Genomic DNA, 72,089 nt, shown 5'->3' with positions numbered 1-72,089 from the left:
CATGCTCCATGGTCTCCTTAGACTTCACTTACAAAACACAAGTTCAGTGAAAAAATTATTGAGAATCCAAGATGCCAATAGCACAGAATTAAACCAGGATTTAACAATCCTTCTGCGTGTGGGGCCTGTGAAGCTACACAGCTGACCCTGCCCTTTCTTCTATCTGGCCATGTACCTGGTTAAGTTTTTTGAGTAAGTCTCTAAAAAGAAAAAGAGTAGATTTTGAGGGAAACTTGTAGCCTATGTTATACCTTCTGACACTCTTAGGAGGGCATCTGTCTTAGTCGATTGGGACTGCTACAACAAAATACTATATTAGACTGGGGGGCTTAAACAATCTACATTTATTTTTCATGGTTCTGGAGGCGAATCCAGATTCTGATCTTGAAAACCCAAGATCAAGGTGTTGGCAGATCTGGTGTCTGGGGAGGACTCTCCTCCTGGCTTGTAGACAGCTGCCTTCTTGCTGTGTCATCCCTTGGTGGGGAGAGAGGAAGGGGGAAGAGAGAGATAGAGAGAGAGGTTCTAGTCTTTCTTCTTCTTACAAAGACCCAAATTCTATCATGGGGACTCCATCCTCCTGACCTCATCTAAACTTATTACTTCCTAAGGGACCCACCTCCAAATATCATACCAGGGATTAGGGCTTCAGCACATGAATTTTGCAGAGCACACATTCAGTCCATTCAGCTATCAGTATCACCCCTCTTATCTACACGATGGAACTGGAGGTTAAGGAGGTGAAGTAATGAGTCCAGGCCACAGAGCTAGTCAATATCAAGGTCAGGATTGAACCCATGTCTTCCAATGCTAAGGCCAGTTCTCATACTGCTACAGCATATTTGGAATTTACAAAATGAAACTAAATTATATTTAATGAAATACAGTAGAATGAAAATGTCAAGAGTATGTGTCTTTCTCATAAGATATTAAAGACAAGCATACATTTTAGTTAAAATAGTAACTGAGTGCACCATACATATATCATTCATTCAATTCTTATAACAATTCCATGAACTGAGGGCTATCATATACCCATTTTATAGATGAGAGAGCAGAGACACAGCGAGGTTAACTAGATTGCCTAAGGTTCCACAGCCTTGCAAGCCTGATTCTAAAGCCCCAAGTACTGACCACTGCTCCAGTCTTCAACTGGAATTTGTCCCTTAAGGGAATGAATTACTATAGAAACCCATTTAATGAAAGGACAGATTCAAAATTAGCTTAAGATTCTTTTTTTCTTTTGGCCATGCTGCTCAGCTTGTAGTAGCTTAACTCCCTGACCAGGGATCAAACCCCGGGCCCCCTGTAATGAAAACACAGAGTCCTAACCGCTGGACCTCCAGGAAATTCCCTTAAGATTCATTAACATAAATATTCTCCCAATTGAGAATGTTAGTTTAAGAGTAAGATTAAAGTCTGGACCTGTTAGTCTTCAAAACAAATGTTCTTAGAAATGGTTCCTTTAATCTGTGGTAACTGAAAAATTGAGGGAATTCAAGCTTCTCTATAGGGAAGCCCCACACACTCAAGCTTCTCTATAGTATAAGGGCTGGTGAATATTTGTATAGGGAAGCCCCACACACTCAAGCTTCTCCATAGTATAAGGGCTGGTGAATATTTGTATAGGGAAGCCCCACACACTCAAGCGTCTCTATAGTATAAGGGCTGGTGAATATTTGTATCTTTGGAAAGAGGAAATGTGGACTCAAATTCTCCACAAACAGATTTTCAGGAAATAAGGGGAATTAACTACTACAGGGAGTATACTCTCTTGTAGCCTTTGAAGTTATAATGAATGACAGAGATCATAATCTGTGCCTAAAAAGCAAAGTCACAGGGGAGCACATTTTGCTAGGAACAGACCACTGTGGTCACTATGTGTTAACAATTCCAGTGTTAAGAGTGAAGGGTGAGGTAGGGGATGATAAACAGAGTTCAAACCATGGGTTTGGTTTGCAAACAAATGCCAAGATGAGTGAGTAAGCTTTTTTTTTTTTTTAAGCAAAGAAATCACTGGGCTGGAAAACCCTCAAAATATCAATCACTCAATAAGGCCTCCTTAGGAAAACAATGCTGTGATTTTTGTACAGAGACCTTTGAAGTCAACCAGTTTTGGCTTAGAATTTGAAAATAAAATTTAAAAAAAGAGCACTGTAGGTCAAGAGGTCTTTCTGAACTACTTTCAATTCCAAAAGGCCCCTCAAAGGGAAGTAGGGCCTTGATTTTGTTAAAAAGTATATTTAGCTTCAGAATGGGAAAGAAAGAGCCAGGATTCTGATTTCTTAGTCACGTACTTTCCTCCGTAGCCCAGGGTGGGATGGCGGGGCCAAGACTTGCTGTTCAGTCTCTTGGTTGTGTCCAACTCTTTGCGACCCCTGGACTGGAGCACGCCAGGCTTCCCTGTCCCTCACCAATTCCTGGAGCTTGCTCAAACTCATGTCCCTCAAGTCAGTGATGCCATCCACCCATCTCATCCCTTGTCATCCCCTTCTCCTCCTGCCTTCAGTCTTTCCCAGCATCAGGGTCTTTCCCAATGAGTCAGTTCTTCACATCAGTATTGGCCAAAGTATTGGGGTTTCAACTTCAGCATCAGTCCTCCCAATGAATATTCAGGACTGATTTCCTTTACAATTGACTGGTGTGATATTCTTGCAGTCTAAAGGACTCTCAAGAGTCTTTTCCAAAACCACAGTTCAAAAACATCAATTCTTCAGTGCTCAGCCTTCTTTATTGTCCAACTCTCACATCCATATATGACCACTGGAAAAGCCATAGCTTTGACTAGGCAGACCTTTGTCGACAAAGTAATGTCTCTACTTTTTAATATGCTGTCTAGGTTGGTCATAGCTTTTCTTCCAAGGAGCATGTGTCTCTTAATTTCATAGCTGCTTTCACCATCTGCAGTGATTTTGGAGCCCAAGAAAGAAAAGTCTGTCACTGTTTCCATTGTTGCCCCATCTATTTCCCATGAAGTGATGGGACTGGATGCCATGATCTTTGTTTTTTGAATGCTGAGTTTTAAGCCAGCTTTTTCACTCTCCTCTTTCACCTTCATTAAGAGGCTATTTAGTTCCTCTGCTTTCTGTCATAAGGGTGGTATCATCTGCATATCTGAGGTTATTGATATTTCTCACAGCAACCTTGATTCCAGCTTGCGCTTCATCCAGCCCAGCGATTCTCATGTTGTACTCTAAGTTAAATAAGAAGGGTGACAGTGTACAGCCTTGATGATATACAGCCAAGACCTGGGAGGCTATCAAGGATGCCCTCTGTGTAATAGGATCTGGAATTTATTTCTGATGTCATGGTAAGAACAAAATAACTTTGCTCTGTGTCAGGCTGGAGTGGCTGCAGTGCTTTTAATGGCTAGAAGAGTGGGATTCAGGCTCTCCTTGAGGGCCATCTCCAGGGCATGGAGTTTTCCTCCAACAAACCTAATTTCCATTTAATAACCCTTTAGAGAGTTTTTCTCTCTGAATATATCTGAACCTTCTGTGAACCCATTTATGCTTCAGTTAGCACTGTCACTTGAATTTAACAAATTCCGTATGTTTGCCACCCATGGTGAAAGTAGTTTTTCCTTTTATTTGTCCTCAGATTGTCTCTGGTGAGCCGGTTGCTTTTGTCTCAATAAGAGTTCATTTGGTTGTCACTCAGTTAGCTCACCTCCTTTCCTAGGTCAGTAAGCTGATCTCAGCAACTGAGCAGCTTTTTTTTTTTCCCCCTTTCTCAAGATACTTTATTTATTGGAAAATATTCATGTCGATGATTACCATGGATTTTTAAAAATTGGACTATAGTTGTTTTACAATGTTGTGTTAATTTCTGCTGTACAACAAAGTGAATCAGCTATATGTATACATATATCCCCTCCCTTTTGAGCCTTCTTCCTAGCTCCCTGCCTCAATTACCGCCCCCTACCCACCCCCAGGTTGTCCTAGGGAACCCAACCCACTCCCTGAGCAGCTTTTGAGATGCAAGTCTGGGGAGGAAGATTGGGTAAATATTCTGTAGCAGTTGAAGATCTGGGCACAGTAGCAAGTGAATCAGCTTCAAATGCATCCATCTTCTAATTTGTTAAATGGAAACAATAGCTCCACAGAATTTAAGAGAAGAAAACACAAAACATGTTTGAATCACATTTTCAAAGCACTATATTGCTCTATAATGATAAGTAAAAAAAATGCCTCATTTCCCTCTGAACATTTTCTGGAAACAGAATTTCATTATATTCATGAATTCAAATCAGGGTCCTCTTAGGAAAGATACTAGAATGTGCCTTTGTTTGGTCAAGTGAATTTATTTAATGATGAGATCTTGAGAGTTTGTCAGAAAATGCCAATAAATTTCAATATTTAATTCCTCTCTGAGAGCTGAATGTATGGTTTCACATTTTTATCTTGCATAGTGCTATAATTTACATTCTGATCTTCTATTCAGTGCTATAGTTTAAATTCTAGAACACCAAAACTTTTAAAGAGAGTTTCTCTCCTCTTAATTACTACAAAATAAGCAAACAATAGCCTATCTAAAAGTATTCCCCACCTCCAAGTTTTAAATTTTTTTCACATTCTTTGCAGAGGATCCATGGAGGAAATATTTTTATATTTCTGCTATTAAATTTTATAAGAGGATTTTCATTCTGCAACCTTTTTAAATTACCTCTTCTGTCTCTAAATAAACCTATGTATGTTTATTTTCTTGTCTCTATAGATGAACAACTGTATTAATGTATTATGCACAGTACAAAATGTACAAAAAGTTGGAAGAATGGGGAATATGGCATAATATTTTAATTTTATTTCATATTATTTATTAATTTATTAATGACAAGCTGTTTTTCTTTTTACTAGTAATATTTTAATGAGAGCAATGCTTTTGAACCTACTTCATTATTTAATACTGAGATAAAAACGTTCAGAAGTCTGATTCTTAGTTCAGTTAATTTTACTGCTTGGTTTTAATAGCTGCTTTAACTGAAAAAAGATGCTTCATATGTATACACAGAACCAGACAGAAGAAGTACATCATTGACCATATTCATCAGTCGTTATACTCTTGTGTCAACTTCCTCCACCAATTCTGCAAAGATTTGTATTAAAATTTGGCAGTTCTCCTTATTCCTTGATGCCTTTCAATTGTTTTTTCAAACTAATCAGGTAGGTTGCATGTTTTTATTTCTAAATAAATTATTTGAAAGCCTATAGATACTCTGTAAAATTTCTTAATCAGGCTATAAAATTTTCTACACGTACAGAACTGTTTTCATAGTTGATACATATTATTTTCAGTAAGAAAATCACACACATATCCAAATATCTTTTTACAAAATGATCTCTCCTTTGCACTGATTTCAAAATGCAACTGCTATCTCATGAATTGTATAAGATCATTGATTAACAAGGTTTATTTTGTTTTAAATTCTTGTCAGATAGCAAACTTTTGTAATTTTAGCTTCACTGTTTTTGCTGCAATGGGCTATTTTATGGTTTCTTTGCAGGGATCTTTTAAACTGACTAGCCCTTTTTGTGAGGTTAGTTTGGTAAAAACCTAATACAATCTATGTGCGTGTGTGCTAAGTCACTTCAGTCATGTCCGACTCTTTGAGACCCCCTGGACTGTAGCCTTCCAGGCTGCTCTGCCCATGGGATTCTCCAGGCAAGAATACTGAGGGGGTTACCATTTCCTTCTCCAGGGGATCTTCCTGGTACGGGGATCAAACCCAAGTCTCTTAAGTCTCCTGCACTGGCAGGTGGGTTCTTTGTCACTAGTGCCACCTGGGAATGCAATCTATAAATTTACTTAAATGGATATGGGTATTATACAAAACCTCATAACTTGAATGAAATAGTGAAGGTGGTGTGGGTGGTGCTGTATACCTCTCCTCACTGAAGACGAACCTCTAACATCAGGAGCTCTTCAAGACCCAGATGACCATTAGACACTCACAGGGATAGTCTGTTGAATATGTGCCTCAATAGGATCCATAATAATAGTAATACAATACCAATCAAATTATGCCTTATATTTAACACTGAATATATTATTATAACAATGTTAATATATGTTATAATCAACATATTATATTGTTACTTTAATATATATTGTAATCAATACACTGTAATGTATTGCTATTATATTATTATACTAATTTAAGGCTTAATTTTGTTCTTAATTTTTAGATGAAAAGTGTTTTAGAAAAACAGTTCCAATATTGTTTTCATATTTTTTGGAGGTTTATGATCTATAGCAGAAGAGAAACATAGAAACAAATAACTGTATTCAACATGTAAAATGCTATATACACGGAAAAAAATGCTATGGAATCATGTGATCAGGCAAGGACAAGGTAGGACAGAGGTTAAATTCCAGAAATTCAGAGAGAAGATACATTTGAGAGGAACTTGAAGGATGAATGGGAGATTGCTGAGTGGATAAGGGGGTGAAGGACATTCAAGGAGACGCAAGAAGACAGGAGAATATGCCCAGAAAACCTTGAGTAGTCTGCTGGGGTCAGAGTATAGGATGCCTGGGGGAAGAGTTAGACATGAGACTGGAGAGATGGATGGGATTCAGGCAGTGAAGGGCTTCATTCTACTGGCAAGTGGGAACTACTGGAGATTTTAAACAAAGGAATGACCTTAGCGAAGGATGTATTTCATTTATAAAATGAACAAAATGCAGGTTTTGAAAATAATTAAATTTTTGGTAGGTGTGAGTGAAATTCTGTTCAATCTAATTTAGCTAATATTATTGACCATATTCTGTGTGACAGGCAATATCCCCAAGGCAACACAAAGGTATATTGGAGCATATTTTACTTGGTAGAAGAATTAAGCTAAGCATTTACAACTGAACACGCACATATCTGCATTTATTCTTTACCACTGTGATGTCTTTTTGATATCCTCAACATCTAGAACAAATTAACACTGGTATTTAATACTTAACAATACACATGTGATCTAAGTATCCAAGCTTATGAACTCCACTTGAGTTTGGATTTCTTCTCCTGAAGGAATATGAGCCTCCTACAAGTGCCAATATACAGAGAGAAATCTGCCTATGATATGGCTTTGAAAGGATAGCTTCTGTTGTTTGTGTCATTGCTTGGGGGGAGGCGCGAAGGTGTCTTATTGGTTTGCCATTTAGGACGTGACAAATATTTGAAGAGGCCCTTGTGTTACAGGGAATAAACATTAATTACATTGTATCTTTGAAAATGAAAGTGAAATACGCTTTGAAGAAAGTTTGGGAAAAACAGAAAATCATAAAGAAGAAAATGCAAATCCATCCCAAATCAGACTTCTCAGAGGTAACAATGGTCTCCCTCATTGAAGGCAGATTCTTTACCAGCTGAGCCACAGGGGAAGCCCACAATGGTTAATACTTTATACAATCACCTAAATGTTTTTGAGAAGGCAATGGCACCCCACCCCAGTACTCTTGCCTGGAAAATCCCATGGACGGAGGAGTCTGGTGGGCTGCAGTCCATGGGGTGGTGAAGAGTCGGACACGACTGAGCGACTTCACTTTCACTTTTCACTTTCATGCATTGGAGAAGGAAATGGCAACCCCCTCCAGTGTTCTTGCCTGGAGAATCCCAGGGACGGGGGAGCCTGGTAGGCTGTCATCCATGGGGTCGCACAGAGTCAGGCACAACTGAAGTGACTTAGCAGCAAATGTTTTTTATGTGCATATGTAAAATACATGTATTTTCAAAACTAAAGACATTATATATAATCTTTTCATCTTATTACCTTAAAAATATAGTTAGTGAATATTTTTATGTCATGGGATGTTCATTGAAGATATTTTTATATGACTGTGCTGTATTGAGTTCTAAAATTACACTATAATTTAAACAACTTTCAGTTTGGGACATTAGATTGATTACAATTTTTTCCCTGTACTTATAGAGATATTCTTTGGCATAAATTTTTGATCATATCTCTGAATATTTATTTTTTTAAGATCAATTTCTAAAAGTGCTCAAAGGATCTGGAAATGGTAGGAGAGGTGATCTGTCGAATATTTAAAGAGAGTGATTGAAATTGTTCTCCACTTTGGCAAAAGCATATGGAGGGCTTTTGTATGATAAGAAAATACTTTGATTCATCCAGCCCTTCAACAAATATTCTCTGAATGCCTCCTTATCCCAGGCTCTGTTCATAGGTGATAAGGTGCAGCAGAAAGCGAGATGTGTTCACCTCCATCACAGCAGTAATCCAGAGAGTTAGAAATCGTGGGTCAACTTCCTGTTACAGAAAACAGGGCAAGCAGCTTGTCTGGTTTTACACAGCCATCCATGGAGAGCCAGGAATGGAATACAGGTTTCTCTCCTGCAGTTGAAGCCTCTTTGCCCACAACCAGCCATCTCTCCCCTAGTGAGATCTTGAGGGCATCAGTTCAGGGCTGGCTTTTGGTGTCTTCTGTACTTAGATCTAACTCTCAGCAATGTTGTGAAGTGAATGGGGCCAAGCCTGTTGTTGGGGCTCGGGCCTCTCCCTTTTGTGCCATTTCCCCTTCTGGAGTCCCCTAATCCTCTCTCTCAGGCACCCCACGAACTCCTAATCTTTTCTCGTGACTTGTGAAAACTCCCCTTTCTGGGAAGGAACCGATTTCAGTCCCTTGTATCGCAATGTGAATGAATTAAGACAGTGTTTCTTCTTCCAAGAGGAGTTAACTGTGAAGGCATTTCAAGATCTCGTTCTTATCCAAGAATGCCAGACTTTGTTTCCAATGGAGGCATTTTGGGCATCAGGGAGGAGGTAGGGCAGGGGTGCCCTTCCTTCACAGCACATCTTCCCACATCATTTCTACCACAGTTGGTTAGCCCAATTTCCCCCTTAAATATAAGGTTGACAAGGCTGGGTGGGGAGGTTGAGGACATTGTATCCATATCCTGAGTTTATTTCCAGTATATTAAAGGGGCTGCTTTAGTTTGGGGGAAGAGTGGATACCTGTATATATAAGGCTGAGTCCCTTCACGGTTAACGTGAAACTATCACAACATTGTTCATCGGTTATATTGCAATACCAATTAAAATGTTAAAAAAAAGAGCCTGCTTTGAACCTAGAGCTTCAGAGAACAGGGAACCCCATTGCTAGGAAACCTCCTTCCCCCTTCCCACCTGCCCTGTGAGGAGTGTCTCTGCTAGGAAGGAAATTCAATTACAGTCTTCCAGTCACCAGAATTGAATTTGGATGGACTATTTCCTCTTTGGATTCTATTCCAAATTGTATTCCTGTTGCTGTGTTTGAAGTTAATTAGAGTCACAAATCATTCATATTTCCCTTCTCTGAAGGCAAGTCTGCCACAGTACTTATCTCATCCAGTTAATTGACTTTCAGAGGGCTCATCCCTTCCTGAAAACACTCTAAATGGCTCTGTAAGCATCAGACTTACACATATACGCAATAAGCACTTGGAGAATTCAAATTTTAGGTCATAAAAATGGGTGGGGGCGCGGTGAGGCTTTTCTCTCTGAGCCTCACAGCTTAGAGTTTTTCTTAATTTGATTGAGGCCAATAGAAGAATGCAAAGACCTTCTCGTGGGGTAGAAGCGTGTGGGCTGTGGAGAGGAAGGGAACTTGCCACAGAAAGGACTCTCATTGCCAGTCAGTGAACTCCTAACAGTTGGAAATAACGTGTGGGAAAGCTGTCCATTGATTGTTTGAGATATGTGAACCCTTTACATTTCTAATGGGTATTCAATTTTTAAAAATGGTTTTGAGTTACAGACTAAGGAGAAGATGCCTCTAAAACACCTTCAATACTCTGAATAAGCCTTTTAATCTTTTTTTTCCCCCAATTTTTAGAATTATGATAAAATATATATAACATAAAACATACCATAGTAGCCATTTTTTAGAGTACAGTTCAGTGGTATTAAGCACATTCATATTGTCGTGCAAATGTCAACAGCACCCTCTCCCAGTGAGAAGCTCCATATCTACAGTAACTCTGCACGCTTCCCTCCCCCAGCCCCTGGCAACCTCTGGTCTTACTGTCTCTATGATTTTTACTACACTTGGTACCTCATATTAGTGAAGTCAAAGAATTAATATTTGTCTCTGCAACTGGCTTATTTAATGTCCTACAAACTGTAGCATATGTCAGAACTGTATTCATTTTTAAGGCTGAGTAATTTTCGATCCTATGTATAGACCACATTTTCTTTATTCATTTATTCATTGATGGGCATTTGGTTCCCTTCATGTGTTAGCCATGGTGAATAATGCTGCTATGAACAAATACCTTCGAGACTCTACTTTCATTATTTTTGGATATATGCCTAGAAGTGGAATTGTTGGATCATCTGGTAGTTCTATCTTTAATGCTTTGGGGAATTGCCAAGCTGTTTTCACAGCAGCTGCATCATTTTACATTTTCACTAACAGTGCACAAGGGTTCCATTTTCTCCAAATAGTCATCAGTATTTGTTATTAAATAACCTTTCAACTTTAAGACCCATGGAATCAGGTTGTATTTTGGAATATCAATCCAATTATTTTTGATCCTGATAATCCCTAGTTCCAGGTTGCCCCATGACTCTTCTTGGATGCTGTTTGTAAACAGGCAAATGGGCATCCTCCCACCAGTAAGACTAAATTACCAGGCTTATTGCCCCCCGCCCCACCCTGCCCCGGAAGAAGGATAATATGTAGGGAAGTCCTTTTCAGACTGAAAGAAGAGGGCTAGTCCGGCTCCTACTGGTCCTGCTGGATGATAGGGAGAGGAAGAGAAATAGAGGTAAGATAGAGAGGGAAAAATGCATGTCCAGGCTTTCCCCACTCTGTGGGCAGGGTGTGATAGGAGTGAGAATGCCTGAAAACATCCAAAGGGTTATGATACAGTTAGCTGGAAAAGATATAAGCTGTGGTGTGCTTGTTGTTCAGTCATTAAGTTGTGTCTGACCCTCCGTGACCCTGTGAATGCGGCACACCATCCTTCACAATCTCCTGTGTTTGCTCAGATTCATTCCATTGAGTCAGCGATGCTATCTAACCATCTCATCCTCTGCTGTCCTCTTCTTTTGCCTTCAGTCTTTCCCATCACCAGAGTCTTTCCCGATGAGTCAGTTCTTCCCATCAGGTGGCCAAAGTATTGGAGCTTTAGCTTCAGCATCAGCCCTTCCAATGAATATTCAGGATTGCTTTCCTTTAGGATTGACTGGTTTGATCTCCTTGCAGCCCAAGGGACTCTCAGGAGTCTTCTCCAGCACCACAATTTGAAGGCATCAATTCTTTGGCACTCAGCCTTCTTTATGGTCTAACTCTCACATCCATACATGACTACTGGAGAAACCATAGCTTTGACGATACTGACCTTTGTCAGCAAAGTCTTTGTTTTTTAATACACTGTTTTGGTTTGTGGTGTGCTTATAAAGGTTTAATAGACAGCTCTCTGGGAAAGGAAAAAAAACCCAACCCTGATCTTGCAGCTTGTGCCAATTTGCATGGCATAAATAACGCTCACCGTGGCTGATTTCAAGCTATCAGTGTGAATTCACTGAACACAGAGCTGGGAAGAAATGTGTAATAGCACATCATTACATAGTATTTCCTCCATACAGACATAACAGTTGTAAATAACCTCAAGAGCATAGATCACAGTTACATGTAATAAAACAGTTTTGAGTATTTATCACCTTTACTTTCAATATAACTAATTGTAAGTTTGTAGAAGTTAAGTGTTAATAATGATTGATTTTGTAACTGAGTCACCAAAGTCATGGAAAGTCAATCGTTCTCGTGAGCAGGCTGTCGCACACCACAGGCTATATGCCTCTGTGAGCAGAGCCCAGAAACGATGGTGTATCGTTAGTGACAGGCGTGGCTGCTACTTGAGCCCCAGGTGGTGCTCCTGGTTTTCAGGCCCATCCTGTGGTGGAATGTAGTGAATTCTAATCCAGAAGTGCTGAGGCCTCAGCAGACCAGCAAAGGTCTGGAGTCCAGCTGAAGAGGAGTCAATGTTCAGGAACTTTTCGAGAGTTAACTGCCAGGCCTATGAACTTTGGAAGGGAGTGTCATCATGAGACCCACACAGCCTGTTGTTCTTCGGTGGTCATCTGTCCAGGGAGCTGCCCAGGGAGTCATTCGGCAGGAGCATCCATTAGTGATCCAGAGCACCCTAGTTCTCATCTACACCTGAACTCCCCTCTTTTATGAGATCTCATTGGCTCTGTTCCTAGATGCCATTTTGGACAGAAGCAAGAGAGAAGGGAGGAAATCCAGAAGATGGAGAATTTATTACAAAGAGACTAGATCATCTAAAAAGAGACTAGACCAAACTGGAAGGCAAATGTGATTTCATAAATTAATATATTTAAAGTTTGTTTTTCTCTCCCTTACTACCCAGTGGGGTAGACCTTTGCAAGGGAGATTAAGGAGTTGTAGGTAATAAAGACAAGGCAGGTTCTTCACATCTCATGTGGTGTGGACAATATGTGACCTTGATGCTCCTCTCTATCTTTTCTGCAGATGTCACTATGTATGCCATCAAAAAGTAAAATAATGAATGCTATCATCATTAACTGGGTTTGAGACTATAGGCAGGTAATGTTCCTGCAATTAGGCCATAAAATGGATGTCAGCAATGACTCTAATAATGTTCTGTGGTGCCAAGGGTGGAGGGATGTGTGGCTGTGACTGGAAATTGGAACTGGGAAAGGGGTAACTCACAAGGCAGCGTAGTGAGCAGGGTGCTGGGTAAAGCCCTGCATCTTGTTCTCCCAAGTCTGCTAAAGTGGAACTTTTAGTTTCTTTATCGAAGTAAAGTGAATTTTATAAAGGTAGGATGACACTGACTTTCTTCAAATTTAAATTTTAATAGTCGATTACCTATAATTTTTAAAATATTTTTTTTATTCTGAAAATGAATTTTCCACAATAATGCAATTAGTTCCAAAAAATGAGCTCATTTATCTTGCTTTTCTACAAAGGACAATTGAAACATTTAAGGCAAGATTCACTTATTCATCTCCATTTTAATATGGAAAGAAAGTAGCAGACTTCAGATATTGGTTAAGATTAACAAAATATGGGAAAGCTCCTTTTTCTTTTCTTTTTTTTTTTTTTGGTCACTTCCTGTATAAGAGCTTTACATTACTCTGGATATTTTATAGTAAGACACTTTTGTTTCTGACTTTCTTTATAAGCCCATTTTAAAATTTAAAGGCACACAATAAAGCTTTATGCATTTATTAAAATATACACATTTCGGTAAATTTAGAATTTTTCCCTTAGTATCTTGATAAATCAATATATTGTCAACATCACAGTCATTTAAAAATAAAACACACTTCATAACATATCTGCACATTATTTCTTTCTTCATAACACTACACACCCCATTGTACAGTGCACCAATGGGAATTAGAAACCACAAAACGAACAAACTTTAACAAATACAGAAGTTCATACCAGGAAAAAAAAAAAAGCAGAGAACACCACCAGAAGTTACCATCTGCAGAAAGCAAGTTGTACTTCTTAAGGACCAAACAAAAATGAAACATGTTAGTAAAATTTACAAGCTGTATTTATAACTTTGGATATGAATTAAACAGTAACATTTCTTTTCCACAGTGAGAAAAGCTAGAATGTGAGTCCTGGTTAGATGGTGTGCCAACATGGAATGAGGACTGTAGCTGCTCTTTAAAAGACCTGCAGCCCCTTCTGTCAGCCCAGACAGATGAGGTATTTATACACCATCATAGCATTAACCGTGCTTTTGCTTTGGAAAGTCGGGGTTTATGATTTCCAGGGTAGATTCTAGCTTTTGTGAGCATGAGTGAGTGAGGCAAAGTATCTGGAACTGCAAAGACCAATCAGTAGGAGATGTACAAGGAACGGCTTCCTCATCCCAGTACCAGAATGAACACAGTCCTTCATAGTCTGCACTTCCCGGGGGACTCACATGACCCACAGTTCCCATTAGCCAATGTCACCAATGCCAATGTCAGAAAAATGAGGGGAAAATCACAGAGTCTATATGAAAGAATCCACAGGCTAATACCAAGTTCTAATACCAAGCCATTTTCTTTCCTCATGGTATCAAAATGCACACATGTTCTTATAGAAAGAATATGGAATTACAGTTGCCTGCTTTCAGAAGACTTTAAGCCCAAAGCTGTTGTGCATTTTGTTAACTCCATACAGGTGGTATACTGTTTAATGACTTCTAACACTATTTTAGTTGATACTACAGAAAATATGTGTACTTTCGATGGCCTTCAAAACGTCCACTAATCCTTTTTGGGCTTTAAGTTCTAAAAAAAGAAGAGAACGTTTTCTTAGAGAAGGAGTTTTGGCAAAGGCAAGTGCCTAGGTATTTCAAAAGGATGCGTGAGTTACTCAAGCCAAGCAAAAAGAGGAAAGCTTTTTAGAAACGAACTTGCTCCTGAGCGGGAAGTTAACAACAGCCTCTCCTCTAAAATCTTTGAGACAATGAAAGTAGATACAGGACTATTGGACACGATAGGGGTTTCTTGCTACCCATCATCATTCCAGCCGACAAATACAATAGCCTTGGGAAAACAGCATCCGGATTTCCGGTCGTGGCGGAGGCCTGCTGGCTGGGACGCTGTCCTGCGTGCGCGTTACTGGCTCTTTCACTGCGGCACCAGTGCTGCGTACAGGTTGGCACCCATCTTTCTGAGGGACTCTAGAGGCCCCTGTAGACAAAGGGGTCCTTCGAGTCTGGGAGGTGCATGCATATGGGAGAAACCGAGGCTCCCCGAAAATTTGGGATAGAAAAACGCTCCTGAACAAGTTATGTTCTAAAACAGCAAGAAAATGGAGTGCGAATTCCACGTGGCACATTTGGAGGGTGTGTTTCCTTTGTTCTGTTCTCTCCACTGGCATAAGATACTAAGGCCAGCTTCGGAGTGCTGACTAACCCGAGGGCTTTAGTCCAAGAGTGGACTGCTGATTGCCTCCTGGACTCGGTGAGTTGACCCCAGCTGTGGCTTCAGACACGTTTTCCGATTTCTGACATCTCCACCCAAGAAGGCAGTCTAATCGGAGACGCAAAATCAGTATACCTGTGGCTGACCCTCAGTGGGCTTTCACTGACATCTCAGCCCTGCTAAAACCTGGTGAGAAAGTGGATAGCAATTTCTTCTAGTCTTTTAGGCTGATTCTCAGACTCTTGTAGCTTCTCTTTAGGTTGCTGTGAAGAGTTATAGCCCCTTGTAAAGTTGATTTCCAACAAGTGGGGTGTAAAGGAGTTCAGGTTCATCAACTCTTTTTGGAATGGGAGAAAATATTTCTTTGAAGGAGTTTGTGTTTTATTTTCCCAATATTACTAGGTTTATATTCTGACCAACCGATAGGTTTTAGAGAAAGAAAGATCATTAAATTCAATAGTTTTATCCCTCTGTTTATTAAAAAGGCTCATTATAACCACTGTGTTGATATTTGATTAGCTGTTAGTTTGTTACTAAGAAGTAGAACTGGATTCTTGACCTAATTCTGTCATTCTTTATCTTTCACTAGTTCAAAGTGGCTTTGTACTCAGGTTTCAGTAAAATCTTGAGCTGCAGTTTTAACGTTTAGGTTAGACAGATATAAAATGTTGTTAGCTTTGTTGTTTAAACGTATTACTGAAAATTTTAATGTGGCTGGGAATAACTGTGTTGTCTGTCTACATGTTAAATGAACAAACTTCTCCTCGACTAATGATGAAATCAGACAGGATTTCAAAGGAAGTATCATATGTTGTTTTAAGTATGGATATTTTTCCCCTTTAATATGTGAAATCAACTTGGAGTGTGTATGTGTTTATGAACTCCTTGCCTGGGCAGAGGAAGCCACTGCTCCAGCTTCTTAAAGTCCAGCCTTCACTGATTCACACTTTCATCATTTTCTCAGTGCCTCCCCACCCAAGGAGAGCTGGCGAGCTCAGTTCAACATTCATGTCTATCTGTGCATGAGCCCTGACCTGCCTTCTCAGCATGATTTCCTACAGTTCGAAATTTGAATCATGTATTCTTGTCAGACTAGCTTCTTGCTTTCCCTTGAAGGAGACACAGCACAAATTATTAGTCAAGAGACAGTTATCAGCCACAATCTATACCTTACTCATGCTGATCCTGCACTTGGCAGGCATCTCCTTCGTTTCTACCTGGCAAAATTTTGCCCATCCCACAAGGCTCAACACAAGGGCTGCGTTCTCTTTGATCTTTCCATTGGAGGAAGGTCTTTTCCATATTTGAATCTCTACAGCACATTATATGCTCTCCACAAATATTGTTGAATAAGTTATTTCATTTTCCTTTCATTCATCCATCTACCCATCCATCAGATTATCAGATATTTATTGAATACCCACTATAAGCCAGGCACATGTAGTGGGTAAAATCTAGCCCTGAAGCTTTTCTGTGGGTGTCAGTGGTCTACACTATTGCAATTCTTCGCCCTCCTGAGGAAAGATTTAGTCTTATCATGCTGAAATACTTCTTGCTGTCATTATCAACAATTTCATTATTTCTTAAGTTGCTCCCTCACTGGCAAATTTAGCAATGCGTATCAAGGCTCTCCATTTGTGCACTAAATGCACTTCTAGCTCTGTCTTATCCTTTCTTTTCTATTTTTATTTGCCTCACATTCCTCACTTCTTTTTTTTTGGTATTATATGTATTTTAATAACCACTTGAAATCCTCTGGAAATGAAGGAGAGTACTAATAAGTAGCATACATTTAAAAAACCAAATAATTAGCTCCAAGCCATAAATCCATATTATGAAATCTCACTGAAAGAGCTCTTGCTACAGAGGATTCAGTAACATATAGGTCTTCCTAGGATGTTGTTCAAGGGGCTAAGTGTCTGAGGTAATTATAGGGTCATCTTACTTTTAATGTGGTCCCACAAATATAGTCTTAAGAAAATGAATTAGGAGATGCTAGTATCATTCTAGTGATTAATGATATTTGAAAACTGCACTGTGAAATCTGAGTCTATTTCACAGAGGCTGGGAACCATGAGAGAAAAACATGTCTATTTATCTTGAAAAACTTTCTATCATACTGACTAATTTTTTTTAAAAAAAACAAGGTCACTAGTGAAATGACTAACCAATTTGGAGCAATAAAGAGAGCAAAGCTTAAAAAAAATATAGAGATACTATTTGAGAGAAATGACTCCTGGAATGAGGGTGATTTTGAGAGAGTCTTTATGAAATCAGTACCAACAGGGTTTACCAAGTATGAGTCCTCTCTTCTGATGCTACAGAAACTCCACATATCTGCCAGCAGACAGTTGTTACAGTAATACTTACACCTAACTAATAAAAGGAAGCTCTTTCACGCATGTTAAGATTTTGTTATTTTGCATTCGTATTTCTCTTTGAATACTTTTAATAAATACAGCTCCACCCCATCTGTCTGGATATGTCTCAAGTCTCATAGATTATATTTAAACTAGGCAGATTTGTTCAGTCCTAAGACCAGTTCCAAAGTTTGTTTTCACAAGAAGTACTAATTTAATCTCCAAAGATATATTTCACACACCAGCCACTGTATCTTTATGGTTAATCTTAGGGGAGAGAGAAATGGAATTGCCAAGCATTACATTAAGATGAAAAAATGACCTCAAGAAAATCAGAGTTATAGAGGAATGAAAAAAAAAAAAAAGATCTGGAGAACAGTAATTATTTGAATTTAAATGGCATACATTGGCTTCAGGTGGGAAATCCAATTTATTAAAGACAAACTAGTTTCAGTTAGCCTTTTTATAAATATTATTATTTTTAAAGCCCAGTTCATCAACCAAGAGGACTTGCCATGTTTGGTTGTTTTATCTACATTTATCAGGTTCCGGTGCTGCCCTTTCCCTGGGCTGTGAACGTCCAAGGGCAGACGTTACATTTCTTTTTATTCCTGTTGTTTAGGATTTGGTGCATTTTTGATCATTGTTAGTTTCACATAAAAATGTGCTTTTGTGTCCTGTCTATAATCCTGAACCATGCCAAGATGGCACAAATCTCAACCTTTAAGAAAGAACAGACCTAAACATTAGTTGATGTTCTGGAAAACTTTTGGCATAACTCAAGATCCAGGAGACAGAGAGAGCAAAGAAGTTACTATTTTGCCCTGCTTTCAGGAAATCCTCACAAAGATTTTAGCTTGATCCAAATTGTGCCTTCACATACACGTGTACACATCTCAAGGTACTGTATGAATCCCTATAACCCAAGACTCGAATGCATAGACCATGTGTTTTTTTCTTGTTGCAAATGTCCTCTTCTAGTTTGTTTCTGAGAAAATAATCTTTAAGAGCCTCTCTTACGGTCCAGGTTTAGACCTTGTGTGATAAGTCGCTTCAGTCGTGTCTGACTCTTTGTGATCCCATGGACTGTAGCCCACCAGGCTTCCCTATTCATGAGGATTCTCCGGGCAAGAATACTGGAGCGGGTTGCCTTGCACTTCTCCACGGTTTAGACCTTATCAGGTAGATTTTTTTCTCTGGGCTTTAGTGAAACTACTTTGGGAAATAACAGGAAAAATCCATGTCTGAAAGTGAGCTACTCCAGAGGAGTAGGGTTCAGAATGAAATGTGATCTCGTGGAATGTGATTACCTAAGTAGCTATGCTTCAGTATTTTTTGTTTTCAGATTAGCACCCACCAATCAAGTGGTTGCATATCTCAAAAAACTTCAGAATTTATAATTTAAGAAATCTGAAATAGAGTTTGCAATGTGATCTCAGTGGCTGGGTCACTTCTCCTTGTAAAGCTTTTTTATCTGATCATAAAACAAATAGCCTACTTCTTCAAGGCATATTAGTGCCATGAAATCATGCTCCTACTTTGCCCTCTTTCATCATATCAGCAGGAGCTTAGAGTCTGGTGTAAGAGAAGGCATGACATGACAGAGAGTTAATTTTTGCCAGTGCCCTTCTGGCCTTCACTGCAAGAGATGGTTATTCAGGTTTTTTTTTTTTTTTCCCTCCTGGGAAAAGTAGAGTTTTGATGGTGCTTCTTACCTTATTATTGGGTCTGACTGTCTTACAGTGAGTCTGAGACCTTTGGGATCATGGTCTCAGAGTTCCTGACCTTTGCTGCATCCTAAAGTTCTAGTTTGGAGACTGTGAGAATCTTGGTGAAGGAAAAAGAAGTATGCATCACCATGAATTTGTTTTTGTGAGATTTCACAACAAAATGTTGCTTTCTGAGAAAGTGCCAAGTGCCACATGGCCTCGAGGAGTGGCTCTCAGCCTAGCGTTCTGAGAACAGGGCTCTGCCCTTGAGATCTCAGGTGGTTGAAATGCTGCCTTGTGCCCAACCCCACCTGCTTTGGCACATCTCCAAGGGTTTCACTCCCTGCTTCTTGGGGCCTTAGTAAGAAGCAAAAAGATTCAACCAGCAAAGCAAAGGCCTGGGAGACACTGCCATCTGCTCTGATGGTTGCACCTGATAGCATTTCTCATAGCTTTTAGTTTAATTTTTTGTTTGTTTTTGCAAGGGGACTAGTTATGGGACCCAGGTGAAGCCCTTCCGCAGAACTGTCGTGAAGAGCAGAGGTGGCAAATGACAGGCTATGACTGGGGACTGACTTTGGGAAAGGCTGGAGTTTTGAAATGAGAGCCAAAGAAGTTTCCACCTTCTAGCCCACAGGTGAAGTTACTGAAAAGAAATCGCCACCATGTCTGCACATTTCTGGTGTGTGTGCTCCTACTCTGGAGAGTAATCTAACTCATCGTTTGCAATCAGGGCCTCTGAGTTCTGTTTGTGTTTGCTTTTGCTCTTCGCCTTGCTACTCGTCCGGGTGTTGGGCTGCGTATCTGACATCTGCTGGTAATAGAAGCCTTTGTCCTCCGCCGGCCCGCCCCAGTTCTCCTGGCTCTCGCCCTCAGTGGCATAGGAGAAGCCCTCCTCCACTGAGAAGGGGTCATCCACGTCATAACGCTGGTACGTGCTCTGGTGCAGGGCTTCTTCTCGGGCGCTGATTTCCAGGGTGCTATTCCAGATGCCGTATCCAAAATAAATGAGCATACCTGCAGCGGGGGTGGGGTGAGTGGGGGGAAGCACAGGTGAATAAGCTGTTGTTTGGGGATCCACGTGCTGAGCAGGGGGCTTACTCTCAACGATGAGAGCAGGCCTGGTGGTGGATGTGTTTTCTTTGGTCTGCACAGCGTTTTGAAAAGACTCGACTTAGATGCCATTTAAAAATGGTAGATCTTTAAGCAACCCATGCTTAGAGCAGAAGGACTGACAATGCTGTACCCACATTCCTACATGGAAACTTCTGGCTGGAGGTGAGACCTGGGCATCTCTTCAGTTAGGATATGGCGCACTTGAGGTCACCTCAGTCCCCACTCCCCTGTTGACGTCTAGCTCACTATACTCGTGTAGGTGCCAGCCAGGAGTTTGCCTTTTCTTTTCTGGTTTAAATAGTTATGGATCACCCACAGTGTACTCCCAGCCTTCTCCTAGCATTTTACGATCCCAGATTTCCACTTACGGGCTCATTGTTTTATTTCACCACATGTGTGAGTGCTAAGTTGCTTCGGTCATGTCTGACTTTGCAACTCTATGGACTATATAACCCACCAGGTCCCTCTGTCCATGGGATTGTCCAGGCAGGAATACTGGGGTAGATTGCCATTCCCTTCTCCAGATGATCTCCTCAGCCCAGGATCGAACCCACGTCTCTTCTCTCTCCTACACTGGCGAGTGGGTTCTTTACCACTAGTGCCACCTGGGAAGCCCCATTTTACCATGTAGCAACAAGCATATATGTGATGTACTTTGCCCCTTTTCACTCACCAGAGTCATCATACTTTACTGTCACTCAGCTGTCCACTTTCGTTTGTGGACTCTCAGTGCCTGTGGACTCTCATGCCACTGTTACGACCTTAGAGTACCTGTTGTGTGATTATCTGTACAGGGTGGTTCTAGTTTATAGACTGTGGAAAACTGGCACTTAATGTTTGTTGAAGGGGTGAATGAGAACTCCCAATGAGCATGAAATGTTCAGTGCAACCTCCTTTTGATGTCATTCCAAGCAAAGGAAAGAAGCCTCCCTTCCTAGTTAACCTGTAGCATTATATGGGCTAATGTCTCATTTCTATAAGAATTTTTAGGAAAAAAATATATGAAAATAGTTTGAGAAAAGCCCATGGAGGCCCAGGGCCTGGAATGCTGAGAACCATAGCGTTGGAGGCCAAGGGGCATGATGGTTAAGAAGGTGAGGTCTGAGTACAAACCCTGCCTCCATCACTGTGTAACCCTGGACCAGCTACTGGGCCTCATTGTGCCTCAGCTTTCTCTTGTATGAAATCTCGAGAGTACTGTACCAATACAGGGGGCTGCTATGAGGAGGAAACGACATAAGCAGTGATTCTCAACCCTGGCTGCACCTGGCGGGTCACCTGGGGAGTTCCTGCACAATCCTGATACCTCATCCCTTGGAGATTCTGATTTAATTGGTCCTCATTGTGACTCAGGTGTAGGTGGTTTTAGAGCTTCACAGGTGATTCCAGTGGTCAGCCAAAGCTGAGAACCCCTGAGATAAGGAACCTTAAAGCTCCTGAGGCAGGATTTCCCTTGCAGTCCAATAGTCAGGATTTACCATTTCATCGCCCTGGGCCCAGTTCAATCCCTGGTTGGGGAACTAAGATCCCGCCAGCCACACAGCTTGGCGAAAAAACAACATTGCGGGTTGGGGCTTCAATATGAATTTGGGAGGGACACAATTCAGTCCATCATATTAATATAGACTAACAAAGGAGATAAGATGGATTCATAAAATACCACTGCAAGCCTTGTGACGTGGCCAAAAAAACCCCAAAACTCCTGATGCGTGTGCTCCACTGCCCACCTTGGCAGTTTGGTGGCCTGGCCACTGCCGTCCCCTCGGTTTTGCAGCTCCTTCCAGGTACCAACACATTCTTCTGGGTGGCACTAGTCTCTCTGACTTTGCTAACCCTGCGGGCATCTGCTGGGCTGTTTGCTTAGAACCACAAGGTAAAGCCTGCTTTCCGCTCTGGTCCCCGAGGTATTCTGCTTCCTTTTGAATTTGAAGTGTGTCTTTTTAAGCTTGGATTTCTCCCTCCTTGTCTCAAATGACTCTCCCTGCCACCACCATTCCCTCCCCCCCTCATTTTCCTGTGAAATCAACTTTCCAGGAGCCAAAGTAAGCAGACATTTATAGTCCTAATTGGTAATAAATCCTGGAGTTAATCATTGGCAGATGTGGCTGTTCTCAAATAGCAATTTCATTTTTTCTGAGCATGGATCTTACTCTTTCTTTCTGGTGCTGGGGGTGGGGTGGGCATGGGGGATAGTTCTTATTGTGGAGAACAAGGCACCAAATCGAGGCCTCTTTTAAAAGGGCTACCAGTTTGCTGCTTGGAGAATACCTGTTGGAAGCACATTTGAAATGAGAGAGTAAATTTCAGGAGACTGAGTTTATTGTCAGGCACACACCTCCTTTTGCCCAGTTTTTCTTTCTTGCTATCTTTTTTCCTAGACATCCAAGTAGGTGGCAGAGCTTGCCTCCCCTGTCTGCTTGGTATCTGTTATGTCAGTTCTTTCCTTTTTGATCCCGTTCTCAGATCCTGTTTGTAAGTGTGTTGTTTCCCTACTAAACTTAATAAAATTTTTTCTTTTCCCCTTGCCCCTGGCTTCTCTTCTCTGTACTACAGAGGTCATCAAGCACTGGTTTGACATCTATTCTGACAGACCTTCCCCTAACCCTACCAAGTATTGGGGTGTTTTGTCTGATAGACTGTGAAGTGAAAGTGTGAAAGTGTCAGTCGTTCAGTTGCGTCCGACTCTTTGTGACTCCATAGACTGTAGCCCGCCAGGCTCCTCTGTCCACGGAATTCTCCAGGCAAGAATACTGGAGTGGGTAGCCAGTCCTTTCTCCAGGGGATCTTCCTGACCCAGGGATTGAACTTGCATCTCCTGCATTGCAGGTGGACTTTTACTGTCTGAACCCCCAGGGAAGCCCATCAGATAGATTGGTTTATGATAATTCTCCAAGAACTTTGGTGTGATTCTTCATAGAATCATAGATATTTAGAGCTGGGAAAGAGTCTGTGTCCTTGATCTGTTCGAATACCTTCGTTTTATAGATGGAGAAATGGAGACTGGGAAAGACTGAGTCACTTGCCTGGGCATGTGAGGGGCAGCACCAGCAGTCCATGAGAGAGGAGGCTCTAGCTTATCCAGCCCTTCACATCTCCTCCCTCACTGGGTTAGAGACTGCCTGGCACAGAAATAGTCAGTGCGAGCTTAGGTTTTGTTTGGGAGTGGTTGGGCTTGGAAGGAACATGAGTGTGTGTGTGTGTGTGTGTGTGTGTGTGTGTGTGTGTGTGTGTGAGTACTCAAATGTGTCAACTATGATTACTTTGGGAAAGCAACCCATGGAAACATCCCTAAATATTTATGGGCCTTTTAATGTTTGCTCTGAGCCCCCTACAGTTTCTAAGGTGTGTCACTCTGTCTTCAAAAGTACATTTCAAATATGAGGACTGTGCACCCAGAAGCGACTGTGTGGATTGGCCTGACAGCTTGCATAGACAGCTTGGGCACATGTGCTCTCCTAGGGGTTGGTATTCTGTCTGCCTTTATCCTTCTTGCTGGCCCCTGAGTCAGTTCAGGAAAAGTGGTGTGAGGCAGAGAAAGACTGGAGAAAAGGAAGAACGGAGAAGGACAAAGAAACAGAGGGGAACAAATGAAAGGGGAGCAGAGAGAGAGAAAGAGAGAGAGGGCGGGAGGAGAGAAACATGTATTACCATCTGTCACACATAAACAAGGGCTTTGTGTTGGAGGAGTAAACAGAGCTGCTAAAAGCCTCCTGTGTAGAAGCAGGGTGTTTTGTTTCTGCTCCTTTTTTCAGTTGGCTTAGAGAATGAAGCATGAGGTAGTTTCTGAAAAATCTGTGGGGATTCTGGGAATCCTGAACCATCTGGACAACACTTCACCCAGCGCCCCTGGGTGCTGAGGTCCTACAGTGGTGCGGCCTTTCTCCCAAGGAACTAAAAATACTCTACAAGTGTTATCTTGTTTAGATTCCTCCTGAGAATGGTGTGTGTGTGTGTGTGTGTGTGTGTGTAGGTTATGATTATGGCATTTCACAGAAGACTGTGGCACAAGACCAAATACAGGGTTTTCTATAGCTGCATAGTCAGTGTTTAGACTGTGCAGACGGCAGTTCCTTCCAGGTCCTTCCATGTCCTGATCCTGGCTGCTTCCAATTGTTATTTCTCCCACCTACCAGGGGGTGGTTGGGAGGTATACACGAATTGGAAACGATTTTGCTGAACTTTACTGCTTATAACATTTATTATCTTCTTATTTGGCTGTGCCGGGTCTTAGTTGTGGCATGCGGGATCTTACAGTTGCAGCAGGCGGACTCTAGTTCCCTGACCAGGGACTGAACTGGTTCCTTTGCCTGGAGAGCGCAGAGTCTTAGCCACTGGACTGCGAGGGGAGTCCCTGAACTTTACTTTTGAAGAATTTGAAACATACAGAAGTGGAGAGAAAAGTATAAAAAGGCCCATGTATTCATCACTAGCTTTTTCCCTCCTGACACCCACTCACCTACCCCTTTCTCTTTAGATTACTTTGAAACAAATTCCTTCCATCCTGTTTCCTCTGTAAATGCTTTAGCAGGTATCTATAAAATAGACTCCTCTAAAAAACTTAACTTTGTCCCATTATCACGTCTAAAAACGAATAATTCCTTAATATCATCTGATATCCAGAAACATCAAAATATTCCTGAATTATTTGTTTGGATAGACTCTTCGCTTTTTAAAGCTATACACTTATTCCAATGATGCTGTCTTTGCTTGAAATAGGTTTTGGCTCCTATTATTCAGGTTGTCAGTGGGATTGGGTTTATTCTTTTGTAAATCCTTGTGGATGGCAAAGTTTTATCTTTGACAGTGGATTAGCTTTTAGGACAAGCCAGAAGTCATTTGGAATAAAGTCTCAAGACTAAGGTGGCTAATTGATAAGTAATATTATTTATTCTATTTGTGGATTTAATTCTCCAGTTCCATAAAAACGTAGATCCACTGCTTTGTAGGTATCTATCTGATATCTGAATAAATGAAAGGCAGATAAAAAATCAGAAGGCAGCCAGCTTTTGTGCTGCAGAGGGTCTTGGAGGCCCCCTGCTAGGCTGGAGTTATTTTTTATGTGATGGATTGTAGATGGGACATTCAAGGCAGCAACTAGTTGGCAGAAGGCACAGAAGTGTTCCAATATTTTCACAGCAAACATGGCTGTACTGGGCACCCAGTAATGGCAATGAGTCCCATGGGAAGCTGTTTATATGGAAGGTAAATGTTCAGAGGGAGGCTCTGGCTTCTTTTCCAGACAGTTCTGTGCCTGTGAGAGGTTCGGGCTGGACGAGGTGAAGGATCATGCCTTCAGCCATTGAATGGGCTTTCTTTATGTAACAGGACACCTTGTGATTGGAAAGCCCTTTATACAAACCTACTTTCTTGCACATCATCCCAGAGGAGTTAAGACCTGGACAATATGCAGGGATTGAAATGGCATCAGAACTCACATCTCTTGAGTCTGCATGGAGGGCTGCCTATTGGGGGCCTACAGGAAGGTTTGGGATGCTAAGTTGCTTTCACAAGCCTGGGGCATCTCAGTATCAGCTGGCAAAACATCTATTTATTCCACTTGTCTTGGCCCTGTGCAAAGCCCTGTGTCATCCTGTGCAAACTAAACAAATGACCTCAAACCTACAAATGAGACGGGTAAGGGATCCTCTGGATCATGTGGGAGAAATCCTAGGACAAAAACTCAGCCCTGAAAAGAGACTAGGTGACCCAGAGCTAGACAGATTTCCAACCTGGCAGGTTCTAGCTCAGGTCACGAAGCAGGTTCCTGCTCTCTAGAGTCCCCCAGGAGCTTCCTGTGCCCTGCACGTGGCTCCACACTCGGTGCCAGAGGGGGTGGGCCACCTGACCGCAGGCTGGGTGGAGCTGTCTCTTTCTGGGGCGCCCCGTCAGGCAGGAAGCCCTGCCTGCTGCAGATAACTGAGGCACTTTGTTATGCCCAGAGGCTTTTTAATTTTTTCTAGTCTGGGATCAACTTTCCAAAACAGACACTTGCTGGTGCAGGAATGAAGATAGTACTGAGAAGGTGCCCTCCCATCCAGCACAGTCCCCACCAACTCTCACTTTGCTGGTTATTTTTTAAATACCCACAAGCCCTGTTGATTCTAACAACAGTTGGGTTTGTTTAATATGGTGTGGCCAGGAAGAGCAAGGCTCAGGACGAAGTGGGGACCAGAGGAGCTTCACTTCTGGGCCCGCAGTTGATCTAACATAATGTCACATTCTTTATGCTTCAGTTTCCCAGCTGCAAAATAGAGCTGGGGGCCCTTATTTTATTCGAGGAGTATAATGGCTATGAGACCAAAGGCAGCCTTCTTAAAGAACATTAAAAACTCCAGCAGTTCCACTTCTTAACTTAGCAGAAACCCAACCAAAGCACAAACCCTGTGTGTCCATCAAAATCATGTGTGAGAATGTCCGCAGCAGCTGCCATGCTGAATGCCCATGGATCCAAGAATGGGTAAATACATTGTGGTATATCAACACTGTGGGGTGCTAGACAGCAAGGAGAACGAACAAGCTAAAACTGCAAGCACAGGGTTAGGATGACCTCACACCTGTACTGCTGAGGGAGAGGAGCCCATCGCTCACTCACAGCACTGCCTATTCTGGGGGAACTGCACACACCTGTTCCAGGGCCTTCCACTGCGTGGTCTCCTGGCCCTCCAGTCTCAGCTGCCCCCTCCTCCCCAGGTGTCTCCCTGGCCAGCCCAGCACCTCCACCAGCAGGCAGCCTCAGCAGCTACAGGCTTTACCTGCTCCCTCCCTCCCTCTTGGAATCAGCTTGGCTTTGTTGCCATCCTCATCCTGGCCTCTGTGATTTTTCTTTCTCTTCTGAGTATAATTTTGATGTTGAAGCTGACAGTTTTCCCACTTCCTACAAGGAGAATTTCGAACTGATTTATGGGACATATCATTTGGAGTTTTTTCAGTCCCTCTGAGGAAAACCAGGTGGCGCTGGTAGTAAAGAAGCCGCTGGCCAATACAGGAGACTAAGAAATGCAGGTTCCATCTCCGGGTTGGGAAGCTCCCCTGGAGGAGGGCCCAGCACCCAGGAATTTGTGTACCTTGGTGCCCTCTCAAGGTTGAAGTCATGGCCCCCTTCTCTCCCTTCTCGTCCCGTCATCACAATGGCTGCTTTGAGTCAGTTTCCAGTAGGATTTCAGATGAGAGCTCAGGCGAAAACCGTGAAGTGTGTCTTCTCTTTGGGATGTTGATGGTTTAGTCCAGGATTTATGAGGTCCGTTGCCCAAAGCACACGTCCCGTCTGTTCTCTAAAGTTGTGTGTGTGCTAAGCTGCTTCAGTTGTGGCCAGCTCTCTGCACCCCTATGGGCTGTGGCCTGCCAGGATCCTTGGTCTGTGGGATTCTCTAGGCAAGAACGCTGGAGGGGTGCTGGGCCCTCCTCCAGGGGAGCTTCCCAACCCGGAGATGGAACCTGCATTTCTTAGTCTCCTGTATTGGCCAGCGGCTTCTTTACTACCAGCGCCACCTGGTTTTCCTCAGAGGGACTGAAAAAACTCCAGATGAAATCTTGACGACATCTAGAGTAAGGGTTATGGTCATGGGGTCACAAAGAGTCAGACATGACTGGAGCAACTTGGCATGCAGGGTAAGGGTACCTGTGAGCTGGTCTAACGGATGGTTAATCTACAATAAAGGCCCACAGGGACCAGTAGACCTGACACGTGCCTGGAGAATACCATCATACAGTGTTCTTACTGGTCCCTGCTGGTTTCTGGGACTCTGCCCAACTCCTTGAGGTATTCTTTTACAAAACTGCATCATTTAAGAGAAAAGGTAAATGAAGGCTGGCTTTGTGTTCATTTTGTTGGGGATTATTAAACTTTTGCTATGTGTGTTATTTCTCTTGTCGGAAGGAAAAGAAACAAGTGCTGGGTATCTATTAAGAACTGCTTCATTTCTCGCTATGAGTTGGGCTCTTCCGAAGGACAAAAACTTAGCTAAACATTGTTACAAAAATGCTGTAATGAAGATTCATTTAGAGAAATTTGGGTAAAAATGTGTTTGAGAAGATTATCAAGTTATGACTCAGCCCAACCATGTAAATCTTTTTAAAAAGTAGTGGATGTTTCATAATAAGCTCCATTTAGAAATCTCTCTACTGTTCTCCTTGGGAAACATATATTATGAATAGAGAGATGAAGAAGAAAAATCTGACATTTTGGAGACTCAGATGTTTAGAGATGGGAAATTTATTCTATAAGATAGTTAAAGATTTTATAAGCCAATTTGGGGTTGTGGGATGGATATATTTTATATAGCAAAAACCAGGGAATTTTGTAATTAAATTATCTGCCTACCTGCTAATTATTGTCTTATTCTTCTCTCTAGATCAGTGTATCTCATATTTGAGCACACAGCAGAATTACCTGGTGGACTTGTTAAAATCTACATTGCCCTCAGAGATTCTGATTCTATCTGTAGGTCTGGGCTGGAGTCTAAAATTGCATTTTTCACTAGTTTCCACGTAATACTGATGTGGCAGGTCTGGGATCTTACTTTGAGAACCACTGTTCTAGATCATTGTAAACCTGGCTACATGACAGAATTACCCAGGGAAGCTTTAAAAATACCGTGGTTGGCCGTACCAGATCAATTGAATCAGAACATCTCTGTGGGGAGATCCTGGGTGTAGAATGTTTCAGAAGCAACTCACATGATTCTGTTGTGTAGTCTGAGTTGAGAATCTTTGTTCTGGGCGAAAGTTATCTATGAGCCTTCAGAGATAATGATACCAAAGCAGTTAGTATCCAGCAGCTGGGTGCTTCTTAAACTACAGGCTCCAGTGCCCTCTGTCTGGCCCGCTCAGGCTGCAGGGTGGCACCCTCCCATGCCAGGGAGTATCAGTTTCTGGAGCCAGCTTGAAGTTTGTGTTATCAGCAAGATTACAAAAGGTTCTCTGGGAACTTTCTTCTGTCTGATAATTGGGAAGGCAGCCTGAGTCAGAACAGGTTCACGTTGTACTTTCGCATGTGACAGCTAGTCTGGGAGACAATGAATCATTTCAGCTTTTTAAAAGAAAGGCAGGAAAGAAAAAGCTCTTACTGCTTTCCCTGCTGTTTTCTTGTTTAAGCCCCAAACTGCAACCAGATCAAGTCTAGCAGAATTATCTGCATTTTTACACATGAGTAAACTGAGGCCCAAAGGAATTAAATGAATTTCCCAAGGTCACAATGAAGTGGCAGAGTTTTGATTTGAACTTGGGGCTGTCTGACTCCAAAGGCAATAGGCCATTGCATCACTTTTGCAAAATTCCTCTGGTGTTCCAGAAACACAGATATTATGCAGGACTGACTACATAATTTATAGGTCCCAGTGCAAAATGAAACCATGGAGCCTCTTGTTAAAACATTGTTAAGAATGCAAGAAGACAGCACCAGAGCATTAAGCCAAGCACGAGGCCCTGTGTGACTGCACAGATCATCCACCCGTGAAGCCAGCCCTCCGTTAATCTGCACAGACTACATCTCAAACATTCTGGGCAGATACGAAGGTCTGCTCAGAAGCACTGTGGTGGGGAGGTAGGAGGCCCCCACTGAGCATGGAGATTCTGGATTGTGGTAGCTCTGTGAATAGTTTCCTGTTATTCTTGCTGACCTTGAGCATGTTATTGAACCTTTTGGAAGTTCAGTTTACTTATCTGTATAGTTAAGAGAGGGAGAAGTGGGGAGTGTTTCAATGTTTCTCAAACTTTATTTACATTTTATTTATATACTACATTTTTAATGTAGTGACTATGATTGTGGACTCTGGAATTATACCACCTGAGTTCTAATTTGGCTTTGCTATATTCTAACTATGTGACCTAAGTCAAGTGCCTTAGTTTCCTCATTTGTAAAATGGATCTGGTTGTGTGGATTAAATAAGTTAATATAAGTGAAGCCTTTGGAATGATGGCTGATATGTGGTAAGTGCCATATAAGTGTTATTTTTCGCTTTGAATCATATGGCTTAAGAACTCATGTTTTTTCTTCTGTTTAACTCACTTTTGAAATTTAAAAATAATTGGGCTTTCCTGGTGGTACCACGGATGAGAGTCTGCCTGCCAGTGCAGGGGACACAGGTTTGATCCCTGGTCTGGGAAGATCCTACATGCCTTGGAGCAACTAGGCCTGTGTGCCACATCTGCTGAGTCCTTGTGCTGCAAATACTGAACCCTCAGCTACTGAAGCCTGTGCGCCTGGGGCCTGTGCTCCAACAAAAGAAGCCAAAAGAAGCCACCGCAATGAGAAGCCCAAGCACTGAAATTAGAGCATAGCTTCTGCTCGCAGCAACTAGAGAAAGCTTGAGCGCAACAATGAAGACCCAGCACAGTCAAAATTAAAATAAATGAATTATTAAAAAGCAATGATTTGAGTATGTCTGTTTGTGTAGTGTTTGTGAAAGTGAGTAATAACCATACAATATTTTGAAAAGTTCATATGCTCTCTAAAATCAGTCCAAATATTAACAGTGGAATGGTTACCACACTGTGGGTAACACTGTACTAGATATTGAAGGCTATATCTAGCTTGGATAGTCCAGGAAAAGGTGAATAAATTCTGGGGTATTTGTGTCTGTGCCTTTATTCATTTGACGAACATATGACTCTAATATTTCTACACACTTTAGTCATTTCTACCCATAGTATCATCTTTGCATTGGTTTGCTTCTTGTTCCAGTGGCAAAATGTTTAAACAGAAGTGAGAGATTGTGAATAAATCATTTAAATGCTTAGAACTTTGACAAGTCAGTGGGGTCCTTTCAAGAGATCCCTTAAAGTCTAACAAGGGATGAGGCTTAGGTAGTGGAAAATTGGTACAAAATGCCGACAGGAAGGTGCAGGATGGCCTTCAGAGGTGAGGAATCTTCTGGGAGACATATGCTCTTGTCTTTGATTACTGTGTTCCGCCCCCCACTTCCCTCTGTCTAAAACCTATCTTGTCGTCCAGTTCAAATTCTGCCTCCTTAAAGTCCTTCCCAACTATTCTGAGTGAAAGATTCCTTTTTCTTATCTGAAGAGTGCTTTATAATCACAGATAGGTATTTATTGAGCATGAACAACAATATGGTTTGGGAACAGAAGTCACCACGTTGAACACCCATATTCCTCATCTCAAGGAGTGGTTGGGCTACGACTCCACGAGTCTTTTTGTTGCCTTGCCCAGGCTGGTTGATTCACACGTATTTATTTTGCCTCCCTTATTCTTTACTTTCCTATTCCTCAAAGCACCTAAGGACCTTCCTTAGCTAAGTATTTGTTGCCAGAGATGCCAGGGTTACCGAATTATATAGGAAATACAAAAATAATAAATAAGGAATCTTAAAATGAGCATTCACTTAAACATATCTCTTAAGTTATCATGAGCCCCTATCCCCAGCCATTTCATCAGTAATGGTCGAATATGTTAAACAGGTAATGTGAATATAATATAAACTGATTCCAAAGGAAAATTAGGAATCTTGGGGACGATACAGGGCTGTCTGAAGGCAGTGAAAGTGAGTTTAGAGAGAGCAATGGTAATTCACTTAAAGCTGTGGATGTTGAGAACCTGACAGAGCCTTATCAGTTATCAAGAGAAGAAGAGAAAATCAACAAGGATGATGATGTGATAGGTATTTTCCAAGAAAATGACTGGAATATCAATGGATGAGGAAAGATCTTGGGAAAAAATGAAATGCTCAAATATTTTGTGAAAGTTGATAAAAAATGAGGACTATTCAATGGTGCCAGGATGTAATTTTTGTCAAAAAATTATGCCAAGAATGCATACTTAATTCATACTTTGCTTGTTTAAAAATATGGCATGATTGCTATTTTAATTCTGTCCAACATAAGATAAATAAAATTCTTCATGATTTTTAGTTTTTAAGAATTCCAATCAACCTTTCCCACCCTCAATTTATATGTTATTTTTGTCCTTTTTTAAAAACGTGGATTCATTTAAAAATGTGGATCCACTTAAAATGAAATAAGTATCACTTTCTATGATACTAATTATCCACAAAAGAATATCCAGTAAGCTATTCAGTGAAGTGATGGATTGATCAGTATCATTCTTCAGAACGAACAACCAAGATCATAACAGGCAGAGAGGTCACACGTGGCTTTTTTGACTCTAAAGCAGAAAGCAAGGATCCATAGAACCAGCCAGAATTCTCTTGGCAAGGGGATGCCCAGTCGGGCTAGGAGGCAACTTTGGGATAAGCCTGGCCGAGGCCTTAGAAGGGAACTTTCAAAGCTCCAAAGGAAGTTGCTTACCCACAAAGCACCAGACCGCAAACCGGATCCACGTGATGGTGGAGAGCTTTAGCATGAGATAGATGTTCACCAGCATGGCAAAGGCAGGCACAAAGGGGAGGCAGGGAGCCATGTAGGGCAGCTTCTTGGGGTTCTCTGGTTGCTGCAGGATCACAAACACCAGGGCGCTGATCAGCAGCACCATCAGAACGACCAGAAGGATGGCCCACCAGCTCTGCTCTGAGATGTAGTCGGAACCAAAGATGATGAAGGAGCAGAAGACGAACATAAGGATGAAGAGCAGGAGCACGCAGATGGTCACCGTGTGCCCTGTGGCGGCTGTGGGCCGGTCCATTTTGCCCGGAAGGCCCAGCTGGATCCTCATGGTGTAGTAACGGGGCCCAATCAGCTTCTTCAACTTGATGAGATAGATGTTTTCAGATTCATCAGCTTCTATGCCTGTGGTCATGTCCACAGTGCCGTAGTTTGGGTGGTTGACGTTGTAGGTTGACTTGTCTGATTTCCCTATGAGCATCTCATTGTCTCCCAAGGATGGCAGGTTTTTGGCCCCACATGTGTTGGTGGCTGGGCCAGAAAACTCTTCCCCTTCACTCACAGGAGAGCAGACTTCCTTCTCACAGTCAGCTAGAATGCCCTCCTTCTTCTTCGTGTGCTCCTCAGACAGGAATTTGACAAAGCCGTCAATGTCACTCTCTGGCTGGTATCGAAGCAGCAAGACACAGACAGAGACCAAGGTGTAGGCGAGGAGGGTGCCGATGGACATCATCTCAATCAGGTCTCTCAAGCTGACTAATAGGGAGAGGAGAGCTGCCAGGAATCCTGAAACGATGCAGGCCACCACGGGGGTCTCTGTGTAGGAGCTCACGTGAGCCAGGAATCTGGAGGAGGGGCAAGCAGAGGGTTAACGGTGATTGATTCAACATGGTTTAACACCTCCTGGTCCTGCTCCTCCAGTTTACTTCTGGATTCACTACTTTAAATACTGTTGCTGTTCCTACTCCAGGATCTAGTTTCTGAAATATAATTTAAACAGAATCTATTTTAATTCCTTGGGTATGAGGCAAACTGCTCTATTAAAGTGCCTACTTCAATTATGTGATGTGGTGGGTTGATTGAATCTAGGAGGTTCTCAGGAATCTAAATTGAAGCCCAGACTTTGCTATGAAGAGGGGATAGTTGAAGTCACATGCCTGCCTGGTGGTCCTCTCCACCTGTGTTACCCAAAGTATGGTCCATAGATCAGCAGTGTTAGCAACACCTTGGAACTTGTTCGAGATGTGTATTTTCAGGTTTCACCTACTACGGCCCAACAAACGATACACTTTAAAAAACCTCTAGAGGATTCTGATTTTTGCTAAAGCCTGAGAAGCTTGCTCTACAATGAAAGCATAGGGATTTGGTTGCAAAATAGCACAGTCATTAAGAACATGTGCTTGTGGATGAAAGCTAAATCTGGCCAGTTACTCACTGGAGAAGGTAGAGAAGACCATCAAGGGTGATTGAATGACAGGCGCTTGTTTAGCAGTTCCTTAGACTTAGGTAGGCTCCCACCTTCCAACTTCCTCTTCTCCTGGCCCTCATTCTTGCTGCTCTTGCAGTCCTCCCTTATTTCCGTGATTCACACAAGACTAGAAACTGCTCAGAGGCCTAGCATCTCTCGGTTTTCTTTGACAGCAGAAAGACCTTTTGGATGTGTGAAGTTGTCACATCTCCACCACCATCAGCCTCCAGCTCCCCCAAGGTCTCAGCTCTGACCCAGTGGTGACCTCAGAGGGTATGCACAGGAACTGTTGCAGAAGGTGACAGCTGATGGCCGAGGTAAAGTTTCTGAGCTGGGTCCCTCTGAACTCCTGAGACCTCCTTGGCAGTTTGCTCCTTGTTTGGTGCACTTGAAGAATGCTTTACCTGCAAGTTCCTCACACAGGAGGCAAGAGGCACCAAGAGATGGGGCCACATCCCCTGTGTACCATGGGCAGAGGTTACTTCCTGGCCAGATTAGGGGACTGGAAGTGTCAGTGTCTTGATGTAGTTAAAAATCTGGTCGTTCTGGTCAAACAGTTCTGGGTTCAAATCCTGACCCCCTCCACCTAGCATCTGGGGGATTTGGGGCAAGTTTTTTTTTTTTTTTTTACCTGAGTTTTCATCTAGTACACTGTTCTGTTAAATAGAGTTATTGTGATGACTAAATGGGATCCCATATACCTGGGATACACACATGGTCAATAAATGGTGGTAGTCATTGCTGCTATTACTAGGTTCTGCTCAAAGGGTCTTATCCTCTCTTTGATTGTAACTTTGAACTTTTTTCAACTTCAGAGGGGCAGTTGTCAGGGCTCAATGTGAGGGCAAGCCTAAGACGCCCCTGGGATGGGTCCCTCCTTCTGGAGGCCACCCGTGTAGCATCTTGGCACCCACCATCTTTACGAAGGAGCAGCAGTGTCACATAAAAAGGGAGGGGCAGTGGGGGGAACGTACCAGTTTGTTGCTAGATTGAGGGACCCAGAGTCAAACTGAGGGGCTGTTTTAGGACCTAAATTATTTTCACTCAAACTATTTGCCAAGATATATGACAAGTTCCATGGTCCATGTGACAGGGAAGATGGGTGACAGTCTCCCTGGATAGGCATGGAAGAGCAAAATGAATGCCACGAGCATAGCCCTTACCTGAAGAGGAGCCCATCGCCGGCCATGGCATAGATGACCCTCGGCATTGGGAAGAGGGAGCCCAGCAAGCTGACCGTCAGTCCTGCAACGGACCCGATGGCCACGACGAACTTTGCCGCATAGAACCCACGAGCCACAAACATCTCCATGAGTGGGGACTCCGTGTCAATGGCGTCATATGGCACCATCAGAGTTAGGATCATGCTCACCTGTTAAAACGAGATGAAACGTGGTTGGAGGTAGAGGGATCAGTCTGATGCATGGATGGGTGTCCCATAGCAGAGGAGAGAGACCTGGTCCTGCATGGGAGCCTGCATCTGCCACTTCCTGGTGTGTGCCTTTACTTTAGACCAGTCATCTGGCCTCTGGAGCCCTTGGTCTCAGGGTTTCCTCCCTACATGTGAATTCAGTGGACTGGACCAAGTCATTCCTACTGTCTCTCTGTGGTTCTTTCATATCTGAGGAATAAGTCTGCTGGTATTTCAGCTCCTGAAAGCGGAAGCTACATGGATAGTTCAGTGAAGAGCAGTTATTATCCGATGGCAGGAGCTGTAGCCAGAGGTCCTGGAGCCAGGGCCTGGCACTGACCATGAGCACTGTGCCCTCATGGACAAGACTCATTTCTTCTGTACTTTCCGGGTCCTACAGGGTCTTTCCTACTTCTTACCCCAAAGACCAGAGATCAAAACTTGAAAGATAAATGTGTAGGGGATCCATAGCTGATTAACTGATGGGACTCGTATTTCTGTTTCCTCCAGGCAGGCCAAGAAATAAATGATGGCATCAGAATGGAGTCCAGTTCCGCTGTGGGCTAGAAGACCACTATAGCTTTGCTTAACCGGGACCTATTTCTCCTCACATGTCATAGATCTACCATGACGTCCCTCCCTTCATAATTGGCCCCAGGCAATGGAGACGCCAGTCATAAGGCCAGGAGACCCCTGGGCTGTGAAGGCCAATCCTGGCATCATTGAGGGAGTTCAGAGCCTGAAAAGGAGAGAGTGGTTCATTTCTAGATCACTTTTTCGCCTATGTCTCAGGAGCCAAGATCCCCCAGTGAAACAAAGTGGCCAATGGGGAGGCTGGCAAGAGGTGTGACCACAGCCCAGCAGTGTGGCTCTTCTCCTGGCGGTAGAGTGCGCCTGGTGACCAACACAAGACCAAACAACTCTTGAGGCGTGGTTAGGGCCCACACATTCTAGAAGGGAATCTGTCCCAGTAACATCATCACTTGCAACATCCTCTTTGGGGTTGTGGTGGGGTAGACTGCAGGAGAGTGGGGTGGATTCTGACAGCAATTCTCGGTGGGTCTCCTGCCCATGTTCGATTAGGGCAGTATGTGGTAGACTTACTCTGTAGTCTATAAAGCACTATCCTAAGGGAGGAACTGTGATTGACTTTACTGTGTGTGCTACAAGGGTTGGCTCCTGGAGGAGGGGAAGGTATGAGGTGGTGGTACAGGAGGGGGAATACACAGCAGAGTGTCTCTGTTGCTCCCCCTGCTGCCCCTCCCCCCATGCTGTTCCTGAACGTTCTGTCTGCAGGGATAATCAGGGCTGGATAAGATAAGTTGCATGCGTGTTGGTTGCATAAGCTCTGTGCTCAGTTGTGTCTGACTCTTTGTGACCCCATGGACTGTAGCCCTCCAGGCTCCTCCGTCTGTGGGATTTTCCCTGCAAGAATCCTGGAGTGGGTTGACATGCCCTTCTCCAGGGACTCTTCCCCATCCAGGGATCCAACCTGAGTCTCCTGCATTGGCAGGTGGGTTCTTTACCACTAGCACCGCCTGGGAAGCCGTGTGCGCAGGGGAAGCGATAACTGACCTATCCGGGAAGAGAAACGTTTTGGTGGGCACACCATATCCAGGGCTGCTCTTGTGCTTTCTTTTGGCTTCCAGGACAGTCCTGCTTTCTCCTTCCCCACTCTAGGGGAGCCTTGCCTCTTTGCTGCTGGGAAGCTCCCAGAAGACAGAAGAGCATTGAGGAGGGTGCACAGAGGCCCACAATGCCTCTGCTTGCTCGCACACCCACCCGTTACTGCCAGCCTATGATCTGAACTCCTTGGACGGCAGCCCACTCCCTGCATGCTCCCCCCGCCACCCCCACTCCCGGCACCGGATGCCGGGATGCCGAGAGCCTGTGCGTAGGGCGGAGCAGGGATGTGAGCCATGGCTCAAGTGAGGGCCTGGGGCTTCTGTGTCCAGCTTGGAACCCTGATTTTCTCCCTGTCATCAGCGGGTGGGGTGAGCTTGAGCCCGTGTTAAAAGAGGGAGCAACATGAACATATGTGTACAAACACCACGAATGCACAAGTGAAGGATTACTTCCTGACAGAAGGAAACCCAGTCCCAGAGCCACGTTTTAAGGTCAAATATGAAAAGTCCATGTGGAAGGTGCCATGATAAGCCTTTGTTACTTACGGATACATATGCTGTCAGGCAGATGACCAGGGAGGCGGTGATAGCATAAGGGATGGATGTGTTGGGATTCTTGGCTTCCTCTCCAGTGGTGGCGATGATGTCAAAGCCAATGAAAGCATAGAAACATGTGGCTGCTCCTTGCAGCACCTATAGAGATGAAGACATTTGAAATACTTAGAAAGTCAGTGGATCACCAGCGCCTGACACATGGTCCCCTTAATTGCCCGATGGTCAGCGGACATTACTGAGTGGTAGAAGGGGAAACATGGTGGAACTTGTGCTAAAGGCTTGAGTTCTGACTTCTACTAACTGTGTGACACTGGGAAATTTCTTCATGTGTAAAATGAAGATAAGGAGAATTATGCCCAAATAAAAATTAGGTTCATTCAACACATTGAAATAATTTTTGGAAGTAAGTGGGCTTATAAGTAAATCAGGAAGCTGGCTAACCCTATGTCTTGGGGGAACTCATTAATTTATTTGTGCTTTATTTTCATTTAGTGGTTCTCAACCATAACCAGGGGCTGTGTGATAACCCCTAGGAAATGTTTGGAAATGTGGGGAGGTACTTGTGACTGACACAGAGACATGGAGTGTGTGCTTCTGGCATTTAGCAGGGGTCTCAGATGCGGTTGCACAAATTCTCCTGCTCAAATTACTACTAGTGACCCTGGTAGATCATTTTCAGGGTATCTTCCAGATGTTAAATGATTTAAAGGATTTTTAGATTTTTCAGGTAGACTCTTGTCTTCCATGGAAAGAAAGGGAGAGCTGATTTTGGGGGGTTTGAGCAGCCTAGTTGGGCTACATAGCCATGGAACGGATGAAGAGGGAGGCAGAGTGAAGCTGGGGAGGTGGTATCCAGTGACATCCGCTGGATGTCTGTCTGACAGGAGCCTATGGGATTCCAAAGATGGTTGTAATTTGATGGGTCAAGATGTCACTGAAAATCCTCCATTGAGGAGCATGTAACTTTCTTCCAAAGAATTTTTCAAAGTTTAAATTCTGTTTTCCCATCTTAGCATTCTCATTACCAGCTGAAAGTAAGAAATGCTTGGGGCAGATGAGAAAGATTTTCTGGATTTTCTGTGTATGGGGTGAAGGCATTTGACACCATGCAAACTCTAGCTAGGAGTCCAGGAGTGTGGCTCACTGTAGACTGTGCCAGTTTTTCCTTTTTGTCCATATTTGGTTTATAAAGGATGAAATTCTAAAAATGTGCCAAGCAGATACCTGTTCCTCAATTTTCACTCTTACCTTTCTGACTGACTTCTCAATAAGTAAAAGGCATAATACGAAGAACTAGAACCTACAAAGTACATCACAAAATGGAAGCTCGTCTCCAACTTTCAAAAGCAACATTTGCTCACCTGTAAAATGAGTTAGTCTCTAATCTAGTCTCTCCCATTAGGGCTCTAATGCTTCAGTTCTCTAACTGGGGGCTCTTATTCTGGGGTCCATGCAATTCAGGAGAGTCAGAGATTTGATGAGAAAAATAAATCTTTATTTTCCTTACCCTTGTATTGAATGTTATAATTTCTTTTGATTATGAGTATAGATAACAAACTAACAGTATTGTGATATTTGTCACCAATAATATATTTTCCCAATCATATTAGTTGTTGCAGAGATCTTGAAATACCCTTTGTGCTCATTGCTACTTCCAATTTATGTTAGTTATTAGACATAGATATTAATATTTAAAACACTAGTAAAGAAGCCCATGGTTATATCACAATCTAAAAATATTTTTGTAACTGTATTTCAATTTACAGTTGACCCTTGAACAACTTGAGGGTTAGGGATGCTGACCCAGCACAGTTGAAAACTCGAGTATAACTTATACTGGCCCTCTGTGTCCATGGTTCCTTGTGTACTTGATTCCTCCGTGTCTGTGGTTCCATGTCCACGGATTCAGCTAACCACTCACTGATGTAGTACCATAGTATTTACTTTTGAAAAAAAAATAAAAAAGTGTAACAGCCTGATTCAAACTGCTGTTGTTCATAGGTTAACTGTAATTGGTTTCTTTCAAACTTCTATGTAATTAGGTTATTCATTTATAAACACAGTTTATATACAATATAAATACAATCCCAAAGGAGTTCATCTGCTTCACCAGACTGCCAAGGAGTCTACTGCACACACAAAAATCTAAGAACTCCTGATTTATTCTATTAGAAAGAACTTCCATACAAGCAGTTGTCACCAGGGGCTATTATCTGGGAGAGGAGATAACTCCCACTTTCACTCCAACAGAGTCCTGCATTTCAGGGTGTAGAAAGTGTCTTGCCTCCAGACAAGGAGATCTCACCTCATGGTACACGGAGGTTCACAGGTTTGGAAAGGTACTTGTTTTCACTTGTCTAAAAAATGTTTCTGGTGGTCAAGGATGGATGGATGCTGGAATTTCAGGCTCACCAAGCTGCCCCAATCCAGGAAGGCCTTGATTTAAGACAGCTTCCAGAAAAACAGGTCCTGCTTTCTCTTCCTTTAACATCTTTCTTTCCATACACACACACACACACACACACACACACCCCTCTTATAAATCATACAGTGACATTTTATGACAATCAGTCTGATGATGCAATCAATCCCACTTAGGACATCCCAGGGCTACAGTGCCATATCCGTTTGGAGTGATCACTGCTGGATGGTCTTAGATACTGGAAGAGCTCCCTGCTGAGGATAGGAGGGTGGGAAGGTCCTAAGTAAGAATTCAGGGCCAAGCTACCCTGGAAAAAGGTAAGAGACACGTGTACTCCAATGTTCATCGCGGCACTGTTTACAATAGCTAGGACATGGAAGCAACCTAGATGTCCAACCTAGATGAATGGATAAGAAAGCTATTGTGTACATTTACACAATAGAATATTACTCAGCTATTAAAAAGAATGCATTTGAATCAGTTCTAATGAGGTGGATGAAACTGGAGCCTATTATACAGAGTGAAGTAAGTCAGAAAGAAAAACACCAATACAGTATAATAACACATACATATGGAATTTAGAAAGATGGTAATGATGACCCTATATGTGAGACAGCAAAAGAGACACAGAGGTAAAGAACAGACTTTTGGACTCTGTGGGAGAAGGCAAGGGTGGGATGATTTGAGAGACTAGCAATGAAACATGTATATTACCATATGTGAAATAGATCGCCAGTCCAGGTTTGATGCATGAGACAGGGCACTTAGGGCCGGTGCACTGGGACAACCCTGAGGGATGGGATGGGGAGGGAGGTGGGAAGGGGTTTCAGGATGGGGGACACACATACACCCATGGCCGATTCATGTCAATGTACGGCAAAAACCAGTACAATATTGTAAAGTAATTAGCCTCCAATTAAATAAATTAATTTATAAAAAAAAAAAAGGTGGGAGGTCTAAACCATGCCATAAGAAGATTAACTGAGGACACAGGGAGGGCTAGCTGAAAGAGAAGGCTCAGTGGGAGATGCCTCCAAGATACAGGTATCTTGGAGCAACACCTTCCAATTTTGAAGTATGAATCATATAGTTGTTGGAGAGGTGCACTGTAGGCTCCAGGAGGAATCTCAGAGCCGTGCATATGGGTGGGATAGGACTTGGTTAGGTGTATAGATTCTATAGCCTGTCAGTCTTTGATTGGTTCTGCCAAGAACTAGCTTGGTGACATAGAACAAGTTCCTAACCCCATCAGTTCAGTTCAGTTCAGTCGCTCAGTCATGTCCGATTCTTTGCGACCCCATGAATCGCAGCACGCCAGGCCTCCCTGTCCATCACCAACTCCCGGAGTTCACTCAGATTCATGTCTATCAAGTCAGTGATGCCATCCAGCCATCTCATCCTCTGTCATCCCCTTCTCCTCCTGCCCCTAATCCCTCCCAGCATCAGAGTCTTTTCCAATGAGTCAACTCTTCGCATGAGGTGGCCAAAGTACTGGAGTTTCAGCTTTAGCATCATTCCTTCCAAAGAAATCCCAGGGCTGATCTTCAGAATGGACTGGTTGGATCTCCTTGCAGTCCAAGGGACTCTCAAGAGTCTTCTCCAACACCACAGTTCCAAAGCATCAATTCTTCGGCGCTCAGCCTTCTTCACAGTCCAACTCTCACATCCATACATGACTACTGGAAAAACCATAGCCTTGACTAGATGGACCTTTTTTGGCAAAGTAATGTCTCTGCTTTTCAATATGCTGTCTAGGTTGGTCATAACTTTTCTTTCAAGGAGTAAGCCTCTTTTAATTTCATGGCTGCAGTCACCATCTGCAGTGATTTTGGAGCCCGAAAAAACAAAGTCTGACACTGTTTCCACTGTTTCCCCATCTATTTCCCATGAAGTGATGGGACCAGATCCCATGATCTTCTTTTTCTGAATGTTGAGCTTTAAGCCAACTTTTTCACTCTCCTCTTTCACTTTCATCAAGAGGCTTTTTAGTTCCTCTTCACTTTCTGCCATAGGGGCTTCATTTTCTTTATCACTTAAATGGAAATAAAAATAGTATTTAGCTCATTGGATTGTTACAAGGATTAAATGAGATAGTCCATCATGATTGTAGAATATATGCTCAGTTACTCAGTCATGTCTGACTCTCTGTGTGGCCTCATGGAGTGTAGCCTGCCAGACTCCTCTGTCCATGAGATTCTCCAGGCAAGAATACTGGAGTGGGTTGCCATTTCCTTCTCCAGGGGATCTTCCCAACCCAGGGATTAAACCCGAGTCTTTCGTATTTCCTGCTTTGGCAGGATGATTCTTTACCACTAGCACCACCTGGGTAGCTGCTTAATAAATATTGCTCTTATCAGTAGTATTTTTATTACTATTGTAAGTTTTTCTAGAACAGATGAAACCAAAAACACAAACAAATTCCTCCTCTTCTTCCTCCTTATTTTTCTTTTAGAACTTGATGCATATTTTATTAACTGCTCCCATGAACCAGGAACTGTGCTTGGCGATATGGATACAGTCTTGTGCAAAAAGTATGACCTCCTGGGGTTAGGACCCTAGAGGGCACTGCAAGACCAGAAATGCTACCTTGACTGTGATGACAAATTGATCAAGATTAGCAAATACCTACATTTTTACAAAGCAGAGACATCACTTTACCAGCAAAGGTCCATACAGTCAAAGCTATGGTTTTTCCAGTAGTCATGTGCGTATGTGAGAGTTGGACTATAAAGAAAGCTGAGTGCTGAAGAATTGGTGCTTTTGAACTGTGGTGTTGGAGATGACTCTTGAGAGTCCCTTGGGCTGCAAGGATATCAAATCAGTCAATCCTAAAGGAAAGCAGTCCTGAATATTCACTGGAAGGACTGATGCTAAAGATGAAGCTCCAATACTTTGGCCACCTGATGTGAAGAACTGACTCATTGGAAAAGACCCTGATGCTGGGAAAGATTGACGGCAGGAGAAGAAGGGGATGAACCGAGGATGAAATGGTTGGATGGCATCACCAACTTGATGGACATGAGTTTGAGCAAGCTCCGGGAGTTGGTATGGACAGGGAAGCCTGGTGTGCTGCAGTCTGTGGGGTCACTGAGTCGGACACAGCTGAGCAACTGAACTGAACATTATTTGTAAAACACAGATGCTATTTCCCAAATGAGTGAAAGCATGAATGGCAATTACTGATAATGATTAGATACCAGAAAATTAACTATGGGAACTAGGTTAGTTGGGAAGAGAGAGAATAAGTTTGCAAAGAGAATGTCTGTTAGCCCCAATTTGCATATGTAGAATTAGAAAGCAGTTATGATTGAAGAAAGACTAAACAGATCAAAAGTAGGCCACCTGGAGGTTCTACTGTGATGGAAAGGCCATGAAATTTAACTCAGATGGTTCAAATGGAATGATTTCGATGAAGGGACTCTAGGGGTCAAAGCTGAGAGGAAGTGAGGAAGAAATGCCCTGGCCTGTTCTCTTCTCCCCTTCTGATCTCCTGATTGATATCTCCCATTGGCTAAACCTAACAGGAAGCCACCAGCAGGGGGTCTTCTGGAGCACAGAACAGAGCAGGAGTCGAGGGGTGACCTGGGGGAGTGTGGGCAAATGGAAGAAAACCAGCACACCTGCCAGGATCAAACAGACTCTGGCCTAGAAGATACAGATAAAATAAACAGATTATTTAAGAAAAGATGATACAGTTAACAAATAGGGTCACCTTTTTATAGGAGTTAGTTTGAATGAGTTGTGCGTGTGTGTGTGTGTGTGTGTGTGTGCGTGTGTGTGTGTGTCCTTCAAGCAAATAATCCCTGGTTGGTAAATACAACAAAGCCATGAAATGAAACTGTATGGGTGTGTCTCTACCCCAAAACCACTAAAACTGCTCTCTACTTCACTCTACCCAGATTTCATATTGAGCCTCTGGTCTTTACAATTAGGATACACTTCCATGCTTGAAAGAATGTGTTTAGTACCCAGGGGTGAGCATCTGTGAATTAAATTAGTGGGTGAAGCGTGTGTGTGTGTGTGTGTGTGTGTGTGTATACATGTTTTTGCCTTCATCAGTACTTTATCCTAACTTTCCTTTAATGTCTTACATAAATAAAAACCAGTATTGACTTTTCAATTTGATGACGTCACTGGAAATTATTTTCCAAGGTCAGCCTGGTAAAGCTGCTCAGCCAGATGGTCAGTCTTTCCCTCTACAGAGCTTTGTGGGGCAGCAGTACCTGCTTCAGTTGCTGGAGGACTGTTGCTTAATTAGTTGACAAAAAATGTCATTGCTGGCCTGCTACTCAACTTCAGAGATCCCTAAAAGCTGGGATCCCTGTGCCTTGCTGATATTTGAGAGGTGTTAGGATGAGGCGGCTCTCCAAATTCTACCTTAGATATGCCCACGAGATAATTAGGCACATTTGTGTAATTCACTCTCAAGGTAACAAGACAAAACTCCACCTTTAGCAGCATTTCCTACCACCCTCTTGCCCCGGATCTGTTAGTAGCCTGTCCACAGCGACAGTGGAATGTGCTAATAGGTTCCAGTAAGTGGATTCAAATGTGGAGACATGGAAAACAACTTTTCCTCTTTTTGGAGACTGTCAGCATTCCCCACAAATACTTGCTCTGAACCATTTTCCTGGGAGCTATTTGTACTGGTAGAATGTTTTATTTGGTTAAAGAGAAACCATAAGATAGCATCGAGAACAAATAACATACAGTGAATACGCATCCAACAATGTTCAGGGGCTGAGGAATTGCAGATGGAAGTGGGGGTTCAGCTGAGGGCCAGCAGTTACTTGATATAGGGAGAAAATGTTTGTTGTTCTTAAGCTCTTCAAGACCAAAGAAGCATTTGACCCAGAACCCGTAAGTGAGTAAACCATTCCTTATGCTATTTTCTTTGGAAGGAAGTGTTTGGAACAGGGAAAGACTAGGCTTCTGAGGGGTCCGTGGTCAGAGCATGGATCGCTCATTAACCCTTTAGAATTCCTTGAGAGTTGTGTTTGAAGTCACGTAACAGTATCTGTATAAACCATTCCCTCCACAATGGTGTCCTCCATCCCATTTTACCTATCGGGATTGAAGAAGAAAGTGGGTTGGTACTCTGAACTTGTCAGTCCCCTTGTCAGAGGTGGGCTTCCCTTGTGGCTCAGATGGTAAAGAATCTGCCTGCTGTGCAGGAGACTCAGGTTCAATTCCTGGGTTGGGAAGATCCCCTGGAGAAGGAAATGGCAACCCATTCCAGTAAACTTGCCTGGAAAATTCCATGGACAGAGGAGCATAGCAGGCTACCGTCCATGGGGTTGCAAAGAGTTGGATATGCCTGAGTGACTAACAAATTTCATCAGATTTTTTTTTTTTTTTGGTCGGGGTGGGGGTCAGATTTTCCCTAAGGAGTGAGGAAGTTCATGCAGTTGGCAAGTAGGCAACTTGATTTTGCTGACAGTTGTTAGAGAACAGGGTAGGGAGTGTGTTTATTCACTTGGTGGATGACATGCTCATGAGAAGGTGTCAGATCTCAAAAAATACCATGTATATTCAGAGTGGCCTTGCTGGACTGGAAAAGTGACCTAAAACCAAAGTCAAGAAAGAACAGGTCCAGGCAGTGGGCTGGGGAGGAGATGTACGATGCAGAAATCCGAGGCCAGGCAGAGAGGATGAGCCAGCACCATCTTCACGCTGGGCTGGCCTTTGTGCTCAGATGATGTTTTTAGGCACAGCCACTAGGACACAGATTTGAATTTCCTGCAGGGAAAGAGGACTCACAGCGAAAAATCCAAAATCCCAGCCAGGTTTTTTTGGTGACCAACGACCAGCCTACTCCAGGTAGTAGGTTTGGGTTGGAGTGAGGTCAGTGGGCAAAGGTGCAAAAAAAAAAGAGAGTTGGTCCCACGCGTGAGGTCCTGGGAGCAGTGGAGTGAATAAGGACTTTGACTCCTCCAGGACTGGAGTTGAATGTCACTCTACTTTCATCTAGACCTGTGATCGTAACTTTTCTTGTGCACAGTTGCTCAGTCAGGTCTGACTCTTTGTGACCCCACAGACTGTAGCCTGCCAGGTTCCTCTGTCCATGGGATTGTCCAGACAAGAATACTGGAGTGGGTTACATGCCCCTCTCCAGGAGTTCTTCCTGACTCAGGGATCGAACCCGTGTCTCTTATGTCTCCTGCATTGGCAGGAGGGTTCTTTACCATCAGCACCACCTGGGAAGCCCCAGGCTTAACTCTGCTCCCATTTTAATGCTCCTCCCAGCTCCAAGACTTCCAGTCTTTGTGAAGCTTAAAGGAAGTGTTAAGAAGACTCAGAAGGCAGGGGTCATCATACACAAGGTACTTGATGTAGTGGAAGGGGCTTTGGAGCCATACAGCTGGGTGGGGATTTCAGTCCTGGCATTGACTAGCTAAGTGACTTCCGGCAAGTTACCCAGCTTCTCTGAGCCTTGAGTTCTCCATCTGTAAGTTGGGGATAGCGGGGATATAACTGCTAACTGCTTCCAAGTTTTGTTATAAGAGTGAGATAATATTCATAGAGCATGTGCTGGGCACCCAGAAAGTAGTGGATAAATTCTAGCTCCTTCCTCCATCATGATCATCGTTACTAATTATACAATGTGGACTTAAAAATGTCTAAGGTTTTATCATCTTTTTGCAAACATTTGGTGCAATTACTTTTACCACCTGATACATGAGAAAATTGGAAAGCAGAGAAGTTAATTGTTGGCCAAAGCGTTACAGTAAGTCCCTGACCCAGTAATTTCTTACATTGTTAAGAAAACAGTGAGAACATTTTCATGTGCTATGATGAAAATGCAGTTGAGTTCTGGGAAAACATTCTTTCTTTGTCACTATTATCATTTGTTGTTTTCTTATATGATAGGGAGGGAACAATTTGTATCATGAGAAAATATAGACTTGGGGATCCAGAATGGGGTCAACAGTGTTTCTTTGTCTCTTCTGGTTTTAACCAGTTTGAGGATTTATTCACCTCAAGAAGGAGGGATGAACTCTGTGGTTCTGCAGAATTCTTACTGATAAGCAGAAGACTAGAAACGTTGGCTTAAATTGTTTCCTTGCTTATTTCTCTTCACTGAACAGCGTGGCATGGTTTAGAATACACAGAAGAAATTTTGAGTGTTCTCCAAGAGCAATTTCTGGTCCCTGGAAAGCCAGTGTAAGCAAAGACTAGACAAGGAAACCTGGTGGAATCCTGGCCTTCTGTCCCTGATGCTGGGCGGGCTTGTCTTCGGGCCTCAGCTTCTTTATCTGTTAAGTGAGGGGGTGGGACCAGGGGGCCTCTAAGATCCCTTCTAGCTTGAACTTCTCTGATTTCTGTTCTACAGTTTGAAGAAAAGAAGAATGGGCGAGCGAATTTTACCAGTAAATCCATAAAGGTGGCATTTTCAGTCATACAGAGGAAGAATTCAGGTGTGACTTAGAACTAGCACTTGTCAGTATAAAGAACTTGCCACTTGGACCTTTCCACCTTTCTTTAGCATAAACCACACCATCAGATCACTGGGATGAGATCTGAAGATGTTTTGGTCCAGCCCACTCTTTTGTCAATCCCCCAGACCACACCAGTGGGCTTCTCTGCTCTCAGACCCCAGCAGGACTCTCCGCCTTGGATCAAACATTGAGCTTAGATTTGAGAACTGTTCCTTTGTTAAGTTCCATACTGAAGCAATGCTCACCCCTTCCTTGCCTGCCCACTGTTCGGGCCTCTTTTTACTGCTTGTCTATGTACCAACTGTCTGAACTGAACAGTCCTATAGAGAGATTCTATAGGACTGAGCTGATCATGTGCAGGCTTTGGAATCAGACAGTCCTGTCTTTGGCTCTCAACTTGGGCACTTATGCTATGTGCTTAGTAGCAAGTCATTTGACCTCTCTGAGTGTTGAGTTTTTTCATCTGTAAGACTAGAATGTAAATATCCTCCTTGCAAGGTTATTGAGTGAATGTTAGTCTCCCTTAGTCATGTCTGACACTTTGTGACCCCATGGAGTGTTGCCAGGCTCCTCTGTCCATGGAATTCTCCAGGAAAGAATACTGGAGTGGGTAACCATTTCCTTCTCCAGGGAATCTTCCTGACCCAGGGATAGAATCCCAGTCTCCTGCACTGCAGGAAGATTAAATGAGATATTATATGCAGAATTAGGCATAATTGCAAGTGACCAAAACTTCAAATCTATTATCATTTTCCATATAACATAGGAGCTCAAGAAATGTTTGTGAAACAGCTAAAGAAAAAAGAACCATTTCTTCAGAACATTCTGATGAAATTCAGATAAAAGGTGATGAAGAGAGTGCCATGAAGATTATGGGATAAGCAGCATTTCTTTTAACTCATGTCTCAAACTGGTCATAGGGTAGTAGGCAGAGCGTGCAGCAGGTACACCCACAGGGATTTAGGAATGAACTTACCCCTGACCAGCCATAGGGCAAGAATTGGCCCTCAGCCCAGTATTTCCCATTGATGAAGAAGAAGCCTGCAATCATGATGAACACCCACACGGCCAGGTTCAGCACATTGAGTACATTGTTGAAGCCCACAGAATTCTTCACCCCCAGCGCAACGATGATGGTGACGATGATTGCGATCACCAAAGCCAGAAGGTCCGGGTATGATTGTTCTCCTTTCCCTAGAGGATAAGATGTGAATTAATAATATTGTCCAGGCCCACCCAGTGCATCTACACTCAGAGAAGGCTGGACAGTGTGTCATGGAAGGAGAAGGAACCATGTGTGTGTGTGTGTGTGTGTGTGTGTGGTCCACAGGTGTCTAGTTGCAAATGGGAAGGTTTTGGTATGTAGGTGAGATGACCTGATATCCTGGACCAAAAATTGGGATTCATAATGTGACAACCACAGCAGTTCTCTGGAGCCATGGCATGAGACATCTGAAGTCAGGACTATTCAAGGACATTCAAATGTATGCATGGATCTAACATGTTATTTGAACTATTTTATCTTCATTGTTGTTTACTTTATGGCCCAAAAGTATTCCATTTCATTCCAGCAATCTCTTTATTAGCAAATTTAAAAATGTGTGTCTTTGACAATTATTGGAAGAAGGGTGTTCTTTCCATTTGTGTGATTGCAAAGAAGATGGCTGGGGAACTCTCTCTGCCTGTTTGGTCTTGTCTGTTGGCCAGTGGACTCCTGCCCTCTATAGAGGGAAAGTGGTACTGCTTCAGCAGTCAGGCTCCTGGATTTCAGCTCAACTCTGACCTGTAACCAGCTGTGTGGTCGTGGGCAAATGTTTCCTTTCTCTGAACCTCATCTGTAAAGTGAAAACTTTGGGCTACCTGATTTTGGAGGACGCTTTCGGACCTAAAGTTCTATGAAATCAGTATCCTGAGAAGATGTTGTCTTCATATTTAAAAATTTTCTCATCATATCTAGGTGCTCAGCATTTTGGTCAGCTCTTCTGAGATACGGGCACCAATGACTTGTATGCAGCCACTGAATTAGGCCCTTGATGTTTTGGAGCAAGACTTCCAAAGTCTCCTCCACTACAGTTTAGCTTCCCTTGATTGTGAAGGGATAGTCAGATAACTGAATGGAAGGTGGGGCTCAGGACCTGAAGTCTCAAGGTATTTTTTACATGAGCTTCTGGTTATTTAGTATTCACTCATTTTGTTATACCCATTCATTTTGTTTCTTTAAAATATATTCTCTTATTTAAAAATTAATGCATGCTGGTTTAGGATAAATTTTTAAAAATCTTCTAAAGAACCCATCAGAGAAGTTCCTCATAGTTCTTTTTCCAAATTACTCATATTTTTATATAGTTATTAACGTGATGCATATACAGTTTGTGTCCTTTGTCATACAGCATTACATTAAAAACATTCCACGCTCTTACAACAGACTTCCTGGTCATCCTTTTAATTGCTAGCTATGTTATACATTGCCATAGTTTACTTAATCAGTTGCTCCAATGTAGAATACTTAAACAGTTTCTAATTTTTCTGTTACTATAAACAAGGCTGTGATGAACATTTTTTCATATAAAACTTTTATGGAAATTAGAATAGTTTCCTTAGGACAGATTCATTCATCCATTACTTGGCCAAAAAAAAGACATATTAAGGCCCTTGGTACTTTTTGTCAAATTGCATCCTGAAAGAAGAGCCCCTTTATTTGGCTTAGTGAATTTGCATGTTGGAGTTAGAGGCTGTGGCAGTCTCACCCAGGCCGTTGAGGGTCCCCACGCTGTCCACCATCCAGCGGCTGATGGTGTGGTTGGCCAGTGAGTCAAACATGCTGCTCAGAGCACTGGCGCCGGCCGCGGTGCCAATCAAGTACTCCAGGATCAGGTTCCAACCGATGAAAAATGCCACAAACTCCCCGACAGTGACGTAGCTGTAGGTGTAGGCTGACCCTGTGGTCTTCGGGACGCGGACTCCAAACTCTGCATAGCAGACACCTGCATGGGACACACACATGACAGATGGATTTCAGGAGACGAGCTAACCTTTTGGTGGCTAACCATCTGGGATAGATAATCCTGGACATCTCTGGGGTCTTAGAACAAGTACGCAAAGTTTTATGTCAATGAATCAATTCAAAGCCAGTTCTGATGTCTTCCAACCTTACTTCTGTAAAAAGTCTAAACCCAAATGCCGGATCTAATTCTAAGGAATGATTAGAAACTGATCTTCTTTATTAGAAAAACTCCCATTTATTGTATGTATCTCTGCTGTTGTTCCTTAAGTGTCAGATATCCTGAGTGAACTTGGGTCTAATTCATTAGGACCATACAACTGATGTCACCAAGGTTAGATTATGTCAGCATTCTTCTCTTTTCATTTTTATTTGCTACAAAATGTGTTCCTCATTTAAGGGTGATACCTGGAGCAGTCTTTGAAAATCCTGTGCTATATGGGATGGGAGGTTAATTAAAAATGCAAATATAAATAAATAACTAGGCACATGCAGAAGGTAATCTAATGAACAGCTTTAGAGTATCTCCTATGTGTTGGCAAGATGCCAAATGCTGGGAATAGAAAAAAGACAAATGAGGCAGGGCCTTGCCTTCAAGTGGCGCTATGCCAGTGAATCCCCACACTTTGTAGGGAGTATGAGCTCAGTCGTGCAGAGACGCACAGGAACACAGACAGCAGAGATGAGACGTGTGCATCAGCTGGTTTTGAGGTATATGGAGGAATTAATTGGACTCAGAAGGAGGACTGGGAGGCAAAGGCATGGTGGGGAGAGACTGCATGAAGTTTTGGGTGGACGGGGATGTGCGCTGGGGGACTGCGAGGAGACGAGGCTGGAGAGGCAGGCGGAAGTCACATGTTTTCCAAAGCGGGTCTAAAGGGACACTTCTACCAGAGTCATCTATTACACTTGATCTTAGCCAGAAGGCCAAAAAGCGATCAGAGTCATCTATCGAGTTGTGATTTCAGGAGATGGGGACCAGGAATATGCCTTTTAATAAGCTTGCCACTTATATTTGAGAAACACTGGTATATTGCCTCTGAGAAACACTGGTATATTTTTTGTTTTATAGAATTAGAAATTAAATTAGAAAGAGGCTGGGAGTATATCAAACTTCTGGAAGTTGGGAGAATATTCTACATTGTTAGAAAGTCTAGATTTGGGGCCAGTGGGTGGGGTACTGAGTGGGAGTTCAGACATGCAACAGCTTGGAGGAGACACCCCAGGCACGTGAGATACAGGTAGAGGGGAACACAAAGTAAGCATTACTTTCAGTCCCAATTTTGTTCAGGGCCAGCCTGGCGGTTCTCATCACAAATCAGGGAAAAATCGTTCATTCTTTTGTGACTGAAGAGAGCAAGTTTCTTCTCCTTTGGAAGAGAGTAAAATCAATGCACGGTCGCAAAAGCAGAGACGTCAGATGCAGCGACACGATGTGACTACATGTGACGCGCCCTTTCTTCCTTCCCCTCGGTGGCCTCCGTGTCGGCGCCTCCATGTGGAAGGAGCCCTGGACAGCTGGGTTGCCCTCTCGTCTCAACTCTGCCTCGAACCTGTGCACCACTTTACGTGTTTCCTTCCTTGTAAGGTACAGGAATTAGGCCGGGATGCTCTCTTTAGAATCTTCCTACTCTTTCAACAGTAGGATTCTATTGTTATATGGAATTCTGTTACAAAATATATTAAGCATCGTTTCCTTTCACATTAGTTACTATATTGTTCCGTATTATGGAGATGCTCTCAAGGCCAGCAAAGCTGTTCCTCCCTACCTTGAATGGCCTAAGCTGTTATTATTTTGAGTGTCTGTGTCAGCCCCCTTCCCTCCACTTTGTAAAATAGTTTTCCATCTCCTTGGAGGTCAGACTACCAGTCATTTCTTCTTGTTACTGTTGCCCGGCTTACCTGGAGCGGTCTGACCTCCTCTTTTTCTAAATTGCTGCTTCTAACACTTAATGTTTAAATTGTTAGAGTGAGTCTAAAATTAAGAGGAAGTGGTCTCGGAAGGAAAGCCTGAGGAACTCTAGGAGGAAAGTACAGAGTGTGAGGGCCTGATAATATTTTCTTGGTTGCTGGGGGAACTGGTATAACTTATGTGTTCTCATCTTCTGAAGGGACTTGAGCTTGCACGTTGAGTAGGTGTCTCTTTAAGTGCAGTGTAAGGCTTTGGGAGGTAAGTGATTTATTCTCTTTAGTGCAGGATGCACAACTTTATCAAGTAATTCTTATACTCTGTGAGCTTCTTTTCTTCATCCTTCTTCACCACCTGATAATGTACAAGGCTTATAAATAGGATTTTTCCAAGTGGCACTTTTGAAATGGGCATCCGTTTGATTGCAGATTTAACTTGGAGAGCCAATATTTTTCTCCTTAATATTTGATCTGCCAAGTTAAGTAAGAAAACACTCAAGTCACTGGGCAAGGGTGATTAGCAAAGAGTCAAGTCTTCCTTAGGTCTTGTGAAGGGACCTGCCCATCCCTTGCTCTCTTGGGTCAGAGGAATGGGCCCTGTGCTGGGCATGGTGTAGGAGCATATGGAATCTTCGTTACTTATTTACCCCAAACATGCTTGGATCTTGATGACTGGGGTTTGGGGAGAAGAGTGGGAAATCAGTTAGACACTAATCACGTGGGATAGTTTCTGCTCGCAGAAATCATTCTTTGGGACACATTCTCATTTTGAACATGTTGTAAAGGATTTTATTTTTGAAAGCTTCTGATTTATTTGCATGCATGAATCCAAGCTTTTCGTGGGTGCTAGAGGGCTTCACTGGTGGCTCAGTGGTAAAGAACCCACCTGCCAATGCAAGAGATGTGGATTCTATCCCTGGGTCAGGAAGATCCCCTGGGGAAGGGCATGGAAACCCACTCTAGTATTCTTGCCTGGAGAATTCCATGGACAGAGGAGCCTGGTGGGCTACAGTCCACAGGGTCGCAGAGTCAGACATGACTGAGCACACATTTATAGAGTGTATCCAGGGAAACTCAGTGATGAGGAGTAAATGATTTCAACTCCAGTATCCTGGGGAAAAAGCTGGAAAATGTTGTCAATCATTCTACTCCCTCCCCACCACCCCCACCAACGATCTCATGTGTAAGAGACACATTCAAGGGTGTCTTTCTAATTTCAATAAGAAATAAAAACCATGGAAAAGGATGCCATTTAAAAAATTTTTTTATCCTAGATTAGGTGGTCACTGAGTATTCAAAGGCAAGTTACTTATCTCACATGGGTAAAACTAGAGGGCCAATTAGAGGAGCTTCATGCTCCCTTCTAGTACTGTCCTTCTTTGGTTTTAGACCTAGAATCAACTCTTAAACATTTGTGTTAATGGGGGAAGCCCTATAGGAAATACTGCAAGCCAGTAGTCTTGCAAGGTTGTACTGCCTCCTAGGGGGAGTTTTGGTATTCTATGAGGGTGTCTATGGTTCACATGATTATTGTGGGCCCTCGTGGAATTAAATGGGCAAAAGCCTGGGCTGTTAGACATTTTGTAGTGTGTGGGACCATCCCACAGGATGATGCATTGTCCTCTTACTTGATTCCAAAGGTCCCAGTGGACATTCATGTAAGACACAACGTGTTTGTAATTTCTGAGCTTAAATCTATCTTCATTGCACAAAGCATTTTTTGTTTGCATGGTTTTACATACACTGAATTATTCAGGGGGGGTAACAATTGGGTAAATTAAGGGACAGCTGTAATTTGTTTTGTTTGAAATTTACCAGGAGTTGGTTGTCATTTGGGAAAGCCCCATCAGCGGCAGCTTGACTCATGGTCTTTGAGCACCAAATGGCACACGTATGTGAGTGTGCATTTGTGGCAGCAGCATTCACAGTGGTTATGCCCCAGCATCCAAATGCTGAAATATTATTTTTATGAGAAATTACTTTTCTTTCCTTTGTCTTCCATACAGAGGTGATTTTTTTTAAAGTTAGTGCGTAGGAAGGTAACATTCTCTCTAGTTTGCATTGCAGAATAGTAGAAAAAGAATTGCAGAATATTTATCACCTAAAATTGATTTGGTGAACCAAGAAGCAGACTCACTATTCTAAATGAGAGATAAGTTTATAAATAATCTCTACTCAATTTAGCAACTCATTTCAAAAATTTATTGCCCCAGAGTTACCCTCCTAATCACATTTGCCTTATGCTGTTATCAAAGTGACTTTGCATTCCTTGGCTATTCATCAAGTGGCTGGAGAGGGAGAGGCATATTGGTTCCAGAGGATGACCGTGTAGCTGGAGAAAATCAATGTGCAGCACAATGGCAGGGTGCAGATGGCTATCGAGTGTGTGCTGCAGACGTGATGGACGTGTTCCCTTCAGAGCTGTTCAGAGAGGCGAGTCCTTGAGCAATACAGTGGCTTCATTTCAGTGGGACTAAAGAGAAGAGGAGTGATTTATTCCTCACGTCCTGCAACTCTGATACCCTTTTTGGTTATCTGCCTTTTAAGTATATTGTAAACATTCGTTGTTGTCATTTAGTTGCTTAGTTGTGTCTGACTCTTTGCAACTGCATGGACTGTAGCCCGCTAGGCTCCTCTGTCTATGGGATGTTCTAGGCAAGAATACTGGAGTGGGTTGCCATTTCCTTCTCCAGGAGAGCTTCCTGACCCTGGGATCGAACCTGTGTCTCCTGCATTGCAGGCAGATTCTTTACCACTACACCTCCTGGGAAGCCCCTCCTCCTGTTCTTGTTTTGTAGTATCCCTAGTGTTCTGATTTATTTCTATATCTAGCACTATTTTTGGTTAAATTGACTAACTACCAGCCTGAAACCTAGGGAAAATTAGGACTTATACATTGAAAAGAGGCTTGGGACAAGATACCAGAAGCTTTCATCTTTGAAACATTCACTGTCAACCCCTTTGTGTATACCTCAAGTGATACGTGATTTGAAGTTCAGAAAAATTTGGTTCCTTTCAATGTGAATTTCTTTTGAGCTTTGCTATGACATATATAGGTGTAACAGACCAACCTTCAGTTAGATGCTCCCAGAGAGTCTACAAACAATATTGAACTTTCTAAACTTGTGCTGAAGATAGCACTACCCAAGACAATCACTATATGTTCCTCCCCATATAATGTCATCCTGTCACTTAAAACCTGTGCTGGTTCTCTAGTTCCAGGAGGCATAGAACCAGGAGGCAAAGATTCTCCACCCTAGGAGGGTGTAAAGGAGAGAGATCCAACTGAGAGTAGGTAAAAGTTAGAAAACACTTTCTCCACTCAAGAAATGTTTCCCTCTTCCTTCCACCAAAGAGAGCCATCAGACAAATAAGTCCTTTTTAAAAGTGTACTTGCTCTTAGAAAGATTAAATCTAGAGATTATTTACACTTGAATGCCAATTACTCTACTCAGATAAACAGAGGTTTTCCCATTACCGTGTAGTTGAACTTATTGACTGATTCACTAACCTACTTATCAGTGAACTTACTAATTTCCTGAATAACTTCAGACTTCCTAATTTCCTTCCTTTAGTGCCTACCAAATCAGGCACTGTGGTGATATCATATCAGAGACTTAAACGGAAAGTAAGGCAGCTCTCCTGACCTTGAAGCGTCTATATTCTAGTTGGGAAAGGGTTTAATAAACAGATGACTCCCCACAGCTGGTGTTTAATGCTATAGAGTATACATGAGGTGCTCTGGGAGCCCAGTGGGGGGAGTGTGGTTCTTGGGGAGCATGGTTCTTTGGTGGCTGGGGAAGCGGAGACAAAGTGAGGAGGCTTTTGAACTGCATCTTGAAGGGTGAGCTGGGCTTTCCCAGGCAGGAGAAAATGGGAAAGGATGGTCTCAGGCAGATAAAAGGGCACAGCTGAGATGATCTATGGGCAACGCTGGGGACTGAGGGTGACGAGTCTGCAGAGGGGGGCTGGGAAAGAACTTGGTTATTAGGTTGGGGGAATCTAGCAGAAAAGGGCTGTACCGTTATCTACTATAGTTGTAAAGCTTTGTCTTGGTTGTAAAACCCACTCTGCACACAAAGTCTTATTTGAGAGCCTAATTCATAAGTTAATGAAAGCTGGGTGGCTCTGTCTGAGGAGGGAGTGGGATGCCTGCCCAGGAACTCCCTCATCCCACGCCTCCCCAAAGCCTCTGAGTATACTCTGTGGACCCACAGGCTGAAGCTGAGTATTCAGTTAACGACAGAGCTGGGATCCAAACGGAAGTCCCTGGATACCCAGTTCTAGGCACTTTCCAATCCATTCTTTCATCATCCGAAATATTTATACGGCACCATCTTGATGCATCTATGTGAGATTTTAGGAACTTAAAGGTGAATAGGAAGAATATAGTTCCTCTTTTTGTGGGTCTGACAGTCTAGTGGAGAAGACAGACCAGAAAAGCAACAAGTTTAAGCAAACAAGAAAGGAGATATTAGTTGCAGGGGCTGGGGGAATACATGGGCTGATTTAAAGAGATGCAACATTGAGTTCTGAAGTGAGGTCTTCAGAGAGCCGGAAGGACTACCCATAAGGAAAGAGGGCGTCAGGACGTATGAGAAGCAGTGGAAAGAAGTGTTCATGGAAACAGTTAACCAGCCCTGCAGTTTCATTCAGGTCTCTGGGATCAGTCTTGGCCTGCGTATTGATCAGAGCGTCTGCCTGGGGTAACTGGCCACAGGTTGCAGATACCCAGCCTGGCTGGTTGTTTTGGACATGTTTTATCTGTCAGCAGTCCTCCTGAGTGCCACTTATCCTGTCTTCCAAACTCAGGGAGGAATCAGCTGTTGGGCGACACCAGAGCAACTCACCACTTAGACCTAAACATGTCTTTAAGGACACCCTCACCAAAGATGGCATTTTGCTGAGATGATTGTTATCCACTTCCTTCTCATTTTCTTAGTCTTCTTAAAATGTCTGTTCCATTTATAAATTCACAGCAGGCTATAGCTGTTATATATACAGTGAGCCCCCTACATATGAACCTTCAGGTTGCAAACTTTCAAAGATGTAAACATGTATTCACATGTCCAATGACATAAGTCAGTGCCTGTGTCCTGTGTACGTTGTCACATGCATGAACCCTCTACAAGTGGCTGTGCTTTTGTGTACTTTGCTGTACATTGCTGTGTAGAGTACAGTAGCGCGGTGTCTTCATTTCAAGCCCAGGATGTCTAGAGACAGCATAAAAGCAGCAGTGGTGTAGCTGGTACTACTGTACTTTTCAAGGTACTGTACTGTAAGATTAAAAATGTTTTCTTTATTGTTTGTGTTTGTTTTCTTATGTATTATTTATGTGAAAAGTATTATAAACTTATTACAGTATGGGACTGTATAGCCGAATGTGTTAGGTACCTAGGCTAACTCTGTTGGATTTTCAAATGAATTGGACTTGCAGGCTGTTGGAATGGAACTTACTCGTATGTAGGGGACTTTCTGTGTTGCTGTGGTTGCTAGTACTGCTTACATGTGTCTTTGGAGTGGGGTATAACAAGAAATCACAGGACCCTAGAGAGAAATAATGTGTGAATTCTCTGGGAAACATTTGTTTTCTCAGCAGCACTGAATTTCAGGAGGTGGTGCTGAAGTATCCCCATCATGTTGTCCCCCTTGAGAAGCATATTGTTGGGATCTAAGAAACATCTATTCAGCCCCCTGTCAAGTGTCGTGAACCCCTACGACCCTGCCCCAGTGTCCTGTTCCTATGCTCTTCATCAGCCAAGAAACTGTGGGGTTTCTTTTTCAGGGAGTAATCCATCAGGCACTCTCTCCTTCTCACCTCAACTGTCTCTTCTACCTGAGTAACCTTGGTTACTTCATCACTTGTCAGTGAAGCTTGGGCCAGTTTTTACAAATGTGTCTGGAAGAAAAATAATTTGTCTTGGAACTCCTGTTTCTTTGCATCTGAGAAGAGACTTATAATTTTTCTGCCAAAGTGGGCCTCAGGTGGACAATAAGAGCTTGTGTTTAGGGGATGGGCAGCATCTTCAATCAGGGGGGTGTGACACTATTACTTACTGAAACTGACAGGACTCCAATTACAGTTGGGAGGAAACAGAACTGGAAAGTTCCCAGCCCACAGCACCAACATATCAGCATACAGACAGGAAGGAAAGAAGCTGACCTCAAGGTCAGAGAAGTGACCCCCAAAATAGGTCAAGGAAGTTTAATAATTTACTGATTAAATGTGATCGGACTGTTTACTCTCTTGCCTTGATCTCCCCTTTGAAAATATTTTAAAGGTTATTAGAGGTATGGTTTTCATAATATGATGAATTCCAGTAACATTATTCCATAATATGATGAATTATACAGTCTAGTCATGCTGTTGTTAATATCATCATTAATGTACATTAGTTAATTTTTAATAGCTTATCAAGGTATGAGGATGGTAATAATAATGAAGATCATGTGGCTGCTTTCAACTAAAGAATCCACGGGGTTAGTTGTTTCTGAGTCTGTCTTCTGGCCCAGATTGATCCCTCTTCATTGCTAAGGTGGCAGGTGGTCTCAAACCGCCCTTTTTTCTGCTCCTAACAATTTCATGTTGGTGACCTTGGGTAAACATCAAAGGCAGCCTCAGAGGGCAAAAGATGTTACAAAAGGGAAAGACATGTTTGGCGGCATCTACCCCTGTTAGGCCCATTGTATGCAGTTACCCATCAGATGCTCAGGTGAGCTGTGAGGTAAGGCTACAGTCTCCATCAACAGCCCCTCTTGGCTTTAGGAGAAGCTGTGAGGTGTCAGAGGAGTCACACAGCCTCTGGAGGGAGATAGAGAGTACTTACGACAGTTAAATAAGATAATGCACACAGATCACGTTGCCTAGTGTCTAGCACACTGTAAGTGCTTGATAAATGGCAACTAGAAGTTTTGCTAACTATGGCCTTGAGTAAGTCACCCAATTCACTGAGCCTTAGTTTCTCCATCTGGAAAATGGCAATGGTGATGCCTACCAGGCAAGCTGTCATGCGTCTTGGCGTTTAGCAGGCACCCCTCCAGCGGCATTTATGGCTGTAATTATACTTGAGGAAAAGGAATCTGAGAACTTTACTTAGAAGTAGCTTCTGGAGTGTTTATGTGGGAGCCTTGGCCTTGTAGGTGGAATAAAAGAGATCAGAAGCAAGTATTGTTGGCTGATGGTGTTAGAGAGTCAGCACTGGCAGAGATATCAGAAGTGATCGAGCATTCAGATCAAGCCCTTTGTGTGCTTGGTTCACTTCTAAATCTGAACCTGGAAAAATTTCTTTCTGGGTTCTTAATCTTTAGTATAGGAATAACTGCTCTGTTCCACAAATCCAGTTAGAAATTGTGAAGATGAAAAGAGAGTTCCCATTTTCTTGTTCAGCCTTTCTTTATGTGGAGAAGGCAATGGCAACCCACTCCAGTACACTTGCCTGGAAAATCCCATGGACAGAGGAGCCTGGTAGGCTGCAGTTCATGGGGTCGCGCTGCCCCTCATCCAGATGACTCTGATGACTGGACCAAAATGGCTTTGTGCAGAAAGGCAAGGAGAGCAGGCATGGAAATAACAGTTTGTCGAAGATTTTCCAGCTCATTTCTCTCCAAAATTGGGCAATGCCCCTATTCCTGAAGCACAAGAATGTGGCACTGACAGAGGGCAGTTCTAAGAAGTGGGGGACCAGACCACTACCCCTTTGTCCTGAGAATTTAATAGGCGGGATCAAAAGTGAGTGTTAAGAGAACACACTTGAGCACTTGTGTGGCCTCCTCAGCCCACTTGATGAGCAGGTAGGACCAGGTTCTGCTGGGACAGGCTGTGTTCTCAGCAGATGCCTGGGAGGGTGAGACCCAGAGAGTCTTTTGCGGGCCTGGGCCTGCTGTCAGTGGAGGATATTCCCAGAGAAACCCCCTTAAGAGACAGGCGCCATTTTGACTTTTTTCCAAAGTGGCCACATGCAGGGAGGGCAGAGCAGGGCCAGAGAGAGGCTCAGGATTTGGGAGGCAGTTAGAGAGAACTTTCTGGGTGTAGGGACCCGGTGGCAGCTCCTGCTTCTCTAATTGTCCTCCCTCCCAGGATACGAACGCCTACCACTTTCACCTCCCTTCCTCTCCGGCCCTGTTTCTGCTCTCTAGCCCACAAACTCTAGAAGAGTTTGGTCTTCCGTAGGGCATAAGCCTGAAGTTTGTATTTTAGGAGTGAGTGTTGCTGCCTACTGGTCCATGAGGTAGGAAGGATAGTGTGTGTGTTAAACAGTACTGGGCACAGCTGACCAGGATCCAGGGGTTACTGTTCTTGCCAGATTCTCATCTAAGTGGTCCTGATGGGTTTTTTTCCAACTAGATAGCCCCTACTGAATGCAGTAGCAGTGGTGGGATTTTAGCTGACGCTTCTGTAAGACCGCTCCAGTGACTGGAGCAGTGAATCAATCCCTTGCATATGTCGGTGGCTTCTTGACAGAGGCATTCCCTCCAAGGGGAACGTGGAGTGCTTTTGGCCTGATGTATCGTGTCGAGTGCTCTCATAATTAAAACACACTTAGAAGTGTTTGTGAAGGAGCAGGCATTTGTATCCATGTTTTATACATAAGAGAAACTTATTGCATTGTTTATTTTCCTTAAAAAGTCTAAGAAATTATAAACTGGGGTATTTATAAATAAAATCTCAAGATAAATAGCCAAGGAGTGGGAGGCAGGTTCAAGAGGGAGGGGATATATGCTTACATAAGGCTGATTCACATTGTTGTATGGCAGAAACTAACACAACATTGTAAGGCAATTATTTTCTGATTAAAAAAAGATAAATAGCAAAGGACTATTCATTTTTTAAAACTTTTTATTTTGTATTGGGGTAGAGCCAATTAAAAATGTTGTGGTAGTTTCAAGTGAACAGTGAAGGGATTCAGCCATACATATACAAGTATCCATTCTCCTCCAAACCCCTTCCCATCCAGCCAGGCTGGCATAGAACATTTGAGTAGTGTTCCCTGTACTATACAGTAGGTTGTCAAGGACTATTATTGAATTCATTCCAGAATAGGAAATTCCTAAAGCACTGATAGGATGTAAAGATATATTTATGTGTGCACGTGTATACATACATAATTATGTAAATATATACATATATTTCTATATTTTCAACTACTTTGCATAGAATTTTTGGACCCAAGTCTATGTCTAGTAGTCATGTATGGATGTGAGAGTTCTACTATAAAGAAAGCTGAGCGCCAAAGAATTGATGCTTTTGAACTGTGGTGTTGGAGAAGACTCTTGAGAGCCCCTTGGACTGCAAGAAGATCCAACCAGTCCATCCTAAAAGAGATCAGTCCTGAGTGTTCATTGGAAGGACTGATGTTGAAGCTGAAACTCCAATACTTCAGCCACCTGATGTGAAGAACTGATTCATTTGAAAAGACTCTGATGCTGGGAAAGATTGAAGGCAGGAGGAGAAGGGGACGACAGAGAATGAGATGGCTGGATGGCATCACTGACTCAATGGACATGAGTTTGAGTAAACTCCTGGCGTGTTGCGGTCCATGGGGTCGCAAAGAGTCAGACACAATTGAGCGACTGAACTGAACTGAAGTCTATGTCAGTGGTGAAGTAGAGCATGAAACATGTGTGATGCTTGCTTTTCACACACATATAGTCACCCATGGACATGCAGTAAAGCACAGGCCCAGGCTGTGTCCAGGATGAATGCATTCCCTGGGTTGTTAAATCAAAGGTTCACTTTATTGCTTGCTGTTCTCTCTTTTTCATGCTACCTCTACCCTTTGTCTTACAGTGTTTGTCTATGCTGTACCCCAGAAGCGGCCAGCTCCTGGGTACAGGAGGTAGACAGTCCACTGGAAAGGCCATTCATCAGTGTCCCTGCGTCTTGAAATGTCAGCACTCACACATTCTTCACTTCCTTGTGTAAGAATCTGTTCTTCCTTCAGTTTCATTCCTACTCCTCTGCCTACATTTTTCTTTCTCCACTGTTGCTTCCTGTTTCTCCATCTCCATCTGACTGTGGCCACTTAACAAAGTCCTGCCCTTAGTTCTTTTCTCTTCATACCCCCTCTGCTTTGGTGACCTTACCTCTTTTCCAGGGCTTGGGGAGTGTGCAGGGCCCTCCCTGATTCACTTGGGTGGCCCTGCCCCTTAACCCCACCTTTGTGACCTGGCAGCATGAGGAGGGACACTGAGTGGGACCGGATGTTTAGAGCAGGTGGCTGGCACGAGCAGTCCGTGAGCTGCTGCGGTCGGTCACAGTGTCTGCCTTTACCAGGCCTCCAAGGGTGAGAGCTGGTGCCTGGCACAACTGCTCTTCACGGTTTCCATGTGCACTCCTGCATCAGGTGGTTATCCTTGGTTGTTGTGCCTGACTCATCTCTAGCCCCTATTTCACTGCACAGAACGGAGGCTGCTTAAATATCTTTTGTTCCGAGAGAGAGAATACTTCATCATCGTACCCTGTTTAATTTACATGGAGCATTTACTACAGTTTGGAATTTTTCTTTATATTTATTTACTTGTCTTCTGAGGAACAGTCTTCTTGTATGTTTTGAAGCACAGCTTGTTTGAAGGGACTGTCCCTGTAGAGATAGAGTTCCTCTTCCTTCAGAAGTAAAAGCAAGCTCTTTGCCCACTGTTTATCTGGAGAAAGGGTGGGTAGGAGGTGGGTCTGAGTCTTCTGCTACGTGTGCGTGGAGGGACTTCCGAATCTGAACCACAGATGGCTCATTTGCACCAGGAACAAGCCTAGCCTTGTTAGGTTGGAGAGCTGGTCAGCAGTCGTGATAGTCATAAAGATAATAGCGAACATTACTAAACACTGACTACATGTACCAGCTCTACTTAGCACTTTCCATACATGATCTGAATCTCACAAGGTCGTAACGGTGCTGAGGCTGTCATTATTCCATTTATAGAAATTGAGGTCAAGATCTAGCTAGGTTCTCAGGACTTCCTGATCTTTTCCACTTGCAGAATACACCTAGACAATGACACTTGTATGAATGTGGTCAGGAGGTCCTGTGTAAAGGGTCGAGGCTGTTCATAGGTACAAGTGACAAGCCTGGCCACCTCCTGTGGCCCTGAGGGCTAAGGGAACAATACCCTGGCACATGTGTCATTTTTGGCAATCTGCTTGGGGAGCCCTAGGTTAAGTGCATTTTTTAAGTCTCACAAGTAGTAAATGGCTGAGCAGGGCTTGAAGTGAGGTATGTCAGCTCTGGGACTGATCACTCCCATGCTATGTGATGATGGGGTGTGTGTAGGGGAATTGAGGCACTGGACCTTTTTGTTTTCACAAATCTTTCCCCTCCCTGGGTTCTCTTTTTCACCCTAACTCACATGGGCAAGCTTCTCTGGTAGCTCAGATGGTAAAGAATCCACCTGCAATGCAGGAGACCCAGGTTTGATCCCTGGGTCCAGAAGATCCCCTGGAGAAAGGAAAGGCAACCCACTCTAGTATTCTTGCCTGGCAAATTCCATGGACAGAGGAGCCTGGTGGGATACAGTCCATGGGGTCGCAAAGAGTTGGACATGACTGAAGCAACTAACACTTTCACTTTTAATCTAAACTCTTCATTTTGCAGAGGAGGAAACTGAGGGCACAAGATGTAAATGACTTGTTCCAGGGTTCCAAGCTGCTGGGGGACAGGGCTGGACCAGATCCCGGGTGTCCCAGGCCCTTTGTCTCCTGCTGTGCCCACGACTATTTCATGTGTGCCTGTCTTGTTTCTTCGCATCCATGCCAAGCCCCTTGTCTCGGAGTTCTTTCCTGTCTTCTGCAACATCTCTGCATTGCCAAGCCCAGAGCTGGCGGCCAGTCCCTCCCACAGCCACAATGGGTGCTCTCAGTATGCCCTGTCCACCCCAGCCAGTGCTGGAGAAGATGTAAAAGAAGCCCAGTCTCTCCTGGGTTTGCTGGAGGAAGCTCATTTTCACATTAAGTGATCTGAGAAACTTGCATATTTCTGTTAGATTGTGCTCACCTTTCCTGAACTGGTAACTGACAGCCTTCCTACAGGGCTGTCAATCCAGCCCCCCGTGGAAGAGCTGCCTGCACTTCACAGTACCCTTCTCACTGCTGACAGGTGATGGAAAGGCACTGCACTTTGAAGTCACTTTCATGACCCAGGTTACAGAAGTTTTGATCTAGAAAAGTACTCATTTAATCAATAAAAGAGTGAGCTACAGGCTCTTTTAAAACCCCACTAAGAATGAAGTTTTAGTTAAAAAAAAAGAATGAGGGTTTCCTTGATTCTCTGTTTTCTCTGGTGAGTTTTTAAATTTTGGGGGTGTGTGTCTGCGTGAAGCAACATGGGGGTAACAGCCTCTGGAGAAGGCAGAATCAAATTTAGACTTGCCTTTTTTTGCCTCTGACTACTTTGTTATCCTGGACAAGTCACCCAACCTCCCTGAGCCTCAGTTTTGTCATCTGCAAGGTGAATCTGACAGTGGTAGTTATTTTGTAGGATTTGTTGGGAGGATTGTGCAGCTGGTGTTCAGCTGGTGCCAGGCATATTCCTAATGCCCAGTGGTTTAGCTATTATGGTGAGCTATGCAACAGGAACAGTACTATCGCCTAGCAGGGAGGCTGAGAGGATTAAATGGGGTAGTATATGCATGGTGCCTAGGGCACGGTATTCACTTAATAATAATAATAACAACAGTAATAATAGTAGTGGCTAACATTGATCAAGTGTTTACTAACTGATGTCTTAGAGACTTTACAATCAGGGGCAGCCGCTATTATTATTAAGATTTCCAACTTACAGCTGTGTATTTGGACAGTATGTTGGAGAGCTAGTCTTCAAGAAGCTTGAAACTGCCCCGCATATGTTTGTTCATCTTTGCATTTCTACTCTCTCAATGTTTCTGCCTCTCCCACTCCCCCTAGTGATTAAGAGCACCTCTCAGATATGTTTGGAGGAACTAATAAAGGCAAGTTTGTGGAATGAATGAGCGATCTAGGTCATTGAAAACAGGTTGCAGAAGGGCCAACCCTTCTGGTGGTCGCCTCTCAGCTCTGCTTCAGTTTGAGGAGGGGAAGCGCACCAGACTACCTAAATAGACCCTAAGTCTTTAGAGATCTCTTTGGCCATGGAAATCAACCGGAGATGAACACTGGAACGAGGAGGCCCAGCTTAAACTGTGAGGGTCTGCAGAACCGGCGCAGGGAGGAGACTGGGAGCCTCGTCTGTGGGAAAGAGTTCTGCTCCCCTTACCACCTCCCCTGGGATGCAGTTACCAGGGCTCACCTGATGATGGATGAGAAGATGTGAAAGAGCGAGGGAGAATCTTTCACATGGTTAACACAAAATGATCAACCCTAGGGCTGAACCATAAACTGAGAGTGCCAAGTGGTCACTGGAGACAGACTGCTCATGCCCTCCCTGTCCTGTCACCTCTTAAGCAAGAACCTTAAACCAACTGCCAAACTTTTCAGAAGCCTCCTTTTTTCTCATGTGTAATATGAGGACAATAACACCACTTACCACATAGGGTTGTTGTGAAGACTGAGTGAAATAAAGTGTAAATCACTTAGAACTCTTTTGGTGCACAGGAAGTGCTCAAATCAGCTGCTTCTGCGGCCACTGTTATTATCAGTGCTATTATTGCTGTAATTACTTATCAGGTTTAGTGTTCATCTCCAACAGTGGAGATAAACCTAAAAAGTGATTGGTGCTTTAGGGTAGAGACAATTTCTTATTCATTTCTGGTATTGCCTTAAGACTGGCATATAGTGGGTACCCAATACAGCTTTCCAAAACTGTATCTTATTAGATTTTTGCTACTGTTTTTCATGAGCAGATAAAAATTATCAGTATTGTGTACCAGCCAGGGGACTTATGTTGTGAATGTTTACTGTCATTTATCCTTAGAAAACCCCCTGAGAAGCGGGCTCAAAGAGTTATCGTAGACAGTGCATGATCTTAGGGGTCATTCAGACCTATACTCTGTTTGAGGTTCAGTTTTATTAATATTAAAAGGGCTGGAAATAAACAAGTTTGATTTCCCCACTCACGTCCACAGGAGCCTCTTGGGGCAGGTTGCATTGAATGGCCAGGTGTCGCTGGCATGGAGAACTTGCTTTGTGTTTCATCCCAAGCCAGCTGAACTAGAGAAACTCTGAAAACTATCCTGCTTTCATCCCTCATCTCTTCATAAATCTGTCAGTGGTGACCAGAGAGAAAACTACTTCCCCTATCTGGTTTATACAATCTGGTATACACAAAGGATTTCTAAGGTTTGGCACGGGCATGGGGTCTGGATGTGTGCTGCTGAGCTATTCGAGAGTAGATAAGACCTTTTGGATGAAGGGTAAAGGTTATAGCACAAGCTGCTTCCTCTGATAAATTTCCTCTACCTGTGATAGGCTGTGGGCAGCTGTGGTGTTGGGGCAGGAATGGTAGGAGGAGCCTGGGAAATTATTGTAGCTTTGAATCTTGTCCAATTATAGAGAAAGTGGTTCCCTCTCTTAGTCTGATTTGTTCTGTATCGTAAACTGGTTTGCATGGCATGGAGGATGATGCCACAAGGGCAAAAATCTCTTAAGTATCTGCTGGCCAAATAGTTTCTATCTTAGCATATGTTCCCTCTTCTTGTAGGTCATGGCTATTCCATAGGTAGGTCCTGATTCCTATAATGGAGTAGTTCTTAACCTGGGCTGCACATTAGAATTCCCCAGGGAATTAAAAAAAAAAAAAAGCTATCAATCCCTGGGCTGTACCCCTATCTAACTGAATTGGATTAGAATCTCTAGGGGGTAGAGACTGGGCATCAGTATTTTAAAAAAGAAAACAAAATCAAAAGAAAATTTAAAAATGAGCCACAAGCTGAGAGAAAATGTTTGTAAAACCACACATCTAATAAAGGGCTTGTATACAAACTATATAAAGGAGTTTTATAAGTTGATTAAAAAAACCCTGAAGACTCCGATTAAATAATGGGAGAACGATTTGAACAAATAGTTTACCAAAGAGTATATATATGCATGGCAAATAAATAAAAAAAGATGTTCAAATATTCATAATTAGGGAAATGCAAATTAAAACCGTTCTGCTTCAGGCCAAAGTGGAAAAGGACCACGTATTAAAAAGCCTGAGGGTGGACAGGAGCTTGACCTCTGTGATGTGGAGGAGCGGTGGGGAACTGAACCCAGTGGGAGGCACTACTGAGGTCACGATGTGGGAGTGGGAGGAACGTGGTGGAGTGGGCTTTCCTTGGTTTAGCGACCGAGGATCATAGAGTGAGAGGCCTGCATGAAGAAACCTAATATAAAATTGCCAACTTTGGCACAGTTATTTTGATCCTGGCCCTGGCTGGGAGCTCAGGGAAGGTTCTGGTTGGCTTCAGTGAGGAGGTGTCTGTTACAAAGGGTAGAGCAGTATTATGGCTGAGACCAGGTGCAGAGAGGAGTGTCCCTAATGGGGGAGAAGCAGGACTCTCTTCTGGTGCCTGGTAGAGTTACTGGATAGTACTGGGGCCTTCGGAGAAGCTAGGCCAGTCATGTGCCGGTTAATGTATAACAACGCACTCTCTGAAAACAACAAACAAACAAATGCTGATTTGCAGTGTTTGCCGATTTCTGTGGTGTCCATACTCCCTCCAGAGCCCTGGTCTAGGTTACACATGAGCACGGTGAGAGGGGGAGAGGCTCCCAGAGTGTGACTGGGCCTGATTCTGATTTCTAAATGTAAGCTAGCACCATGAAGGATAAGCTGTGGGGATTCACCTGTGGGAACTGTTGTGGGTTTCGGGGTCTGGGGCACAATAGAATGGGACATAGAGGAGACTGTGGGGCTTACCCGATGGCTCAGCAGGTAAAGAATCTACCTGCCAATGCAGGAGATGCGGGTTTGATCCCTAGGTTGGGAAGATCCCTTGGAGAAGAAAATGGCAACTCACTCCAGCATTCTTGCCTGAAAAATCCATGGACAGCAGAGCTGGAGGGTTAGAGTCCATAGGGCCACAAAGAGTTGGACACAACTGAGCGACTGAGCAGAGAGCAAGTGGTCTGCATTGACCAGGCGGGACCTTAGCCATCTGCCCTATGTCTTCTGTAGGACATGTGGTTACATGCCTGCCTTTTGTCTTACCATTGCTATTATGTTCTGTATGCTGACATTTTTAGATTTATAAATTTATGGTGAGTAATAATCTGGCATCTTCCCCCAAATAATTTCTTTGCCAAACAAGTTTGAAAATGATTGCAATCAGGTGAATAGAATTTCAAGCATCCACAGGATTCATTCATGTGAATAAAATTTATTTTCATCTATAAGGAAAAAAATCCTCTTTTCTGCAGGAATCTCAGTTATTAGGATATTCAGGCATATTAGAGAATGACTTAAGGAAAAGATAGTGGTAAAACCAACAAGGATATAAGCCATGGCAGGAGATAAATATTTCACATCAGTCTGGAATTATTTTTCTCATCACATTAAAAAGATGACAAACGTAAAGCAGTGTGCTTTGTGGTTGCATGTCCCTGGTCTGTGCATCCCATGTGTGTGCATGTGTGGATGTATGCTCAGTTGTGTCTGACTGTTTGTGACCCCAGGGACTGTAGCCCATTAGGCTCCTCTGTCCATGGAATTTTCCAGGTGAGATTGCTGGAGTGGGTTGCCATTTCCTACTCCAAGGGAACCTTCCCAACCTAGAGGGAAGACGTCTCTTGCTTCTCCTGCATTGGCAGGTGGGTTCTTTACCACTAATGCCACCCGGGAAGCCCGTGCACCCCATAAAGATGAAGACTATTTAGCCTGGATGTGTGATACTAGTGCGGAACTCTCCTTGTGGTCGTATGCATTAGTACACAGAACTCCCAGTATAAGTCAGCACCTTTACTGCTCCAGAAACATTTGAAGAGGCCACAGCATTCATTGCCAAGACACGAGTTGACCCACGGGATTTTCCACCCTCAAATCCACCTTGAGCTTTTGCAGTATAAGCATCAAGAGCAAGACGTTTCCCTTCTTTTTCAGGGTTTCCATTGACCCATCCCTGGCATTCTGGGAAAATACTGTGGACCCCAACTCAAGAGGAGGAAAGAGGAAAAAGAAATAGCGCTGTTTCATAAACTATCAGTATGTAAGCCCTGGTGCCTTATTTAAAAAAAACAAACAAATGTGCTTTATGATTTTTTCTCAAGGAGAGAGAAGGGGCTTTCCGAGCTACCACTGCAGAATGTCAAGCTATTGAAGCGCTTGCAGCAGGTGGTGCTTTGTGGTTCTCACAATGCTTTATGTTTCCTAGCTTGGTCTCCTCCTCCTTGGAGATCACAATGCCAGTTTGGGGCTCGTCAAGTCCCAATCACATCAGGTTTACTGACGTGTCATTTTGCTACTCTGCCTATCCATTATTTATTATTTATATCTTGGCTATATCCCCGCCCCGCCCCCCCGCCCCCCCCCCCCCACACTCACACAAAGGGAACTGACCTACCTTCCCATGAAAGGAGACTTAGAATAAAAATAGAGCCACTGGGAAATGACAGGAAATGAGACATTGGGCAGTGGGCAGGCACCAGGGTAATTATTTGGATGGAGAAAGCAAAGGAAAAGGAAGCTACTCCAATGAGCCAAACCTAGTGCTGAACTCCCTGTTAGTCAAAGCAAAAAGGTCTACCATTTCACGCCTCTCACTACTGAATACTCCAGAAGAGTGGGAGGAACAGTATCAGGCTGGCGAGCACAGCCTTCGCCTTCATCGAGAGGCTTACCTGACAGTATGGACGCGACGGCTGCAATGATGAAGGACACAATGACACCGGGTCCTGCCATCTCCTTGGCCACCAGCCCAGACACCACGTACATCCCCGTGCCCACGCAGCTGCCGACGCCGAGCGAGATGAGGTCCATGGTGGTGAGCACTTGGGCTAGCTTGGTGCCGTGTGCCGTTGTGGCCCCAGTTCCCTCCAGCATGGACTCCACCGGTTTGGTGCGCAGGATCCGAGAGTGCATGGCATACCAGGCGGCCCCCCACTGCACTCGCCGGGGGTCGAGGGAGGTGAGGAAGCCACTCATCCTGAGAGACAGGCAGTGGTGAAGGTCAGCTGAAAGAGGTGGGCTGCAGAAGCCTCAGTGGCTGCTTCTGGAACTCATCTAGTGAATGGGGATCTCCCTTTCAGGAAAGGTCCAGAGGGACCTGCAGCAGCCTTCTCCTGGGCATGAATGTCTGCAGGAAACACACAAGAAAGAGGAAGGTGAGACCAAGCGGGGAACAAACCATGACTTGCAGACATAGGTAGAGGTCGGTGCACGGAACTGGTGGAACTGATCTGTCCTGTGTATTCATAACGCAGAGGGTTGCTTTTCCCGCTTTGTGTCCCTCCCAGTCCTAAATGACAGTCTGTAGTTTGCGCTATGTTGCATGGTCCTTCTGAAGAGGGTGGTCTGAGTTAGGGCTCGGCCACGGGACCTGCAGTAAGTTATGTCATGTCTTTGTATGTCAGTTTCAACTGTACAGTGGGGATGGTCAAGCCTCCTGCCTTGTGTTGATGTGAGAATTAAATAAGTGTTTGTCTAAAAAGATCTTAGGGGCTTCCCTTGTAGCTCAGATGGTAAAGAATCTGCCTGTAATACAGGAGACCCAGTTTTTATCCCTAGATCAGGAAGATCCCCTGGAGAAGGAAATGGCAACCCACTTAAGTATTCTTGCCTGGAGAATTCCATGGACAGAGATGCCTGGCAGGCTACAGTCCATGGGTTTGCAAAGAGTTGGATACCCATACACAGAAAGATCTTAAGACAATGCCTGGCAGGTGGAAGATGCTTTTCTGTCAACCCACAAGTGCTTCTTACCTGGCTCTGCTAAAGTTTGGTCTGTGATTCTTGAGCATATTCTTTGGGGACACAAATCTTCATTTTTTAATATAAAGATGTAAAGTTAGATCTCAAGAGGGGCAGAGCCACCCCATGGGATTGTCTTGGAATTTTGTTCTCTAAAGAAATGGAAAGTTTTGGGAATTTTTTGCTCTCAGAGTTTGGGGTAGGGGCAGTGCCCATGGCATTTGGTGGGTGGGGCCCAGAGATGCTAAACATGTTGGGTGGTATCATACTATCTTCAGAGGTCTCATTGGATATTCTTGTTGGTGAAGAATCTGGTTATGATGATGTGAACTGAAACCTATCCGTGTTTAACATATAACACATGAGACTATTTTAGATGTTTTTAGTAGACCAGTCTCTTGGTTTTTCCAGGAAGGCAATTATAGAATATACTGAAGGAAGATTGTAAATTCTTTCATTTGAAACTTGAAAGGAATTCATCACCATTTTGGAAAACCAAGACCTCTTTTCAGTGCAACCCATGGTACTACATTGCCCATTGAGCACACCTATAACAGCCCACAAAGGTGCCATTTGAAACTGGCATGTTGACAGTGATTTTTCATACAGTGCCAGCATCTTATGACAATATTTGTACTTGCCTGAGTGTTTATATACTGAAATAAGTTATATACAGGCAGGTTACTCATGAATTTTGCTTTAGGACATTAAAGAAGGGTGTGTCAAAACGTTTATTATAAAAAAGAATGCTTGGTCTGATAGATTTGAGAATTGTTGTAATAGATGAGTTCTAAAATTTTGTCAAGTTGTTACAGAAAATGCAAAGATTATATGAAGCTACTTTCTTTGGATGTGTCTGACTCTTTGCGACCCCATGGACTGTAGCCCACCAGGCTCCTCCATCCGTGGGATTTTATAGGCAAGAATACTGGAGTGGGTTGCCATTTCCTTCTCCAGAGACTTTCTTTGCAAGTCAGTGTTAAAGAGTCAGTCACTAAGTCATGTCTGATTCTTTGTGTCTCCATGGACTGTAGCCTGCCTGGCTTCTCTGTCGATGGAATTCTCCAGGCAAGAATAC

General features: G+C 43.3%; 1 protein-coding gene across 1 annotated transcript; it reads right to left on the bottom strand.

The window, feature by feature from the left end:
* Positions 1 to 19,678: 19,678 nt before the first annotated feature.
* SLC7A14 (solute carrier family 7 member 14) lies at positions 19,679 to 70,246 on the bottom strand. The gene is made up of 7 exons (XM_068981252.1): positions 69,943 to 70,246; positions 50,062 to 50,298; positions 48,291 to 48,508; positions 37,445 to 37,591; positions 35,026 to 35,234; positions 32,362 to 33,239; positions 19,679 to 20,001 (listed from the first exon to the last, which is right to left on the bottom strand). The coding sequence occupies exons 1-7, from the start codon at positions 70,244 to 70,246 to the stop codon at positions 19,679 to 19,681; spliced, it is 2,316 nt and encodes a 771-aa protein (XP_068837353.1).
* Between the last annotated feature and the right edge of the window lie 1,843 nt (positions 70,247 to 72,089).

The sequence above is a fragment of the Capricornis sumatraensis genome, chromosome 1 (genome assembly GCF_032405125.1).
Source record: "Capricornis sumatraensis isolate serow.1 chromosome 1, serow.2, whole genome shotgun sequence".
Lineage (NCBI taxonomy): Eukaryota > Metazoa > Chordata > Mammalia > Artiodactyla > Bovidae > Capricornis > Capricornis sumatraensis.
Note: the sequence above shows the minus strand (reverse complement) of the source record. Positions and strands in the feature narration are given on the sequence as shown.

Excerpts from the sequence above, each read along its gene's own strand:
- SLC7A14 (XM_068981252.1), bottom strand. The coding sequence starts at position 70,246 with ATGAGTGGCTTCCTCACCTCCCTCGACCCCCGGCGAGTGCAGTGGGGG. Across the intron at positions 50,299-69,942 it reads CGTCGCGTCCATACTGTCAG|GTGTCTGCTATGCAGAGTTT; the intron begins GTAAGCCTCTCG and ends TGTCCCATGCAG. Across the intron at positions 33,240-35,025 it reads GGCGATGGGCTCCTCTTCAG|ATTCCTGGCTCACGTGAGCT; the intron begins GTAAGGGCTATG and ends CCCCTCCTCCAG.